The sequence below is a fragment of the Carassius carassius genome, chromosome 31 (genome assembly GCF_963082965.1).
Source record: "Carassius carassius chromosome 31, fCarCar2.1, whole genome shotgun sequence".
In the NCBI taxonomy this organism is placed as follows: Eukaryota; Metazoa; Chordata; class Actinopteri; order Cypriniformes; family Cyprinidae; genus Carassius; species Carassius carassius.
Genome location: NC_081785.1, coordinates 29022852 through 29094940, shown reverse-complemented (window position 1 = coordinate 29094940; position 72089 = coordinate 29022852). Strand labels below are relative to the sequence as shown.

Genomic DNA, 72089 nt, shown 5'->3' with positions numbered 1-72089 from the left:
GCAGGGCAGACAGGGCAATAACCTGAGCCCGAAACGGCGTGTTGAGGGATTTCGGCACACAACCGTGCATAGGTTTGAGTATGACCTTTGAGTCATTAGGCCCAAACTCCAAGCACGACTGGCTCACCGAGAGCGCGTGCAGGTCACCCACACGCTTCACTGAAGCGAGAGCCAACAAGAATACTGTCTTGAACGACAGATGCCGAAGGCTAATTGATTGGATAGGCTCAAAAGGGGGACCCTTCATGGCCTCCAAAACCGCCGCAAGGTCCCACATAGGGACTGAAGGAGGTCTGGGAGGATTCAGCCTCCTAGCTCCTCTAAGGAAGCGGATGACCAAATCATTCCTTTCTATTGACTGACCGAGCGCTGTTTCAGAAAACGCTGCGATGGCCGCCACATAAACTTTGAGCATGGATGGGGCTCTGCCCTTATCCAACAGCTCCTGTAGGAAGGAGAGAACCTCCGTCACCTCACAAGTAAGGGGTGAACATCCTCAAGCTGTGCACCAGCTGGAGAACACCGACCACTTCGAGGCATACAGACGTTGTGTCGACGGAGCTCTAGCCTGAGTGATGGTATTTAGCACTCCCACTGCGAGATCAGCGGGCAACCGTTGAGTGCCCACACATGGAGGGACCACAACTCCGGTTGAGGGTGCCAAATCGAACCCCTGGCCTGCGAGAGGAGGTCCCTCCTCAACGGTACTGGCCACGGGGCGACATCTGCCAACTGCATCAAATCTGGGAACCATGGCTGGTTCTTCCAAAAAGGTGCTACAAGCAGTATTGAACTTCTCGTTTCTCTCACCCGTTCTATCACCTGTGGAAGGAGGGAGACGGGAGGGAAAGCATAAAGCGGGCAGCACGGCCATTTCTGTGACAGCGCGCTTTCGTTCTTGGAAAAGAACGCGGGGCAGTGAGCGTTTTCGTGGGACGCGAAGAGGTCCACCTCCGCCCTGCCAAATCTCTCCCACAACAGCCGAACTGTTTGCTGGTGTAGAGACCATTCGCCCGTAGGAACATTGCCTCTGGACAGCCTGTCTGGACCCAGATTCTGTAGCCCAGGCACATGCACTGCCCTCAGCAAACGCACGTTGCGCTGAGCCCAAACCAGGAGGCGTTCCGCCAGCCTGTACAGGTTTTGGGACCCGAGACTGCCCTGGTGATTTATGTAGGACACCACAGACATGTTGTCCAAATGGACTAAGACGTGGTGGTCCTTGATTTGGGGACAAAAGCGCATCAGCGCGTTCTCCACTGCCAGCATTTCCAGACAGTTGATATGATGGAGCTTTTCCCGTTCTGACGACAGGCCAAAGGACAGTCTGCCCTCGAGCAGCGCTCCCCATCCCGAAGTGGAGGTGTCCGTCGACACCATCTTCACATTCGGGGAAGTCCCCAGGCTTACATCTGATTGGTACCAGCCGTTTGCTGTCCAGGGTTTCAGGGCTGTGACACAGCTCTGATTGACCTTGAGACGCAGTCGGCCAGACACCCACGCTCTGCGCGGCACCCGCGCCTTCAGCCAGAGCTGCAGGGAGCGCATGTGGAGCAGGCCCAGCTGCAGAACCGGAGATGCCGAGGCCATGAGGCCCAGCACCTTCTGACAGTGTTTGAGCGAAACGGTCGCGCCGCAGCGGAAAGAACTCGCTGCGCGCTGAATGCCCAACACGCGCTGTGGTGACAGTCGCGCCGTCGTGGAACACGAGTTCAGAACTATACCCAAAAACAGAATCGTCTGACTGGGGTTCAGCGAACTCTTCGCCCAATTGACACTGAGACCGAGCTTCTCGAGGTGATCGAGTCAGAATCAGCCAGTCGTCCAAATAATTCAGCACTCGCATGCCTCTGAGTCTGAGAGGAGCGAGCGCTGCATCCATGCACCTCGTAAACGTACGAGGAGCCGCGGACAAGCCCAACGGCAGGACTGTAAACTGATATACCTGGCCCTCAAAGGCGAATCTCAAATATCGCCTGTGACTTGACACTATCTGTACTTGACAATACGCGTCCTTCAGATCAATTGACATGAACCAGTCCCCTCTGCGAATCTGCACGAGGAGCTTCCTGGTCGTAAACATTCTGAAACTGCATTTCATCAATGCCTTGTTCAGCTGTCTTAGATCCAGTATGGGCCTGAGACCCCCGTCTCTCTTGGGCACCAGAAAGTATCTGCTGTAAAGCCTCCCCCTCGCTTTGAGCTCGAGACACAGGCTCTACAGCCCCTTTGCTCAACAGTTTTGATATTTCGGCCCGAAGTATGTGTGCTACTTCTGTTTTGACCGTAGTTTCGACGCGCACTAAAAAGCGCGGAGGGCGTCGAAAAAAACTGTAGCGAGTAGCCTCTCTTTATAATGCCTAGCACCCAATCCGAAAACCCCTGGAAGCGCTGACCATGCATCTGCATGAATGGCTAAGGGCTGGATGCGAAGCGCGCTCTGTTGACTGGGCAACGGCGGCGCGTGGGTGCGCTGCACCATGGGCGTTACGCCTGTGGCATTTGAGGCGGGGAGCGCGCTGATTACAGCGGTCCCCGCGGCACAGGGCGACGGCCGGTAGAGCGAGAACGGGGGTCTCGAGCTGCGTTGCTGAAGCTGTTGTGATAACGGCTTTTGTGTGCAGGCAAGCGGGCAACTGTGCAGGCTTGCGCGTTGCAGAAAACACTGAGAAAGTTACAATTTCTGGAACTGAAACAGCGGCGCGCTTGGGTGAGAGCTCGGCCACAGCGGAACTCGTACACCTGCGCTTCGATGAAGCAGCCATCGTGAGTAGTGCAGATGCAGCGTCATGCAGCAGGCTTTAGATGGCAACACCGCTTTCGTCCGCCGTCCAGCAGAGGGCGGACAAAGGTGCGTCGCTATCGCCTGTTCCACCGGCGGAAGTGACTGGTAGTTCCTGTTTTTAGCATCATCCAGTGTGGAGAATGCTAGTGAGACGGTGAAGCAGGGCGAACCGGCGAGCTCGGTTGAGCTGAAGACGGTTCCGGAATCCGCTGGAAGCGGCGCTTTTACGGCGCCTCAGCGCAGCGGAGAATGCAGGCTCAGAGAAAAAGGCCAGGCGAGTCCTCAGAGTCACCATGGCAACAGCTCGCAGTGAGGGCATCCGCCGTCAGCGAGCACGAGGGCTGCATGATCTTCACCCAGGCAGGAGACACAGATGACGTACCGGTCTCCCTCGCTGAGTGGGGCTCTGACGAGCCGCAGGAAGGCATCTTACAAAAGACGCGAGCTCTTTTACGAGTGTGTGTCGCAGGGCACATAAAGAACAGTTGGATATAACAGAATTGAAAGGATATAGGCGCCGGACAGCGCAGCAGGAACGACAGTGGAAGGCGGCGAAGGCCAGCAGCTTCAGAATGGCTCGTCCCACTGATATGCTTCTCAGACGGCGCTTGTTTCCTTCGTGATCCAGCGATGCGTGAGCTTCGCTGAAGAGATGAAAAATCAGGTGAGTCAGCCTTTTCGAGCTCCTTTTATAGGTTGTGCCACACCCGTTTCGGCGGGAAGTGGCAAGAAGGGCGCGAAGCTCGATAAGCTGTGTAGTTGCCGCAGAACAAGCCAATGAGCGAACGAGCCGTCTCCCCTATGGCTGTGTACTGCTGCAAATGCGCTTTACAAAAATACAAAATTAAGGATAATTTTTTGCTTCAGTATTTCGTGAAAAGAGACTTTTCCCGTAGCGTCTTAGCTAAGACGCAGTACGAGAGAGCTCTCGTAAGAGAACCGGTTTTACTGATGAGATGCCCATTAAAGATCGGCCGATCGTGATCGGAGCAGCCCTAGCTCAAACTAATACATTCAATATTTAACTTAACTCTTTTGTAATGAAGCATCTTGAGGCTCATTATTAAAGGCTTACAATCTTTGCACTGATAAAGATTGTTGCTTGCACTATTCCTTTCTGTTAAATATGCTATGTCTAGCACACTGTAAGGTATTTGCTGTCTTAATCATATGCTTTTGTCTTCAGGGGGAGGGACTGAGGGCCAGACTAACAGAGGGGAACAGGGACAGACATTAACACAAAAACAAAAGGAAAAAACAACATGAAGCCCCCCCAGGGCGGAGCAGAAGACCACCACACCCTTGTGGTCAAGGCCAGAGTCCTCCAGGGCGGAGCGGAAGACCACCACAACCGTGTAGTCAGGGCAAGCGCCCCCCAGGGCGGAGCAGAAGACCACCATGTCCGCGTGGTCAGAGCGGAAGCCCCCCAGGGCAGAGCAGAGGACCACCTTGTCCGCGTGGTCAGAGCGGAAGCCCCCCAGGGCGGAGCAGAGGACCACCACGTCCTCGTGGTCGATGCCAGAGTCCCCCAGGGCGGAGCAGATGACCACCACGCCCCTGTGGTCGATGCCGGAGTCCAACAGGGTGGAGCAGAAGGTCATCTGTGACTGGCCCTGACTCTGGAAGGTCAGCGGTGACTGGCCCTGACGCTGGAGGGTCATCGGTGACTGGCCCTGACGCTGGAGGGTCATCAAGGGTCCACAAGCACCTGACTAGCCTCTGGAAGGTCCACTGGGACCTGACTCGACTCTGGAGGGTCCACTGGGACTTGACTCGACACTGGAGGGTCCACTGGGACCTGACTCGACACTGGAGGGTCCACTGGGACCTGACTCGACACTGGAGGGTCCACTGGGACCTTACTCGACTCTGGAGGGTCCACTGGGACCTTACTCGACTCTGGAGGGTCCACTGGGACCTTACTCGACTCTGGAGGGTCCACTGGGACCTTACTCGACTCTGGAGGGTCCACTGGGACCTTACTCTACTCTGGAGGGTCCACTGGGACCTTACTCTACTCTGGAGGGTCCACTGGGACCTTACTCTACTCTGGAGGGTCCACTGGGACCTTACTCGACTCTGGAGGGTCCACTGGGACCTTACTCGACTCTGGAGGGTCTACTGGGACCTTACTCGACTCTGGAGGGTCAACAGGAACCTGACTCGACTCTGGAGGGTCAACTGGAACCTGACTCGACTCTGGAGGGTCAACTGGAACCTGACTCGACTCTGGAGGGTCAACTGGAACCTGACTCAACTCTGGAGGGTCAACTGGAGCCTGACTCGACTCTGGAGGGTCAACTGGAGCCTGACTCGACTCTGGAGGGTCAACTGGAGCCTGACTCGACTCTGGAAGGTCAACAGGAACTAGCCCTGACTTTGGATGGTCGACGGTGACTAACCCTGACTCAGGAGGGTCCATGAACACCTGACTCGAATTAGGACTGCCTGTGGAGATGTGAGACACCTCGGCTTCGGACACCGCCTCTGGAACGGCCTCCGGCACTGCCTCGGTAACGGCCTCGGGAGTGGTCTCGGGCACCGCATCGGGAGCGGCCTCGGTCACCGCATCGGGAGCGGCCTCGGGCACCGCATCGGGAATGGCAACGGACACTGCCTCGGCATGGTCGATGCCAGAGTCCCCCAGGGCGGAGCAGATGACCACCACGCCCCTGTGGTCGATGCCGGAGTCCAACAGGGTGGAGCAGAAGGTCATCTGTGACTGGCCCTGACTCTGGAAGGTCAGCGGTGACTGGCCCTGACGCTGGAGGGTCATCGGTGACTGGCCCTGACGCTGGAGGGTCATCAAGGGTCCACAAGCACCTGACTAGCCTCTGGAAGGTCCACTGGGACCTGACTCGACTCTGGAGGGTCCACTGGGACTTGACTCGACACTGGAGGGTCCACTGGGACCTGACTCGACACTGGAGGGTCCACTGGGACCTGACTCGACACTGGGGGGTCCGCTGGGACCTTACTCGACTCTGGAGGGTCCACTGGGACCTTACTCGACTCTGGAGGGTCCACTGGGACCTTACTCGACTCTGGAGGGTCCACTGGGACCTTACTCTACTCTGGAGGGTCCACTGGGACCTTATTCGACTCTGGAGGGTCCACTGGGACCTTACTCGACTCTGGAGGGTCCACTGGGACCTTACTCGACTCTGGAGGGTCTACTGGGACCTTACTCGACTCTGGAGGGTCAACAGGAACCTGACTCGACTCTGGAGGGTCAACTGGAACCTGACTCGACTCTGGAGGGTCAACTGGAACCTGACTCGACTCTGGAGGGTCAACTGGAACCTGACTCGACTCTGGAGGGTCAACTGGAACCTGACTCGACTCTGGAGGGTCAACTGGAGCCTGACTCGACTCTGGAGGGTCAACTGGAGCCTGACTCGACTCTGGAGGGTCAACTGGAGCCTGACTCAACTCTGGAAGGTCAACAGGAACTAGCCCTGACTTTGGATGGTCGACGGTGACTAACCCTGACTCAGGAGGGTCCATGAACACCTGACTCGAATTAGGACTGCCTGTGGAGATGTGAGACACCTCGGCTTCGGACACCGCCTCTGGAACAGCCTCCGGCACTGCCTCGGTAACGGCCTCGGGAGTGGTCTCGGGCACCGCATCGGGAGCGGCCTCGGTCACCGCATCGGGAGCGGCCTCGGGCACCGCATCGGGAATGGCAACGGACACTGCCTCGGCATCGGGCACCGCCTCGGCCTCCGGAACAGCATCGGGCACCGCCTCGGCCTCCGGAACAGCATCGGGCCCCAGAACAGCATCGGGCACTGCCTCGGCCTCCGGAAGAGCATCGGGCACCGCCTCGGCCTCCGGAACAGCATTGGGCACTTGAACAGCATCGGGCACCGCCTCGGCCTCCGGAACAGCATCTGGCACCACCTCGGCATCGGGTACCGCCTCGGTCTCCGTAACAGCATCGGCCTCCAGAACGGCACGTCCCGCTCGGGAACGTCCTCCTGGAAGGCAGCGGCCCGCTCGTGAACGTCCTCCTGGCTTTGAGGAACGGTAGGCACCTGTTTCCTTCTCCTCCGCCCTTTATGATGGCGAGTCGGTGGCCCCTTGTCTGGAGACTCAGGCGTTGAGTCGGCCATCTTGTGCTGTGGCTCTAAGCTGGCAGCCATCTTGTGCTGTGACTCTGGGCTGGCAGCCATATTGTGCTGTGACTCTGGGCTGGCAGCCATCTTGTGCTGTGACTCTGGGCTGGCAGCCATCTTGTGCTGTGACTCTGGGCTGGCGGCCATTTTGTGCTGTGGCTCTGGGCTGGCAGCCATCTTGTCCTGTGGCTCTGGGCTGGCAGTCATCTTGTGCTGTGGCGCTGGGCTGGTGGCCATTTTGTGCTGTGGCTCTAGCTCAGCAGCCATGACGTGAACCGTCTTGGGAACATCTAGGATCCTTGATAGCATCTCGAAGTAATCGAGAAGGGTGTCAGCGGCCATCCTGGGCGTTGGTGCTGAGCTGGCAGCCATCTTGCACTGTGGGGTGAGGCTGGCTTCCATCTTGCCTCGTGGTGCGGGGTTGGTGGTTCTGCACCGCAGCGACGCTGGGTTGGCGGCCATCTTGTGCTGAATTTCCTCTCGCCCACCTCCCCTGGTCCCGCGAAACACGACCAGGCGGGTTCCCTCAAAGCGATCGCCTCTCTCCCGCTCGGTGGCTGGGGAAGAAGCGTCAACCGACATACCGCTGGATCTCTGGGTGACGGAGTCCTTCTATCACGTACGGTGATACAAGAAACAAGGGAGAGATCCAAATGCAGGTACGAGGTTTATTGAGGGGCAATCCAAAAGAGGTAAACACTCCAGGCAAGGTCAAAACCAGAATATCCAATAACATAACAAGAAGACATACAGAGCAGACTCAGGGAAGTATCACGCAAACGACATACAACAAGGACTCCGTGACAAAGACTCAGACAGACCGGGTATAAATACACAAAAGGATAATGGGGAAACTGGAGACAGGTGGGGAACAATCAATTAACTAAACAAGGAGGAAGCTGACCAAATAAGGAGACAGGAAGTGATAATGTGATACACACCGTGGGAACGGGAGGACACCTAGTGGAAACCCAGGGAACACAACCCAGACACTGTGACATGTTTACTTTTGCATCTATTGGTGGTGGTTCATTCTGTTTCCTCATACCTATTGACTGGTCTTACTTAGCTGTTGTGGCCTTCACATTACACAGGATATTGTGGCACTTTGTCTTAATCCGCCATCATGCTGCTATGTACATGATCATCCTCTGCATCTGAGTTCTGTCAAGTTCAGACTTTTAAACTGTTTCACGTAATACTCAAGGTACATTATGATACTTTTAGAAAACTACCGGTTGTGGTTACTCCTCACATGCTATCTTTCTACTCAATCTATCACAGCTTTTCACATACAATGGCCTACCATGGTTCTCTACACACAAGGCTTTCACATCCCATAGTTTATAGAAACATACACAGGCTATTAATGTAATTTCAGCCTGCAGGCCTACACTTTATGTAAATCTGCCTATTATTGTTCTTCACAAAATTGCAATACAGACGTTCGTTTGTAAATAAGTATACATTTTGTGAATGTAATGTTGTATGTTTAAGGTAAATAAAGTAAATACTGTTGGTAGTGTCACAGCTATTTATTACATCTACTCTTTCAACGCCTCTCACAGCCTTCCGTCACGGCATTTAGTGGCTATACTCTCTACGGCCTTTTGTAGCCTTTCTGTCATGGCCTTTCTCTCTTCGGCTGGTTTACTGTAGCTCTGTTTACTGTAGCTCTGTTTAGTCACCTTTTAGAAGCTGTGGTCTGTCACCGCTTCTATACACCGGCCAATACAGTTGTTGAACGTGTAGTTCAAACATCGGGAAGATGGTCATCCTCCACATTTTAATCATAAATTAGACCTTAACAACAAACCATGTCAAAGGTTAGGCAAATAATATCAAGATGTCCTTATGGTAATCTATATGCAATTACTGGTGGTGGTACAATACCTATACACATTCTCCCAACAACCTGTGGCCTATCATGGAGTCTACCACTATCTGGCCTATCATGGCCTCTATCAATATTTGGCCTATTGTGGCCTCTCTCTCTATAATCTGATACATTCTTAAATGCTGACTATACTACCTTTAATTTAATTCAACCATAATTTAATTTAAATATATTTTCTATTATTTTGTCGATATGTTCTAGGATCTTGCAATAAGTACTTAATCTGGTGGGTATTTAATTTTCTTCTTTCTTTTGGGGTCGGCTCCACCCTGCCTTCGTCTTCCGTAGGAATAGCTGGAATATACAATGTCAGATTTAAGCCTCAGATGGGGCCTACCCCACAATAATTCTGTTCTTTGTTTTGTAAATAAATACTTTTGAGTTTTACCTTCACCTCCAGGCACTGTGAAAAAAAAAGAAAAAAAAAAATTATATATATATATATTTTTTTTTTTTTTTTTTTTTGGTTATTCACTGTTTATAAGGAAATGTCTGTTTTTTTTTTTTTTTTTTTTTTGTGCAATAGCACTTAATATTTGCATGTGTACAGTGTCTAATAATTGGTCTTCATTGTTAGTCTTTAGTGAAATGGATAATATTATGGATAATATATGGGGATGCACATAAATATATTGTATACACATATACACACACAAAGTAATACAAATCATACAGACTTACAAACCCAACCATGCATACACAAACAAACAAAACAAAACAAAACGTCTCGGTTACATATGGCAACCCTCGTTTCCTGAGGGAGGGAAAAGAGATGTCACGTCGGTGACCGACGAATTAGGATATTGCTTTGATAGACCAATCCACTTAGAGTGTAAACTAAACAAGGCAATGCACATTGGCATGCAATTATTGCATCCAGCTGCCGCTGATCACAGCATGAGTATAATAAGGCAGCAGGTGTAATGCATAGCAGGTTTCGCCGAGGAGACGAGCCGGTGGACCAGCGGTGGTACAGCAACTGTGGCGAGGGGATGTGACATCTCCTTTCCATCCTTTAGGGCATGAGGGTTACCATACGTAACAGAGACATTCCATTTCAGTCGGTCACTCTCAGTGTCACATCTGTGACTGACGAATTGGGATCCCTATCAAAGCGCCATGGGTGCTGCCCCTTCCAGTGCCCTGTGCGAGTTGCCTCTGCCCCATTTGGTAGCATCTTAATGCTCGGACGGGACAGAGAAAAGCAAGGGCAGGGTCTGCCTCCTCCAGGGGCAGCGTTTGCAGGTTCACCACTTGGTCTTTGAAGGGTGTAGTGGGAACCTTGGGCACATAGCTGGGCTGGGGCCTTAGGATAACCTGGGAGTCAGGTAATTATGAATCGTTGACCGAAAATGTGTGCAGGTCCCCTACCCTCTTGATGGATGCCAGTGCAAGCAGGAGCAGAGTTTTTAATTAAAGAAACTTTAGCTCAACTGAATGCAAAGGTTCAAATGGGCACCACTGTAGTGATTTTAGCACTAGAGTCAGGTCCCAAGAGAGTATAAAGAGAGGCCGGGAAGGATTTAACCTCCTGGCCCCTCTAAGGAACCTGATGATGAGGTCATGCTTACCTAAAGACTTCCTGTTCACGGGTCATGATATGCAGCAATTGCAGAAACCTGGAATTTGAGGGTAGAGGGTAGGGCTGTAGTACTCGTGTCTTGAACGAGTCTTGCATTTGCACTCGGACCTGTCTCGGACTTGGCCATTGGACTCGCCAAGTGTTCTAGTTGGTCTCGAACTAGTACAGCAAAAAAAAAAAAAAAATCTCCTTCAAAACAAAACCAGATTGCATGATGTCGCGACTGAAAACGTGTGGAAAAACGCTAGACGTGACGCTCTCTTTTTTCCAAAGCACTCTGTAGCTTGCGCTTGCGCTCCAGTGGTGTCTGCTGTTGCTAGGCAACCATGACCCGCTCTCCATGAAGACTCAGAGGTTTCAGCAAAGAATAAATGGACTTCCAGCACTAAAAATACATCGCAGTAGCTCTGCTAATTGATTCATTTTTAAAAATATGGCTATCCTTGTACAGCTATGATCATCTGTTTCTCCATCTTGGCTTAGCTTTCAAGTATTGTTCCGGGAAAGGATGTACATGACCAGCGGTGCACTTGCTGCCTGAAAAGTTTAGATGTTGCAAATTTAATTTTTTTTCTGTTAGATTGTCTCTTATTTACGTCTACACCTAGATAGCCTTAAACGTACCCTTTACAATAATGAAATACTAATTAATGTTGTACAGTATAGACTATGGGTTGCAAGACTACTGATTTCTACTAGTCGATTTTTTTTTTATTAAAAAAATGCTTGAGTTACTTGACTACTCGTTGTTCATGCTATTGTAAATGAAAACACATTAAATAGTTTTTTTATTATCAATACACGCTTATTAATGTATAGCCTTATGCAACAATTACATATGTAAATCTTACATAAACTTAAACTTTATATAATTATTGCATTACATATTTGCATTTTCATGTAACAGCCAGTATTTGTATCTGTAACAATCAAAACATTTTTTCGTATCTGCATTCGGATACAACGTCGTACATACTTGATAAGACCGTTTTTATCTTTTTTTTCGTAGTTATTACTGAACAAGTATGTCGTGTTAAACTAAAATAATTATTAATTTCTAAAATAATATTTTTCATGCAAGCAGAGAGATGTCATGACAAACGTTTAGTGATCATTTGAACATGACTGAATCAATTCAATGCGCACATTTTCATTACATTAACTCTTTAAGCGAGTCTTAATGTTTAGTAAACTTCACTAAACAGATGTTTGTGTGCCACGCAAACCAGCAACAGGTAAAGATGCAAACATGTAGGCCAAGTAGACAATGTATCCGTATCTAAGCTGATTATTAGCCTACTCTTGAGAGAGAACTGGTTTTTGAGAGACTGAGACACGCAACACGGATGTTTGATTGGTGAGCGCGCTGTGCTTATTCATTCACTCGTATCATATCGTAGCCTAAGCTTTAAATCATTGCCTTTTAAATATATACAAATACTATAATGTTTATGATGTATTATTATAGGTAAAATTACTCTTGCAACGCTCTTTCTGAGAGATGAGAGATGCACAAAGAAGCGACAACAATGCGGTGTTTGATTTGCACTCTTTTTGCTTATAAAGTTTACATTTATTCACCTCACACTCGTGACTTTAGAGCTCTCCATATAATATTGCGCTGATCCCCTGGCTCACCTGTTATCTAGCAAACTCCGGACTGTGTCAGCTTCAGCCGAGTATTCAGGCAGATTTATTTCCTTGTCTGTTATTTGTTTTTTAAGCCATTATCCGAGCCATTCCGAATAAGGTATTCGGCTTCAGGCACAACACTAATTATTACATTACATATTTTATTTTTACAAGCATCATAGAAAGTAACCGTTCCACGCAATATTGTATTTCTAAAATTCATGTCGTACTTGCAAACACTTTGTATGCATTATGGTTAATGCATGCTGGAGTAGTTGATTGTTTCCGACAGCGTTCGACTAGTCTATGCAAGCACTAGTACAGTATGACAAAAATTTCGCTGTATTTATGTCCGCATGCCCAGTAAAGCCAAACGCATCCCGTTAGCCATGACCGCGCCCATGCGTCATATCCCGAGCTTTGCATGTGTGTGTGCACTGTGCCAAGACATCAGTCATTTTAATTTTTGACCACAGACATAATGTCAGCAAAAGCAGCATTATTAAAGGGATAGCTCACTCTCAAATTACCTCAAGAACATCCAAGATGTAGGTTTCTCTGTTTCCTCAGTATTTCCCATTTTGATATTTTTAGGTCCAACCGTTCTTGTCTGTGACTCACATAATGGATGTCTATGGTCACCACCTCAAAGAGCATGCACAGAGGAGTCAAAATTAAACAATTCCCCATCGTAAGTACACATTGATGACCTAAGACACGAAATGAGCGGATTGTGTAAGAAAACAAACAGTATTTATATCGTTTTTACCTCTTGTACACAACCACGTCCAACTGATCTGAGTGCGCGATTGCTCCCCGATGTGACGTGCGCGCGCGCTCTGGCTTAGCGTGTGGTAAACAATGAGTGATGTGCATGCGCGAGAGATTGCTTCCGGCGCTTTCCGCGCTTGCGCAGACTAAGCCAGAGCGCACGCGCACGTCACATCGGGAAGCACTCGCGAACTCAGATCAGTTGGACGTGGTTGTGTACAAGAGGTAAAAACGATTTAAATACTGTTTGTTTTCTTACACAAACCGCTCGTTTCGTGTATTAGGTCATCAATGTGTACTTATGATGGGGAATTGTTTAATTTTGACTCCTCTGTGCATGCTCTTTGAGGTGGTGACCATAGACATCCATTATGTGAGTCACAGACAAGAACGGTTGGACCTAAAAATATCAAAATGGGAAATACTGAGGAAACAAAGAAACCTACATCTTGGATGTCCTTGAGGTAAGCTAAAACATATCAAAATTTAATTTGAGAGTGAACTATCCCTTTAAGTAAATAAAATGAAAATAAACTACATAAAAATAATTTGACCTTACAGCTCCAAACTCTGTTCGAGAGGGCCAGTGTCCTTTAGAGTTTAGCTCCCAGGGTCGGACTGGGGGTAAAACCAGTACTGATTACCAGGGCCCCAAAGGAAGAGAGGGCCCTTGAAAAGTAGGAATCTGAAATATATTTTATTTTACCTGGATATTTTCATATTTTCATGGGGGCCCTTCAGGACTGCCTATGCATAGGGATCTTGTGTAGCGCCCCTGTTAGCCTCAACCCTAATTATACACTCTTGAACCAGCTAATCAAGCTATTACTAGACACACTAGAATCTTTCAGGTGTGTTCAGGCCAGTTGGAGCTAAACTTTTCAGGACATTGGCCATCCAGGATTTAGTTTGGAGAACCCCTGTCCTACAGAGTTGTTATTTTGCACATGCTTTTTGATCATTACAAATAATAATGTAAAATTGTTTTCTTAGAATAGGAGATATGCTGTCTCTCGCATCACATACATTATCAGTAGTTAAGTATGTGGTCTTGAAGAGGACCCTTTTTTCTCTCATTTGGACTCGGTCTTGACTTGGACTCGAAACTTTTGGACTTAGACTTGACTTGGACTCGAACCTCTTTGGACTCGGTCTTGACTCGGTCTCGACTAGTCTTGGACTTGGACTTGACAAAGCTGGACTTGACTACAGCTCTAGTAGAGGAAGACAGCCTGCACTCCAGCTCTTGCTGCAGAAAGGAAAGCACAACCGGAATCGGGCATTTCCAGGGGTCTTCTTGGCGAGAAGAACAACACTTGACAAACAGGTTTCACTTCAAGGCTCAAGCGTGTCTAGTAGACGTTGCTCTCACTGAAGTGATGGCGCAAAGGCAGGTCACCTAGAAACTCTGTGTCCCATCCAGGGACCAAACATGGAGTTTCCAAAGGTCTGGATATGGGTGGCAAATTGTCGATTGCTTCAAACCAATCTTGGGGATGGACACACCCAAAGATGCATTCCTGCTTCAACATCTTAAACAGTAACCGATGAAGGGCCCGGTTAAAAACTTGCAGATCCAAGACTGGCCGTAACCTACTGCCTTTCTTGAGTACAATGAATAACTAACTGTAGCATTGTTTTTCAGATGAACAAGTATGTTAACTTAGTGTGTTTCTTAAATATCTGCAAACATATTATTGTATTTTTATGCTTTAGTAGAGTCAAAATCTTACATACAACACCTTTAAAATCCATCTAAAGGCAATTCAGAAAATTGTTTCTTAACATATTATAAATGTTAAAAATGTAATGCTGAAAACATGTTACTGTGAACTATGCAGCACTGATTCGTGGAGTTAAATAGACGGTTAAATAGTTCCCCCCATTTTTCTGTTTAAGATTTTTTGGGCGGGCATGAAATCATGTCTCATAAGAGGTGTGTTCGACTTGATCGCAAACTGATCGGTGTTTGACAATGATGTGACATCAGTGTCCTTATTACCTCTCTGGGCCTTGAACGTGTCAGTTCTGTTGCTGTCTATGCAGGGTCAGAAAGCTCTCGGATTTCATCAAAAATAAATATTTGTGTTCTGAAGATGAATGAAGGTCTTACGGGTTTGGAATGAAATGAGAGTGAGTAATGAATGACAAAATTTAAATTTTTGGGTGAACTAAACCCTTAATAACAATTTTTTCTGTGCTGTGACAAACTCAGATCACATATTTTAATATTGCCTTTACACAGACTTTAAAAAACTGCACTTCTGCTCCTGTTAGGATTACTTCAAATAGGACTAAGCAGTGACCTTGAAATTTAGGAAATTGTAGGTTGTTCTCTAATTTTGATCCCCACTGTATATTCACTGTACAGTATATAAAGAGCTGAATTATTATGTAGTTACATTTTGTGACAAAATAAAAATTCAGGCACCAGTAGTCCTAGCAAAACTCTTCAAGACCATATTCATGGCGTGTTAAGGATAATTCTAGGATCATTACAGGATCATTGTTTCTTGTCAATTAGCATAATGAAATTTGCATAATTTGCATTTTATTAATACAATTTGATTTAAACTCTAAAACAACTTTTACATTGTTGCGTTTACTACACTTTATTCTCATTTAGATTAAAAAAGTATATATTGCGATAATATGTTTAATGTGATGCAGTAAGAATTACTTTATTAAGAATCTAAAGAATGCATTACAGTAAAGTGAATGAAAAAAAATAATAATTTGTTGACTGCATTTATTTGTATCAATGTACAGTATCTGTTTGGTACATACAAATGCCATTCACAAGAACATGCTGAACATATACGTTAATACATGAAAATCAAGAGAGCAATGTAAAGACTTCCTGCTCCCATGTAACTCATTAATATGCAAGTCATCTTCATAACTGTTCATTAGAAAATAAAAGCATATATCCACAAAGCCTCCAAATCCATCAAAAGATCCTCTTTAAAGCAGAAAAAACAGATGTTGATAACATGGTCAATTGTCATTCAGCAGCCGACCCCCTTCAGTGCAGATATATCAATTAAAAAAAATAAATCAAAAAGGCGTGTGCACATTCAGATCCCCATCTATTTTCATTAGTCTGCAGGTGCAGAAGGCGCGAGAACATCTGAAGATTAATGGATGTATTCAAATGCATCAAAACGGATTAGGCTCCCCTGAGACCTCAATCAATGGACACAAATCAATAATCAATAGGCCACTCACACCAATATACTAACTGCTGACATCAAGATCTTACTATTAAAATAAAAAGCAGGAGGTGGCGGGCTTCAGGACTGGCATATTTCTCCAACTGACCGCTTAGTAATAAGAAGTCAATTAGGAAAACTTGAGCACAGAGGCCTTAAGTGGTGCTCACTTCTGCATTTTAATATGGGAGATGATGATAAAGTGTCAGCTGTTGAGCTCCTGAAGTCAAATAACATCATGTTAGAAAGGAGAAGACTGACAACTGTATCACTTCAAAAGAATTGAGAGTCAAGCAGGACTTCATCAGTACACTTCATTATGTTAGCTTGCCTTAAAATAATTCAAATAAATATATTAAAATCAAAAATGTTCTTCCGAAATACTGTAACGTGAAAAAACACAGACGTAGAGTGATACAGTGTATTTGTATGTGACATGAGTCTGTGAATATAATATGAAGCAGCATGTATGGGTTCATATGTCTGTGTTCATTAACACATAACATTACATAAAAATAAGTTTCTACAATATTTAGTAGTAGCTTATAAGTTATATCAGTTTATGTGCAAATGACAGGAATTTTCAGAAAAATTTATACAAGACATAGTCAACCAGACGATGAACACTATTAACAGATATTATAATGTGATTTCAGTGGCGATATTTGTTAGTTCTGTAAGTTGTTTCATGGTTAGCATCATCTGAGGTCCTCTGAGGGGTTGGCATCATCTCTTCTCAGGTGTTCTGGATCCAGACTGGAGCTTGTGTAAATCCTAGTTACAACGGGATGTAAATCCTGTGACAAAACAGAGAAACAAATAGAGACATCATTAGCGTAGCTGCTGTTCCAACAAAGTAAAATTAATTAGTTTAACCCAAGCTAAAGAATAAGGATGTGCATTTGATCAGATACAACTGCAGTCACAAATTATGAGTTGCATTATTCGAATGCTTGGCGAAAAAGATGTGTCTTTTAATCTAGATTTAAACAGAGAGAGTGTGTCTGAACCCCGAACATTTTCAGGAAGGCTATTCCAGAGTTTGGGAGACAAAGCTCTACCTCCTTTAGTGGACTTTGCTATCCTAGGAACTACCAAAAGTCCAGCGTTTTGTGACCTTAGGGAGCGTGATGGGTTGTAGCATGGTATAAGTCTAGTTAGGTTTAGGGCCTTATAGGTAAGTAATAATAATTTGTAACTGATATGGAACTTAATAGGTAGCCAGTGCAAAATTGACTGTAAAATTGGGATAATATGATCATTTTTTCTTGACCTGGTAAGGACTCTAGCCACTGTGTTTTGGACTACCTGTAGCTTGTTTATTGAAGATGCTGGACAACCACCAAAAAGTGATGTAACATGTTTTTGTAACATGGGAAATATGGTTTTCAAAAGACAAGTTTTTTTTGTTTGTTTTGCACCCAGTAACAATAACAATAACACCCAGATTTTTGACTGTAGAGGAAGTAACAGTACATCCGTCTAGTTTGCAAACTGTAGTCTACTAGATTCTGTGTACTGTTTTTTGGTCTAATAAGTAAAATCTCTGTCTTATCCGAATTTAATAGGAGAAAATTATTGGTCATCCAATCGTTTACATTTTCAACACACTCTGTTCGCTTAGATAATTTAGAAGTTTCATCTGGTCTTGTTGAGATATATAGCTGAGTATCATCAGCATAACAGTGGAAACTAATCCCATATTTTCTAATAATATTACTAAGGGGCAACATGTATATTGTAAATAGAAGAGGACCTAGGACAGATCCTTGTGGTACTCCATATTTTACTGGTGATAAATGAGATGACTCCCCATTTAAATAAACAAAATGGTAGCGATCAGACAGGTAGGGTCTAAACCACCTATTATTAACCATAGGGCCGTGGCCCACGCTTGGGCCGTGAGCACCACCTGGAGGGCCGCAAAAAACTTTAAGTTTTTCACCTGTGGGCCGCGAGGGCCGCGGGACCAAACAAGTTATCAATTGAAGACACCGGAATGACCACTGTTTATTGATGAGACAGTTACAATACACCATCCCACCACTAGTGGCAGTAATGCCTCAGTTGTTTAACAAACGCTAATAAGCAGAAGAAGACACTCAGTCAACCGTAGCCTGAAGCAAAAGTTACGCCTGTTTCACCCCTGATTTCCAATGCACACGTCTGCGGCACGTTACGGCTCCGGCGCGGTCACTCTAGTCTATGCTTGTGTTTACACCAGACGTTCTGCGGCACTTTTCAAAAGCGTCCCAGAAGTAGTTCTCCACGCCGCTTCGCTAAAGATAGATGCCTAGTCTATTTCTGGCCAGAAATAGATGACAAAAGGTTCATCCTTAAATTTGAAAAACCTCACATTATTATATGACTCCACAGATCCCTTTTACAAGGACAATTAAAAAAAAAGGAAGTGGTGTGGAGTTTAACTGCAGGAGTTGCGTGACTGGAACAAACATAATTAAACCGGACAAAACATTAACATTTAGCCAACCATGTTAGATCACACAGAAATCAAGAAAAACAATGTTGGACCATAGGCTGTAGTGTTGGACAGGCAAATCACGTGGTCTCGCGAATCCTACCGCTGTGCTTCTGATCTGCCTGTACCGAGTCTATTTTTGCTGTGCTGCACGCGCTTAATTACTGCTGTTTCACACATACTCAGTCTGAAGTGCGAACGCGTTGCATGTTTTGTTTTATGCACCCATGTTAAAGGATTCCAGCATTCACACTGCATGCGGCTGAGGTCTGTCAGTGCGTTCCAGGAGCGGTCCGTCAGTACGCCTATATTTTTCATTTGCACTTTTTCAATTTTCATTTACAACTTATTTAATTTGAAAAATATTATTTTGAATTTATTTTAGCAAAACATTTTATTGTTTTTATTTTATATAAATGTTATTTTTTTGTAAGTAAAATCTGTCAAATCTTACAGATTTTTTGTTAATATGCCTGACTTGAGCCTTTTAATTTTGTTCTTGATGCAGATTGATTTGTTCCTTGAATTGTTGTGTGTTTGACATCTTGTTTTATGTGCAGGTTTATATACACATGAATAATAAACTGTTAAACTGCAAATGGATTTCATTTAGTTATTGAATACAAATCAAACCAAGGCTGAGATCAATAAACCAATACAGTGCTAATATTTGATTGGGCCCTGGTCCACTTTGTACTGTAAAATTTGGGCCCCGACATCAAAAAGGTTAAGAACCCCTGGTCTAAACCATCTTAGAGCCTGCCCTTGAATACCTGTATAGGTTTGTAATAGATCTATGAGTATTTCATAATTATTACCGCTGGCGCCGATACAGGATGGCTGCCTCCGTGACGTGCTCTGCAGTTGTCTTTGTGTTTTTGTTAGTTTGTCCTGTCTTTAGTTATATTCCTGCAATCAGTCTCACCAGGGACGAATTGATGGACATTCGGCAACACACATCTCCCGATATATCACCGGTTTTCGACTATTCTGATGTTTTGCTGGACATTCTTGTCGGCGGAGCTGCTGAGCTGATCACATGTTTCAAAAGGACGCGCAGACGGGGAAAAAGAGCTGGCGCGCTCGTGAGACTCAGAAAACGCGGATTTCGAATGCCGTTGCCTAGCATCCATCTGGCAAATCTCCACTCTCTACCAAACTAAAGGGACGAACTGCTTCTGCTCTCTAGGACAAATAAGGATTTCTCACACTCTGCTGATTTGTGTTTCACGGAAACTTGGCTGAATGACACCATACCGGACAGCGCGCTCCATCTGCCAGACTTTCAGCTGTTTAGAGCGGATCGCGAAGCAGAATCAACGGGGAAATTGCGCGGCGGCGGGACATGCTTTTACATCAATGAATGGTGGTGTACAGATGTAACTGTGTTAAAGATGATGTGCTGCTAAAATCTCGAAACACTCTTCATTAATTGCAAGCCGTTCTATTCGCCGAGGGAGTTTCATTCGTTCATTCTGGTGAGTGTTTACATTCCTCCTCAAGCGCACGTGAGCTCAGCTTTACAGAAACTCGCTGAGCAGATCACAGAGACAGAACAACAACACCCGGACTCCATTTTAATCATTCTTGGGGACTTTAATAAAGCCAATCTCTCCCGTGAACTGCCAAAATACAGACAGCACATCACATGTCCCACAAGAGACAGTAATATATTGGATCACTGTTACACAACAATAAAACAATAATGCATTTCACTCTGTTCCATGAGCAGCTTTGGAACGTTCTGATCACCTTCTGGTTCATCTTATACCAACCTACAGGAAGAAACTAAAATCTGCTAAACCTGTAGTAAAGACTGTGAAGAGATGGACCAGCGAAACAGAGCAGGATTTACAATCTTGTTTTGACCTCACTGATAAGAGTGTTTTTGAAGCTGCTACCACCGATCTGGACGAACTCACAGAGACTGTAACATCATATATCAGTTTCTGTGAGGATATATGCATTCCTACTAGGCCTCAACTAAATTACAACAATGACAAACCGTGGTTCACTGCAAAACTCAGACAGCTCCGTCAGGCCAAAGAAGATTCTTACGTGAAGGGGGACAATGTCCTGTATTAACAGGCTAAATACACACTGGAAAAGGAGATCAAAGTGGCAAAGAGTAATTATTCTGAAAAAATAAGGACTCAGTTCACTTCGAACAACTCCGCATCAGTGTGGAAAAGTCTAAAGGAGATCCCCAATTAAAAGACACCACCCCCCAGCACTGTGGAGAATCAACGACTGGCAGCCGATCTGAACGAGTTTTACTGCAGGTTTGAAAGAACACCCATCACCTGCCCTGAACGCCTCCCCTCACAACTGTTCACACCATTCACAACTCCTGCAACCCATCCTGAACACCTCTCCAATCAACCACTCTCACCATTCACAACTCCTGCAACCAACCCTGAATGCCTCTCCAAACAACTGTTCACTCCATTCACAACTCCTGCAACCCATCCTGAACACCTCTCCAATCAAGCACTCTCACCATTCACACCTCCTGCATCCACCCTCTCCCCAACACCTGCAATTCAGATAAGCAAGGATGCGGTGCGCCAGGTCTTCTGGAAGCAGAAAAGGAAAAAAGCACCAGGCCCAGATTGTGTTACACCAGCCTGTCTGAAATCCTGTGCTGACCAGCTGGCCCCCATCTTCACACAGATCTTCAACAGATCGCTAGAACTGTGCGAAGTCCCTTCATGCTTCAAACGCTCCACCATCATTCCCATCCCAAAGAAATAGAAAATTACAGGACTAAATGACTACAGGCCTGTGGCTCTAACGTCTGTAGTCATGAAGTCATTTGAAAAACTGGTGCTGGCCCACCTGAAAGACATCACTGGACCCTTGCTAGATCCTCTTCAGTTTGCCTACAGAGCAAACAGGTCTGTGGACGATGCAGTAAACATTGGACTGCATTATGTTCTGCAACACCTAGACAGACCGGGGACTTATGTGAGGATCCTGTTTGTGGACTTCAGCTCGGCCTTTAACAGGATCATCCCAAACCTCCTGCCCAAACTAACTCAGCTCTCCGTGCCCACCTCCATCTGTCAGTGGATCAACAGCTTCCTGACAGACAGGCAGCAGCTAGTGAGGCTGGGAAAATACACATCCAGCACCCATACAATCAGCGCCGGAGCTCCTCAGGGCTGTGTTCCCTCCCCACTGCTCTTCTCCCTGTACACTAACGATTGCACATCTAAGGACCCTTCTGTCAAGCTCCTGAAGTTTGCAGATGACACCACACTCATCGGCCTCATTCAGGACAGTGACGAGTCTGCTTACAGACAGGAGGTTAAAGAGCTGGCTGTCTGGTGCACTCTCAACAACCTGGAGCTTAACACGCTCAAAACAGTGGAGATGATCGTGGACTTCAGGAGAAACCCCCCTGCACTTCCCCCACTCACCATCATGAACAGCACAGTGACTGCAATGGAGTCATTCAGGTTCCTGGGCACCACTATCTCTCAGGACCTGAAGTGGGACATTCACATTGACTCCATTGTGAAAAAGGCCCAGCAGAGGTTGTACTTCCTTCGCCAGCTGAGGAAGTTTAACCTGCCACAGGAGCTGCTGAAACAGTTCTACTCCACCATCATCGAATCCATCCTCAGCACTCCAATAACTGTCTGGTTCTGATTCTGATTCTGATTCTGATTCTGATCTATTTTGTCGAACGAACGCAGCACTAAGATCAAGTAAAACACGCAATGAGATGCAGCCTTGATTTGACATAAGAAGTAAGTCATTTGTAATTTTAAGAAGTGCAGTTTCTGACGAGTTAATAATGTTGAAAAGCGGTTCTTCGGCTACAGGTAACAACTCTTTCAGCAATTTAGTGGGTACAGGATCTAATAAACATGTTGTTGGTTTAGATAAAGTGATAAGTTTATTTAGCTCTTCCTTTCCTATAGTTGTAAAGTGCTGCAGTTTATCTTTGGGTGTGATGGATGAAACTGAAGTATTAGACGCTGTAGAATTTAAATTTTTTATTGTATTTCTGATGTTATCTTTTTTATCAGTGAATAAATTCATAAAGTCATTACTATTAAACTGTGAGGAAATATTTAGATTAGGTGGCATCTGGTTATTCGTTAATCTAGCCACTGTGCTAAATAAAAAACTTGAATTGTTTTGATTATTTTCAATGAGTTTGTGGATATGCTCGGCCCTGGTTGTTTTTAGGTCCTGTCTATAGCTGGACATACTGTTTTTCCATGCAATTCTAAAAACTTCCAAGATAGTTTTTTTTTTCCATTTGCACTCAATACTACAAGTTTCTTTCTTGAGAGAGTGTTACTGTCATACCATGGAACAGTACGTTTTTATCTAACCTTTTTAAATTTTGTGGGGGCAACAGCTTCTAATGTATTAGAGAAAATGGTTGACAACTTCATCACTTTGAGATATATATATATATTTATATATATATATATATATATATATATATATATATATATATATATATACATATATATATATATATATATATATATCAGTAAGATCGATTCCATGCGATATAATTAAATCTAGTGTATGATTTAAATGATGAGAGGGCCCAGTAGTAATGAGTAGACTCATTTAGACCAATATAATCATTTGGTTTTAGCCAGGTTTCAGTCAAGCAGAGTACATCAAAACTATTATCTGTGATCATTTCATTTACAATAACTGCCTTGGGTGTGAGTGATCTAATATTTATGAGCCCAAACTTTAAAAAAAAATTTTGTTCATTTATTTAAAATTTTTCTGGTTTAATCATGATAAGATTTTTTCTACATTCCACATTAAATTTATATTTTGACCTCACTATTCGGGGAACAGACACAGTCTTAATAGATTGTACAGCGCAAGTACTTTTATAATTTAAGAGGGTAGAACAAAAGTCATCATAATAGTTATTTGAGAATAGGCTTACTAGTCATATGGAGGGAAGTGTCCTGGAGATGTTGTCTGAGAGGAGTTCTACTCCGACTCTGCTGGGGTGCAGGCCATCAGTGCAAAAAAGCCTAGGACACTCCCAGAAAAGATTTTAATTATTAACAAATAGCAGTTTCTGTTATTAACACCATGACAATAACCATTAATTTAAAGCAACAAGTCTACTGAAACTTTGGTGTCCTCAACGATATGTAGACAGTGGTCCTGACACGATGATCGTCACCTCTTCAGCCCTCTGCAGTGTCTCCGTCTGCCGCAGCATGGTGTCGTTAACTCCGGCGTGATGCACGACCACTCTGGGGCTCTCATCGGACTTCCTGACTGCGGGTATCTGCGCAGAAACATCGAGAACACAAGTGCCAGGGAAAGTGAGTGTGCACTTTATCTTCGGCTAACGTAGCACGGACGTGTCGGACGATGGAGCCTCCGATGATCACAGCGTTGTGTCCTGTCTCACGGAGGGGAGTGAAGCGCTTCCGGGTGGAGATCTCGAAGACCGGAGGGGGAGAAGTCGTTGACCAGGGCCTGGCTCGCGTCCTCCACTGTGGATGCACCCAGGGTCTGTGGTGTCCCGGCGCCGGAGCGAAGGACATCTGGGAAGATCGCGTCCTGGGTGCACCGGGCCTGTGCAGAGAAACACATGGAGTAGAAGTGGTGGTACTGTCAGCAGTGCGCAGTATACTCACCCCGGACTTGTGGGCATCAGCTTTGGAGATTTTCAGCACAGCTCTCCGCTCTCTCAGCTGGGCCTGCCTCACCTCCAGGTCGCGAATCTGCTTCTCCACGGCCTCCAGCTCGAGCGAACGTGTCCTCACCTGCACTCAAAGGTAGATATACATCCGCCATTAAAGCAAGTAATAGTGATTAAAGCAGTGGTAATGTGTGTGAATAGAGTGTTAGCAATGCAAGCGGGTTTAGCAGCAACCACGCTGCTGATGCTAATGGGCTATAAGCTAAATAGCGGACCTGGGAAATCAAAATAAAACTAGTGATAACAAGGCACTCTGATTATTTTTGTTGTAGAATATGATAGATGATTTTCAAAAGATAGCTTAATGTCTAATATTACACCCAAATGTTTGTATGTAGAGGACAAAGTAACCGTTCACCCATCTAGATGCAAATTGTAATCTACAGAAACCTCCCATTTCTGTCCAAGATACTAGAAAAGGTAGTATCCTCACAATAATAATCCATCTTAGAGAATAATGGTATCTGTGAGGATTTCCAGTCAGGATTTAGACCGTATCATAGTCCTCAGACTGCTCTCCTTAGAGTTACAAATGATCTGCTCTTATCATCTGATCGTGGTTGTATCTCTATTAGTGCTACTGGATCTTAGTGCTGCGTTCAACACTATTGACCACAACATTCTTTTGAATAGACTAGAAAACTATTAAATTAAACTACCGTATTTACTGGACTATAAGTTGCACCTGAGTATAAGTCGCATCAGTCCAAAAATACGTCATGATGAGGAAAAAAAACATATATAAGTCGCACTGGACTATAAGTCGCATTTACAGGCACGAGAGGGCGCTATATGCTGCTTAGTGTAGGCTACAGGAGCACTGAGCAGAACAGAGCGCCCTCTCGCGGCTGTAGACAGTAATGTTTTCTCTTGGTTCATTGCTATCGGTTCATGTCAAATTAATTTTGATAAATAAGTCGCACCTGACTATAAGTCGCAGGACCAGCCAAACTATGAAAAAAAGTGTGACTTATAGTCCAGAAAATACGGTATTCAAAACTGTCAATTCTTCGTCATCTGTTGCTATCTGATAGCACTCTTTCCAATATTTCTAGCATTTGTAAAACTGCATTTTTCCCATCTCAAAAATATATCTAAATTACGACCTATGCTCTCAATGTCAAATGCAGAAATGTTCATCCATGTGTTTATGACCTCAAGGTTAGATTATTATATTGCTTCATTTAGTGGTTGTTCTGCACACTTAATAAACAAATTCCAGCTAGTCCAAAATGCAGCAGCAAGAGTTCTAACTAGAAATAGGAAGTATGACCATATTAGCCCGGTTTTGTCAACACTGCACTGGCTCCCTATCAAACATCGTATAGAATTTAAAATCTTGCTTATTACTTATAAAGCCCTGAATGGTTTAGCACCTCAGTATTTGAACGAGCTCCTGTTACATTATAATCCTCCACGTCCGCTGCGTTCTCAAAACTCTGGCAATTTGATAATACCTAGAATATCAAAATCAACTGCGGGCGGCTGACCCTTTTGCCATTTAGGGCCTAAACTCTGGAATAACCTACGTAACATTGTTCGGGAGGCAGACACACTCTGTCATTTTAAATCTAGATTAAAGACCAATCTCTTTTACCTCTCTTAGCTTCCAGACTGCGCCTGGTTTCTCCCAAAGTTTTTTCTCCATTCTGGAGAAAGTGTCAGAATCGCATCAGAATCAAGTGATGGAAATGCTGAAATTCAAATAAAAATTGCATAAATTTGCAAAAAAGTTTTTACGCTCACTTGAGGTGGTTTTTGACCAGTGCAAAAAAGGGTTAATGCAAATAATGGGAGATGGAAATGAATTTGTGAATAAATTCCTCCAAGTGCCCCAAAAAAGTAATGTGACTTTGCACTATGAGACGGTAAATCCTGACTAACCAACACACCGATCTTGTTCCACAGCATCTGAAATGTTGTTATATGGTCATTCGGAAATGCCAGAGCAAAGTCTGCATCAAAGTATTTCAGTATAATTGCCTCCCAGAACTGTTAAACGACTGTGTTTCTAAACAGCAGCATTTACCTCTGAAACCAATAACTGCATTCATTGTGTTTTGTCCGCTTGTTCTGAGGTGCCATTAATTTATTATATAGGAAACTTATTATATTCAGTAGCTTCTCCTACTTTTCTTAGTGTTGTATAGTGCCAGTTTATCTGGAAGTGACGATTTTGTTCTTTTTGACTCGTTGGATGGAAACGGTGCTTGTTTGCAAATGTTTTGTGTGATATTCCAATTTTGCACACAAGTTAAATTTGCAACTTTGGATGGAAACCTGGCTACTATTACATCTGGCTTGCTTGGTTGGGGACACTTCATTTCCAATCATATCATTGACTTGATTGCACAGATAGTATTTAAACTGAACTGAGCTGAGCTGGATGATGACATCACTGAATTCAATGATGAACTGCCTGAAACTAAATAATATTGTTGTTTACTATTATCATTTTGCATTATTGGCACACTATTTTCCTATTTAATATTGTACAGTTGCTTCTACACAATCTTTATTGGTAAAAGCATTATATAAATAAAGGTGACTTGACTTGACTTCGAAAATCACCCTGTCAAAATGGGAAAGTCACTCATTGCATATAGTAACATAAGGTAGCACACAGGCGTATTTCCACATACAGTACAGCAATGTTATACTGTCAAGATTACGGGTTACTTGAACAGACTCCATTCTCTCCAGAGGCTGGATTTCAGCAGCTTTGGGAACTCAACTCGCCTGCCATGAACCGATGGGACACATCAGAGACTCCTGGTATGAATCCCCTCTCTTACACGATCATTTGGGAGTATGATTTATACTTTTTGAAGTGAAAGGGTCTTGAATTCCTCTATATAGGAATTAAGAGGCGTCCCATGAGCCCGGCATTCTAATGAGAGCACGCCGTTGATACTGGCCACTTTTAATAGACAGAAATTAGTATTCAGCATGCTTCAAACTCCAATGTGAAGAAAGCTTTCAGGTGCAGAAAAAAAGAGGATGGGATGAAAGCCAGACTTAAAAAGTGCAGCCTACTTCACTCATGTTGAGTTTTTACCCACTTATCAAGGAAAGGGAGTGCTTTCTAGAGCGGCCCGAGAGACACAGGAGAGAATTAACAATGCACGGTAAATACTCACCAAAGGCAAAGCACAGTGAAGGTTTATAGTCTTGAGGCAATTAGACTTTCTGTAACAATAGAGATCCCAGAGACATGCAATGAGAAAACAGGCCAGACTGGCTATTTGTTTTATAAAGCAAAATAGATACACCACAAATACTGAGACATCTTCGCATTTAAGACAGTTTTTAAGATGTTGTGCTTTCTGTAAAGCTGCTTTGTAACAATATGCATTGTGAAAAATGCAATTTAAATGAACCTGACACCGTTTGTCTTATGTCAATCATTGTAAAATGTTGTTAACTTCAATAAAATAAATTAATTTAATGTTTTTCAGTGTATAGGCACCATTTGCACCCTTGACAGATAGGGCCTTTCGCGATGCTTTAGTTCCAGAACTAAATGTAAAGTACTAAAGTACTAGGACGATTTTGCGCGAACTATTTAACAGTACCAAAGGGTTCATTCGCACCGACAGTGTGTACTAGGGAGTAAGCCGGTCGATAGTGTGTCATTTGTGTGCAGCATTCAACAACTTTAACAAAGAACAACGTTAACAACAGGAGGATGGAGGACGCTATGATCGGAGCTGTTTATGTTGTGTCTCGCAAGTTTCAAATGGACATTTATGTGCCGCAGCATAAATAGCTGCCCACTGCTCCGGGTGTGTGTTCACGGTTTGTGTGTGTTCACTGCTGTGTGTGTGCACTTTGGATGGGTTAAATGCAAAGCACGAATTCTGAGTATGGGTCACCATACTTGGCTGAATGTCACGTCACTTTCTTTGAATGTCGACACATACGTAAAGTGATTGAAAGAACAGAAATGAGGATTAAGAATCTCCAATGACAACTGGAAGTGCTACATTTACTACAAGTGCCTGCACTTCAATGTCCACCCATTTATCTATATTCATCAAACTTGCGAAATACGTTTTTACAACACAGTTTACAGTATGTTTACACAGCGTTTTAAATCATGGCGGGTGAGGGCGTTTTCAAATGCGTCTGGCCAATCAATGTATACTTACGTCACGGATAGTACCTATTGTGCTGGTTAGACTCTGCTCTGGAGTGGGAGCTAATTTGGTTCTTGAAAAAGGCAGTCCAGTACTAAAATCGCACCCATTTCCGGTGGTGCGAAAACGCCCAAAAGTAAGTAGTTCCACAATTAGTTCTGATACTATGAAAAGGTTCTCACCGTGTGAAAGGCCCTATTAAGCATGGTAAATGTTACATGGCAGATTAAACCCTGTTGTCCAAGAGGTCACAGTTTGAGTCAATTCCCTGCGGATCTATTCCCTTCAGATCTGATCGCTGTCCTACACATATCAGAAAAACATGCCACATCGTTAAAAACTTTCAATCAGGTCAAAGCAGTTAACCTTTCACACCCAACCGTTCAGAGCACACTTCATCTGAAGAGTTAACTAAAGGCTACTCTGTCCATATATTGATCTTTGACAGCAAATCTGTTCGATGGACGTTTCCACGCACCAAGAGGACATGAAAACCTTCAATAAGCATCTCGATGGAGTCTGAGACGATAGGTTTTTGTGATATGAGACGCATAAATACGATAGGCTTTCACCTTGCCACTTACCTCAATGATAATTTACAAGAGCCGACCATCTGAATACATAAAACACTGCAACTCTTTAGTGTGATGGACTCGCATCAATATAAAACAAACCTCATAGTAACTGACACTTTATGTTTCAATATTTCCACAAAGTCCTTGAAATAACAGAGTGGACATGAAGTTTGGCACTGAAGGGCAAATCTCAGGATGTGTTACTATATCGTATTTTATTACCCAGTTGAGTGAAACTGAAAAAAATAATGTGGAGCCATTTGTTAATAAGGTATTTACTATTTCAGATAAATGAAAGCTAAAAACAGAACGAACTGTGGTTGGTCCATTTTAAATCAGCCAGGTGCTTTGTTCCTGTCTATATGTGTGTTTCCTGAACACACTAAGCAACAATGTGGACCAGGCCTTAGTCATAAGCTTGGCTTCACCAGCATTAATCTTATAAAAGCCTATTGATATATATTTGATATGCAAAGGCCTCTAAATTTTAAACCTGTTTCACGTTCAATCAGCTCCATGTCTTCTGTTTCTTCATTGATAGTTTAGAGTTTTTTTATTCAGTCAAATCTCTTTTAGTGTAATTGTACAAGCGTCCAGCTTCAGCTGGAGTTTCTTGTGTTAAATCTTGAGTGGTTTGATCAAGTAAATGTCAGAATAAGGTCAGTAATATCTCCAGATGAACTCTTACTGGACTGAAGCAGCTCAGCTTTACTTGATTCTCCATCAATCATGTTTTAGAGTCTCAAATCTGATCCTCAGGATCTTTCGAAGAGCGTTTGTTTCCAGAAGCTTTACTTTCACTGTTCCTCAGCGGAGGAATGATCTTCACAAGCTTCCAGAACATCTCACATCTTCTGAGGAGCCTTTATTTATTCAGCTCTCAATCACTGCGTTACTAAGACACATTATTGGAGATATAGAGCACAGACTGATATTTAGATCATTTTATGTCAGTATCTACTGTAATAAAGATCTCATTGATTTACATCACAAGCATCAGAATGTCATCATATAAATATAAGAATCTGCAGCAAATTCATATTTTTGCTCAGTTTGTGTCGCTGAATAAAATTGAGTTTTTTTTTTTTTAAATATATTCTCATTATATCAGACTATATGATCCGTAAAAGCCTGATGGGTCATGCCTGATGTATGATGTGTAAACATCTGTGTGTATCACATGTTGATTTAATGACAAGCACAGTATCAGCCAGAAAGACTTTAGATTGACACACAGATTAACAAATTAACTCTAAATTAACAACGAGCTGCAGAGTTTAAACATTTCAGACTTGTATAGCAAAGGTCTGCAATTTCTGGAATAATCCATTCCTGCAACTAGCGTGACATCAGTATTGATATCAAGAAATATTTCAATTAGCTCTTGATGTGGGCTGTGTGTCAAATGGTGTTAAGTGACAGCATGTTCTCCGCGGAGCTGTCAGTCTCCCACCCAGAAGGCCATGCATCTCACAGTCAAGGTATAGTGACAACTGTTAAATCAGACGTGGACTAGCACTTCTGCGTTTAATGAGATTAGCAAAGCCTTCAGAGCTAATTAGCGCTTCGTAACAACCTCTCATTATTGCCGTGTGGGACCACAGCACTATGACATCATCAACAGGATAAAAACACGTCATCTGAATTACAAGACATTTTCATGTTTCAACAATACCCTTAAACTGCATTAGTATTGTTAAAGTGCCATGTAGTGAACGTGGGATATTTGCATTGTTTTAAGGCTGAACAGGACGAAAAAAGAATAATGTTCTATGAATAATATTTGAAATATACTAAGTATTTTCCCATTTATTTTAGACCTTGTGTTTCTTCAAGCTTTAAGTAGATGTATTTGTGGTGTTTGTTTGTGTCCTTTTTTTGATAATCTATCTATCTACTCTATCTATCCAGGATTTTAATTGTACTGAATTTATGGGCATGACATGTTAAGCATAATGTTGAATGTTCACAAAAATACTGCAGCTGCTATAAATATCACACATTATGAATATCACTTATACAAAACGTGCCAAGATACAGACAAATGGAATGAAAGGCAAAAAACACAACATCCTTTTCTGCTGATGATGATTTATGAGATTACGAACACAGAGACGGCAGGAGGGCAGGTGTGCCTCCATCAGCTGGATGGAGAATGTCCAGTGAGGAGCCCTCTGTCCTCTGGCTCGGTCCATCAGCGCTGTTTATCTGGAGGGCCTCGAGATGTTGTTGATGGGAACATCTCTCCAGTATCTGCTCTGAAGGCTGTCCCTGCTGTCCCTACAGCACCAGCGGACACCGTCCCAGACACACACCTACCTCAGGTACCACACACTTCACACATCTGCAGCATTTATGGAGTTATGATCAGAATACAACTGTCTGTTTTTCATATTCGAGACTAAAGAAACTACTATAACTCCACCACTGAGCAACAGGGCTAGCGAATATGGCCAAAACCTCAGCTGTGTTGTTAGTGTTAACTAAAACTATTTCATTGATTAAAATGAAGCTGAACTTAAACAAATATTAGAAATGTTGCCTTGTCAAACACCTGAAGTTTAAGTACTAAAATGTAAAACTGAAAAAAAAAATGTTTTTATAATAATGATAATAATAATAAAGCCATGTAGAAATGCTTAAATTAAAAATTAAATTACAAAAGCACATAATAAAATGACTAAAACTTAAACTAGAATTAAAATAAATACAGAAAAAAAGTAAATTCAAAATATTAATTAGTACTATAATACTGAACACTAAAATAACACTAAATAGTTTTATATCATTATAACTGTGTATAGATCCTTTTGACACAAAATAAGTAGAAGAAGAAGAAGAATAAGAAAAAGAAGAAAAGGTTTATATATTATACAACAATACTTGGTATATTTTAAGAAATAATATGTGGCCTATTTTTAGACCTTCAAGAGTCAATGATTATGTATAGTATTTGTACGTATGGACACATGAATACTTACAACTTATTAAAACAAACACACAAACACTATTGGCCAAAGATTTTGATTCTACACTGTAATAAATAAATTAATAATAATAATAATAATAATAATAATAATAATAATAAATAAATAACTTCATAAAAACTAAAATAATTTAGTGTAAAAAAAAAAAATATATATATATATATATATATATATATATATATATAATTAATAGTACAACTGTAAAATTACAATATTAATATTTAGAGCTGACCTAAATGCTTCATAAAATTTAGTTTGAGATTTGATCTTAGTGAATAGCTGCAAAAATAATCTCTTTTGTTGCCAACAGGAGGTTAATAAGCACTTGAGAACATTTTAGCAACATTTAAGCTGCTCTGAGACACTGGAACACCGGCAGATCATGGGCTGCTTGTGTGTGAATGAACACAGTGCTGCGCTTCACTCTCAAACACAGTGCATTTATTTTTGTTATTAAAATGCAGCTTTTGCAATTCAGTAACCGCACTACACAATATTGTGATTTCGGTTTGATCTTAATTAATCGTGCAGCACTACGTTATAACATATTCTCTAAGGTATGACAGATTACATACACTGACTTTTATCAGGGTCTCTAAAAGCCCCTTCAGAGAAATATTATGGGCAAACGGGCTGGATTCAGCAATCTCTTGGTCAGTAAAAGAGTGATTGACAGGTCTGGTTTGCACTGCAGTTTACTCTGATCACAGATGACCTTGAGCATGAGGATGTGTGAGGTCAGACATTGGCTGGCTCACAATGCAGCGCTGCAGCAGATGGGCCACACACACCCTCGGACAGATGTGGGCGACGCCTGAGGGTATACAGCAGCTCAAGACAGCACTTCTGCACAAACCCACACACACTGCAGCACATCTGCAATTCAGCAGGCCCTTCAGAGCATTAGCAAATGCTGAGTGCTTATGAATCTTCATGGCAGTGACTTCTTCACAGTCATAACTTCACATTCAAGATTTTGGATAAGACTGAACAACAATAGATTCAGGCTTCTCTCAGCTTGTAGAAAAAATTAAAAATCAAAAATCTAATAAAAATCAAAAAATCATCACAATTAAAAGAACCAAAGATTCAAACTACTTCAGTCCATGTGCACTGAATTTATTTAATACACAAGTTTTACAATTTGAGTTGAATTACTGAAATAATTGAACATTTCCACAAGATTGTAATTCATTGAGATATGTATACTGTGTTTAATCAACAATACAGTAAAAACAGTTATATTGTGAAAAATGATTACAGCTGTTTTCTATGTAAATATCTGTTAAACTGTTATTTATTTATTCAAAAATAATTCTAATATGATGATTTAATGCTCAAGAAACATTTCAGATTTTTATCAATGTCGAAAACAGTTGTGCTGCACATTATTTTTGTGGAAACTGTGATGCATTTCATTTTTCAGGATTCACAGGTGAATAGAAAGTTAGAAAGAACAGCATTTATTTGTATTATAAGTCTTTTGCAGCTTTATAAATGTATTTACTGTCAGTTTTGATCAATTTAATGTATCCTTGCTAAAAAAAAAAAAAAAAAAACTTATTAAATATCACTTAAAGGGGTCATATGATGCGATTTAAATTTTCTCTTTGGAGTGTTGCAAGCTCTTGGTGCATGAAGAAGATCTGAAGTCTCAAATCCAAAGAGATATTTTTTTTTATAAAAGTTAAGAGTCAACCATGACCCCCTAAAACGGCTCGTTCTAACAGGCTCCCACATGTCTATGTCACTGTCTGGGAAGATTTGCATAACGCAGTCCAAATGTTCATGCAAAGAAAGAAGGTGTCACTTTTATTCTCGCTGTTGCAGCCGGAGTCATGTTGTGGAGATGCTATGTGTTTCATTGTGAAAGCAAACCTACTTAGTTTGGCCTTCCCAAAGAGGACACAACTAGAAATCAGTGGTTAAGTTGTATTTACAACAGTGTTCCAGAACAGTCCAACCCAAATATTCAGATGTATGCTGCACATTTTGCAGAGGACAAGGACTGTTTCCGATGAGAGTAGCCTACAATGCCGGTGTCTGTTTCAATAAAATGAGGCAGTCTGGCGCTTCTGACTCACAGTCTTTAAGTATGTTTTCATATGTAAATAATTTGTCACTGATGAATCAAACAGAAGTTTTGAACGGTTTTATGTTTACATGGCACGATACACAATGTGTAAAAAGACAGTATAAGTCATTTTAATCAGTAATTATGTCTACACTAAATGCAACAGATGCCTTGTTTATAATGGGTTGAAACGAAAATGCTTAATAGTCTTAGTCACAATTTAGTCATTTGAGTATTTCAGAGTTTTAATCGACGAAAAAGTCATTGCATTTTTGTCAACTTTTAGTCAAACTTCAGTTACCAACATTTATTTTGGTAGATATTTTATCTGTATGTGGCAAGAAGTGGTCAGGTAGGGGAGGGGACCCACCAAAAGTGGATATACATCGACTATGCTGGCCGGAATATACAGGGACATAACAGCCCTACGAAAGGGCACACAGGTTCGTGGCCAACAGCCAGGGTGAGCATGGAGACAGATAGTATAAAACATTTGCAATTTATTTATATACAACTGTAATGGTTCAAACATTGGGTTTTTTTGGATACAATATAAAACACCCCAAGTGGACACTAAAAGTATAAAACCCCCGCTTTAAAAGTTCCTACTCATAAAATCACATAATTAACTGCTATAAACTAAGACATTCATATCACAACAGTTAAACGGTTACACAACAAACACTAAAAACAAAGCAGCAGTGCAGTCATGCTGATGTACATTCGTCTTCAACCAAGGTACTGGAAACCCCTGGAGGTGTAGTTACACCTGCTGAACATAACGCAAAGATGACCTACATTACACTCATAAAACACATGACAACCTTCCATCATACATAACGAGAGAGTATTCCAATGTAGCAAAACGCATGGTTGCTTAGCACATGATACCATGGCTGCTAGCATGCTGATGAACAAAAGACAACAATAAAACCCCTTTATAAAAAGCAAATCCTTTTCTCAGAATTGGGAAACTAACATGAAAAACGCCTACTTGCGACACCAACAGAGAGATGCAACAAACCCTATCGTTTGTCCATGACTTTCCACAATGATCTAGTACCCAGGATGATGCATCTTGAGTGATCAAACCATTCCCTTTTTAATAGGATCAATCCCAACACTGATAGGTTCATTGGATTTAAACCATTTTAACCAATGACGAAGGAGTAGTAGCACTGATAGGTTCCCAGGCTGGCATGACGTCAACCAATCATATCTGGGCTAATACCTTACCCTGCTACATGTATTTCTCAAATTAAAATAATCATTAATTCTTCTCTCTTTAGACCAAATCAGTCAAGCTAATGAGAAATTTGAATCAAGGACTGAATTTGGAGAATCTTGAATAAATTATGACCATTTTCATTTTTCAGGTGAACTATCCCTTTAACAGAAGTGAAAAAGTAGCAACTTTATTTATTTATTTATTCATTCATTCTTTCATTCATTCATTTATTTAAAGAAGCACAATTAGACAAATACAATAGAGATACAAATGAAACTCATTTTAAGTAGGTTTTACTTAACATGTATACATTTATTTATTAACATCTTTTGTAGTTTAACATTAATGACAGATAGGTATTTAATTTGGAATGCTGTCCCTTTAAAACAGTAGGCATGCATGAAATACTGACACACATTCAGTTTTCACACACCTGTTCACGTTCACTTAATCCATAGCCTACTGTATTTACGCGAGATACTCTACAGTGTGTATTTGAGCACTGAGAACAAAGAACTGATGTAGCGCGCGCGCGAGCGAGAGCACTTCTATTAACACTAACTTTAAGTTAACTGACAACGAATTGTGACTCCCGGGAAAAACGGGATATTTGGTCACCTTATCCCTACCCCTTCGGGTGCTGAGGCCATTGTTTCAGATCGCTAGTTCGCGTTTTATTAGTCTATCCATCCACTGTGGCTGCTATACTGATTAGATATACAAATGGCCCTTATCCAATCGCAATCCAATGACACTGACACACATTTGAAGGACAATAGCCTATAGGATGCATTTTGAATGCCCAATAGTCCTCAAATAACATTACGAAACATTACGAAAACGCGTCATCAGATATTATTTTTTAGCTCGTCAACGTCTCGTCTTGGTCACAGAAAAAATCGTTCGTTAACGAATATTTTTCCAATCCAATCCAATCCAATTTTATTTATATAGCACAATTTAAATAAACACATGGTTTCCAAAGTGCTGCACACAAAGATACAAATACAATAATAATAAATAACAACCAGAAGCATAATAATACAATGGACTCAATAGATAAAGTAACAAAATTTAAAATTTAAACAACAAATAAATATGAAATCCTTAAGGTAAAATAAATGAATGAAGTCAACTTCCTACTAGGTGTTAAAAGCCAAGGAAAAGAGGTGGGTCTTTAGGTGGGATTTAAAGACAGACAGAGAGGAGGCCTGTCTGATGTGCTGAGGCAGACTGTTCCAAAGTTTTAGAGCTGCAACTGCGAAGGCACGATCCCCTCTGAGCTTCCGCTTTGTTTTAGGCTCTCTCAGGAGCAGCTGATCTGCTGACCTGAGAGACCGGGAAGGAGTATAGAAATGTACAAGCTCAGAGAGGTATAGCGGGGCAAGACCATTGCAGGATTTAAAAACAAAAAGAAGAATTTTGAAGTTAATTCTAAAATGAATGGGCAACCAGTGGAGTGAGGCTAAAATGGGGGTCATGTGCTCATGTTTTCTTATGCCAGTTAAAAGTCGAGCTGCAGCGTTCTGTACCATCTGTAGCCGAGCGATGGTCGACGCACTGACCCCCACATACAGTGCAGTTACAGTAATCCAGCCGAGTGGTTATGAAAGTGTGGACTACTGTTTCAAAATGCTGTCTGGAAAGAATTGGTCTTATTTTGGCCAGCTGCCTCAGGTGAAAGAAACTTGATTTCACGACAGACCTGATCTGGCTCTCAAGTTTAAAATCGGGGTCCATCTTCACCCCCAGGTTTGTGATTGTGGGTTTCATGTACTGTGTTAGGGGACCAAGATCTGGCAGGGGGGTTCCAGTGGATCCATTAAAAACCATCACCTCTGTTTTATCATGATTAAAATTTAAAAAGTTAAAAGACATCCAGGCCTTGATGTCATCCAGACATTTCAGTAATGCAGTAACAGAGCTGGTGTCATTTTTCTTAAGAGGTACATAAATTTGGCTGTCGTCCGCATAGCAGTGGAATAGAATCCCATGCTTCCTAATTATGGAGCCAAGCGGGAGTAGGTAAAGAGAGAAGAGGAGAGGGCCAAGCACTGAGCCCTGTGGGACCCCGCATGAGAGGGGAGCAGAGGATGACACAGAGTCGCCGAGGCTAACACAAAACGTTCTATCAGCCAGGTACGACCTGAACCAATCCAATGCCACACCTCTAATACCCACCCACTGGTCCAGGCGAGAAATTAGGATCTCATGGTCAACTGTGTCGAAGGCAGCAGTTAAATCTAAAACCACGAGAATCACAGAATCACCAGAGTCTGTAGCTAACAAGATATCATTAAAAACTCCTAAAAGTGCTGTTTCAGTGCTATGCAGGGATTTAAAACCAGATTGGAAAATCTCGAGAATATTTTGGTGTTCCAAAAAGACCATTAATTGACCGTAAACTACTTTCTCAATGATTTTTGAAAAAAAAGGGAGTTTAGAGATAGGCCTGTAATTGGAAAAAATAGCAGGATCTAGCCCTGGCTGCACCACTGCATGTTTAAAATTCAAAGGGACCACACCTGAGAACAGACTACTGTTAATGACTGAGGTAACATATGGACCTACAGTAGGGAAGATCTCCTTAAAAAATTGCGCAGGGACAGCATCATTTGGGGAACCTGAGGGCTTCATATGACCAACAATCTCCTGTACGAACGACAGCGTCACAGGCTCAAACTGGTTAAAAATAGCAGAGCAGGTGACAGAGTTTGAAGGGTCATACGCAGAAGGGGAAATTAAAGCCCTAGTAGAACAAACCTTGTTGATTAAAAAAAAAAACGTTGTCGTTTGCGTTAACAAAATTAACACTACACCAAATACACAACATAAAGTTCTTTTTAGCAATATCATATGACCCCTTTAACACAAACATTTGAATTGAAATTAAAAAAAAGAATAATAAAGGAAGAAAGAAATTAATAATTTTATTCAACAAGGATACATTCTATTGATCAATAGTGACAGTACAGATATTTATATATTATGTGATTTTTTTTTTACATTTTTTATTAGACTTTAAAATTAGATGAGTATTGATGCTGAATATTTAACTTTAATCACAGGAATAAATGACAGCTTACAATGTTTTCATATAGCAAACGGCTATTTTAAGTTGTAATAATAGTTCACGCTTTTTACTCTATTGCTGATCAAATAAATGCAGCCAACATCAAAAAAAATATATATATATATTCCAAACTCCTGACCGCCAGTGTATTACTGTCCTATAACAGTTTTTATAGTACTGCTGGCATCCCATCTAAAGGTAAAACAGCATTCAATCTCACAGAATAGTGAGATTTGTTATCACCAAAGTGAAACCTGATCACACATCAAGAGTGCAAAAGAACTGCATTGCTGTTTGCTTGTTTCGGATGCCAGAACATTTAACCTACTGCTAGTCTTCTGTAAACACCCTGGAACAGAGCAATAGTCAACACGAGTCCAATTGTATCAAACTACATTAGTGAGACATCTGTATCTAGAGAAATCAACTGAAATTGAATCTTTATTGTGTTTGAGTGTCTCGGGACTGGAGCAGCCGTGTTAAGTTTTATAAGGGATGATGGTATTGTATAAACAATTCATTGGAAGCACACATTAAGTATTCATTTGGTTTAAAGGTGCAGTGTGCCTAGAGAGACGCGGAGCCAATATGAAACCGTTTCCATTAAGTAGCATCTAATTAATGCCATACATTATTAACTGAAAGATTTTTCATTCAACTTGCAGGAGTCACTATTGTGATTTTTGCCCAGACCTTCAAGAAACCTTCAATCTATATATATTTGACCCTATACACACACACACACACACAGCTTTAATGCATTTATCAAAATAACAAAAGTACATCTAAAAATGCTTGGTTGTTTCAACCCAATTTTGGGTCAAATATGGACTCAATGAACTGTTGGGGTAAAAAGTTTTAACCCAAAATTTAACCCAACAGTTGGGTTAGTCCATATTTGACCCAAAATTGGATTGAAACAACCCAGCATTTTTAGAGTATAGTCAAATTTTCAGATGTAATCACAGATATCATATAACTTACAATCTGTAAAGCAATGGAAAAAATGTCACAAAAAAAAAAACTTTAAATAAACTTTTTTTTTTCTTTTTCATCAAATCTGTGGCTGCTTGGAGGCAGTAAAAGTTTAGCATTTTATTCTGTCAACGACCATAATTATAACCTTAAAATCAGGATTAGGCATCACATAATGTCACATAATGGGCTGATAATTAAAAAAAAAATGCTCTAATCTTATACAGGTATCATGTTTATGGCAGTTTTTCTGCTGATTAATAGAAAATATGAGACTTCACCACAAAAATGAATATAAAAGCAAAACTGATATACAAATTGATCATATTTAGTGTGAAAGTGTGACAAGCTCATGCAAAATACGCAATTTTTGGACACCACAAAATTAATAAGAAATGACTATTGGGTTTCATTCAGCAAATATGATGGGAGGGTGAAATTTTATGGGAGAGTTATATTATATTAGGATTCAGAACACATCCCACATGTCATGCACATTTGTGGTGGCAACTTATTTTAGAGATGACAAACATTATAATTAGGTTTCACAGAGTTATGCTTTAATTAAGCATTTAATTAAGTCTGTATTAACAATGGAAATCTGAAGAGCTCTGTGTAGATGACTGTCCTCCAGCGTGCATGTGTGAGCTAATCTCTCTCGCTCACTCTATTGTTTACACGCGTTTTGAGAAGTAAACCCCCCTTCTTAAACAGGATCTAACCATTAGGATATAATCCTGCGGTTTTGAGACTAGTAGCAAGTGTGTGGCTACATTACTGGCCAGCAGAGAGCTAGCGAGCGCTGGATTATTCTCGATTCTAGAACAAAGGCAGCGGCTGAGGACAGAGAAATGAAGGAGGGGATTGAGGCTGATAACAGCCAAAGGCCTGCCCTCTTCAATAGCTCTGATTAAAAGGTTATTCCAGCCTCCCTCATCTCAGCTAATTGGATTATTTGTAAGGATTCAGGGAAACGAATTTAGGCGAGCGGCTTCCCAAACTCTTTGCCTACTTCTTCAAATGAAGATTACTAAATTGAGAGTCTGGAGTTCAACACACAGCAGTGGTTACTTACAGTACATTCTTATGAGTGTGTTTACACTTAGGACATTAATGCTTGAAGTTATCAGTCCAGTCAAAGGTTTACTCATTACCCTGATTTCACTTTGTATGTAAATGCCTTTTCAGCATTTCATCTGTTGTTGGTTGGCTGTTTAATCAAAGCGAATGTGTGTCTGCTTTTGATATCATGATGTCCAGACAGTTCAACTGTGTTCTTAGATTATTGATTGCAATATTAAAATCCTAAAAACTAAATGAAATGACACTTTTGGTTTATTTATTAATTTGGTTATGCATTACTGAAAAAAAGCAACATTTCATTTAGTTTAACTTGATGTACTGAAAAATCTTAAACAGAAAATAAGACAAATAATAATAAAAAAAGAATAAAAAAAACAAGTAGAAACAACAAATTTACTATATATATATACTATATACTATACACTGTAACTTTCACATTATTCCCTAAATGTATAACGTAAACAAAAATATAACACTTATATTGCTAATACCTGTCACACTCATTGGCGGGAGATCAAGAACACAACGCAGGAGATGAATAACATACAGTCTTTAATATAATAGTAACCCACAGGAACACAGACAGGGAACCTAGGAGGAAGGCAAACCTTGGGCAGGAGAATCTTTTCTACACAGGCATCTCACTAGATTTTGGAACAGGCCGACTGACTTTATAAAGCTAAAAGGTTTTTTTTGTTTTTTTCACTGAACTTATATGCATGAACTGTCCCAAAGACAATCCACAGTCAGTTTTCTGAGGGTGAAGATGTCCAGATACTGCAGGTAAGGGGCAAGGTTGTTCCCGGTGCAGGACAGCGCATGTACCCACAGGTGAGGACTCTCAGCGAAAGCAGACTGAGAGCCAGGTGGTGCGGCCGCCATCAGGCCAAGAGCAGGTCTAATCAAGGATGTGCGGCCCAGCTGGAGCTGCCAACAGCTGCTTCACACACACGCCGGTTGACTAAAGAAGGTCTGATGGGTGTGCCGTACAGCCGCCGGTCCATTCAAAATAACATCTGGACTCATGGTGCATGTGTGTGTGTGTGTGTGTGTGTGTGTGTGTGTGTGTGTGTGTGTGTGTGAGTGTGTGTTTGTTACATCCCGAGGTTGAAGCCGGTCCCCATATTTTTAAAACTCACTGACTATCCCGCCATATGACACACATCTTTGCAGTGAAGATTTATTTCCTCAGCAGTGCATTTAAACCAGTCTAAATCTTAAATAATAAAGTCAGCAATTGATTGAGTCACCCAATCCCAGCATGCAACAATCAGGCATATGGACCGCGAGTGAGAAATGATTGACAGAGCGCGACAGTGTTCACATTTATTTCTTCTCTGGAGCTGTTTTCTGTCAGAGAGCATATTGATTTACCATAAAGTAAGAAAACAAGCACGGTTGAGGGGCCGTGCCAGGTCAGTACAAATTAAAGCTGAAGATGTAAAGCCCCCTGTCGGCCAATCATTGGCTAGAGCTGAAGAGGCCTCGCTCACTTTAAAACAACACATCATTTGAAACTGACAGGGTGGCATTTCCAAAAAAAAACACATTAATATTTACATTTATCCATGTGGCAGACACTTTTATTTAAAACAGGTATTGCATGTATGCATTTTATCAAATTGATTTATTATTAATATTATTATTATTATTATTATTATTATTATTATTATTATTATTATGCTTTTCATGGGATTGAACCTCAAAAAAAAAAATTTACATTTATTTTTCTTGCAAAATTAAGAGTTAGTTGAGTTTTTTTTTTTCATAAAATTATAATTTTATAATAATTTTAGAAATTTTTGTAACAGGTAAATATACTGTATGTCACACTGATTTATTTTATAAAAACTAATGTTTATTAAATTGCATATAGTTAACAAAACATAATCCTGTATAATGTTGCATGAGTAAACCAACATAACCATCAGTATACAGTTATGAACATAATGCAGCTGACAATATTTATTTATTTAGGCATGTACTGTACACATGTATGAATGTATGTACATATTTAAGTATGTATAAATTAATTTATTTTGTTTCTTAAATAATCATAGGTAGACTGAAGTATTGTTTGCATTTATTATTGAAATTAATGAATGGTTCAAAAATAAGAGGGATTGGTGATGTCAGCTGAAAAGTAAAGTTGTTTGACAACAGATTATGATTAAAGATTTTTTATAAGATTATTTTTTTCTTTGGAATAACATGCACTAACTAATAATTCACAACAAGTTGAGGAACATTTTAATATAGAGTAAGTTTGATTTAATGTTTCTACATGTTAACTAAATGCTTCAATTGATGATGTGGACATAATGCCGTGCAAGGATGCAAATACTACGGTATAACTGAGAAATGCTAAATTCTGTAAAAATCTTTTTAATTTGATTTTTGCCAACTTTTATTGATAGTTGTATCACACAGAGAGAGAAAGATACGAGCCCTTAGGCACAGATCAACATGCAATACTAAAGCATTTCTTATTAATTATTTTAATTGAACTGAACTTCATTTCCTCATAAATGATGTGGAATCATATGTCTTTTTTTATGCGAGTTGATTGTTGCCTAAAGGCAACAAGTAACAATGAATATCTCCTGCTGCATAATCATTCATGTTTAATACCAAGTTAATAAGTGAATTATGGCCTATGTGAATCACTTTATGATAAGGACATGCTGAATACTTACGACAAGATTAAGGCTAGCCACTAGATCATTTTAAATGTCACCCTATTTAACAGCAGCTGCCAAACTTATATTGCAGGACTGGTTACTTAAGGTGACAAGTCAAGAGAATATTACAGAATTAAATTATTTTCTTCCTACTGCATAACCAAAAAAGATTTCAGCTTTTTGTGTCTCCAAAGCATAAGAAGCAGAGCTTATTTTCAGAGCATCAGCTCATTTTTTTACCTTTCTGCTGTCAATAGGTTAACGTTAAGGTTGTAGCTTGGTGTTTATTTTGGTGGGGACATTTTTAAATTAATATAACTGCACAGATACAATGTGAAATGATAGGATGGTTCTTATTTAGATTATTTGTACTGCATACATAGTACTTAGCATTCAAGCACAGTGCGTCATCTGAGGACACAGGTTTAAGCCTGTTCTGAATCATTTCCCATTTCCAAAAATATATGTAATATTTAAGCTCCAAAACTTCAAAGCTGCATCAAACATCAAAACAACTGCATTTATGCATGTGGCAGATACTTTTCCTTTAAAGTGACTTGTGGTGTTCTGCAAGGTTCGGTTGTAGGTCCTTTCCATATTACATTAAGTATAGATAATGGTTAATATATCAGATTAGGAAACACATTAACTGAGTTTTTCCTCAATAAACTCCTAATTTGCCGTAAGGTACATGTTGTAGTAGTTATGTTTAGGTACTGGGTAGGGTTAAGGGATCAACAATATAGTCATGCATTAATATGTGCTTTATATGTATTAATAAACAGCCAGTTTGCTAGTTTTACATATGCTTATAAGCAACTTGATAGTAGTGAATAGTGTTTTCTAATCTAAATATAATTTATAATTTTTTTACAGTGATGCCAATCATTTTAGGCTTTTTATTAAGAAAAATGTTTTACAGTTTATTTAAAAAAATAAAATAAACAAAACGCATGCACATTCTTGTAAGAGACATTGTGAAACTTACGCCTTTTTCATCTCAAGGTGAAACCAAAGCACTTGTACATGCATTTGTTACAAGAATTGATTATTGTAATGCACAACTCAGATTAAATCCCCGTTAGCTTGTTGTAAATGCAGCAGCAATGATCTTAACAAAAACACAGAAGCAAGAACATCACCACTTATTCAAAAGAACTTTACTGATTATATGCGTTTGCTTATTCATATCATGGAACAGACTGAAAAGCCTTTGATGTTCTATCAAAACATGCTCGATTTTCTACTGCAACCCTGTTCAGAGTCAGACCACTATTGTCACTAACCTGAAAAATCAGCTCATTCAGAAATCCTAATGATGTCATAAACAAATTTAAATATGATTAACAACATTTATTTATTAGTGATGAATAGTAAAATGTGTGAAACTTGTACTGTTGCTCTCTGTTTAGCAACTGCAGTCTGCAGATCCTTCTGAAGAATCTCAGTATTAGAAATCAGTGACTGATCAGTGATTATTTTAAATATCTGATAAGTCAACTTCTGACTCAAGCAATGACGTAACTTTCTGTTTGACTGAACAATGGCTAAACCTCAAATAAAAAAGAAAAAAAAAAGCTATACTGGGATAAACTATCATTTTTAAATAAAATTATAAAACTCTACAGATGAACTGAAAGTCAGTATATATTACAAAAGCGTCAAACTTTCATGTTTTTGTTTTATTTTTATGTTAACCTTATATATCTTAAGTATTGCCACTTTTAATATATAGTGAAAGCAGAAGCCTCCACTGTGTTATTATCGTTAAATAAAACTGAAACCATATATATATATATATATATATATATATATATATATATATATATATATATATATATATATATATATATATATATATGTATATATTAGGGGTGTAACGGTACGTGTATTCGTACCGGACCGTTTCGGTGCAGGACTTTCGGTACGGTGCACGTGTGTACCGAATGACGGAATGCAATATTTTGTGCGCAGAACATAAGTACATTTTCGTTTTTCCAAACGAACGTATTAAGTGGCGGAAGTCTCCCCGTTCAGCGCAAATCCCGCCCTGCAGCTGATTCTAAGGCCGGTGACACATTGGATGCGTTGCGTGTCCGTTTTTAATTCGGCTCCCATGTTAACAGGTTAGAGCTTGCAGACTGCCTGCGTGAGACGCGCATCTCGCGGAAAACGCGTGCATGCTAGAAATAGAACCGACGCCTATTTTTCACGCGACAGGCAAGCGTGTTGGAAGCGTTTCCAGGCAAAATAGAATAGGCAAATATGTTTATATGTCATTTTGTACACAAATACATATTAATTCATGACACTTTGATGTTTGAAAGTCTATAGGTTGACATAAATTCAGATATAAATGTAATTTAAAAAATAAATTAATAATTATCAATTTTCAAATATTGCACCTGTCAAACATAGTCTATTTTGTCGTCAATACTGTTGACGGTGTCCTTTATCAGTAGGCTTTATATTTATGCTCAACATGAAGTATAGATATTGTTGTCATGAAGACAAGAGCCTGGTCTGTCGGCGGTCTCCCTCTATGTCACCTACAGCAGCAGCAGCGCGCCAGCGCCGCGTCTGGCACGGTTCTGGTGAAGCAGGCCTACAAGCTGGGATTGGTAATGCTGCACTGTAATCATAGTTATTTATTTATATTTTTCATTATATTTTATTATATGATATTGTTTTGAGACTGAGAGTATTTTATTTAGTGGAGAACTTTGCAGCAGTATTTTATTTCTTATTCTTTTTTTTTATTTGATATATATTTTATTAAAAAGTATTAAAAAAAAAAAGTGTATAGTAATAAACAACCTGCAGTTTAATGTTTGCGTTTCTTTCCCTTACTGTACCGAAAATGAACCGAACCGTGACTTTAAAACCGAGGTACGTACCGATCCGTGATTTTTGTGTACCGTTACACCCCTAATATATATATATATATATATATATATATATATATATATATATATATATATATATTATTTAATCTAATTGACAAGGCAACATTTTTGTTTGTTACATTACTAAGATAACTGAAACATAATAAAAAACAATGTAGACATACTTAAAAATCTGGAAAAACATACAATAATTTTTTGTTTGTTTTTATTAAAACGGAATATAAAAATAAAATCTAATCCAAAATATTAAATATTTAATAATAATATTTAATAATAAAATTTCCACCCCCAGAAAGGAAAAACATTTTTAAAGACAAAAAATAGCGCAACTGAAACCAGAGAAAAAAAAAAAAAAAAAGAAAAACAGCATGGTTAACAAGAACAAGAGCACAAAGCACATTTAATCGGTCTCATCTTCTTAATATTTGCCAATTTTTCCTTTCGGGCTCCTGGGAAAAGGCCTCACAGCGCAGCTGAGCCCTTATCTGTCCCCTCCACATTTAGCAGCGCACCGCAGTTCCCCCAGTACCCGACCCTCAAGCCTGCGCTCACCAAAGCCTGCGGGACACACGGGGTCCGGGGCCCTCATTGTTCAGGAGATCTGGAACATCAAGGGACATGCCTGACTTAAAATACTGAGGGACGAGCACTCGGAACAAGTGATTCATAACCAAATGTATCTGAAAACGGTCTCTTTCAGCGCTAACAATTAACAGTTTAAAAACGGCCCCCCTCAAGACATAAAGTTTCAGCAAATGTGTCTCAAGACACTTAAAATTCACTCTTTGTTCTATCCTGCCGATTTCTCTGCATCATATTGTCTGGATTCTGATTCATTTTCATTTATTTTGCTATTCATGACACCTCTCATGGGAACACTTGTTTCAAAGCGTTCATTTCTGGAGTTATCAGCATTCGTCTGTGGTTCTAGCAGACGGAAATGAGATGATACTCTTAGTAATATGTACAACCATTAATATTTCATATTTTCATGTCATGTTTAAATTGTCCTACAGCCGGGCACACACTGTATGTTTTTTTTGGAAACGATTTGGCTGTCTGAAACAAATTTCACAAATCCTAAAAGATTTCTCCGATACTATACTAAAATCTGTAACTCTGATATCTAGACTCTGGCACTCCTGTTCTCTGCTCATGGAATTCTGGCAAGCAACAATTGTAATGATCTTAGGAATAATATTTTAAAATGATCCAAACATATATGCAACATTTATGTCTCGTATTGTTGGCTTGACCTGTTCCCCTTCAAGGGAAATCCACACTGCGTCCTCTAGTGAACACTATGAGGAGTGCCATTAGTGTGACCAGTGTCTGAAGCAGGTGTGAAAACACTGCAAATCATTGGCATAATGTCATTAGTGGAGCGCCCGGAAGTGTAAGAGGGCACCTGTAATGCATGTCATTAGCTTCTTTTGTCTTCAGGAGCAGTTTTTTGTGTACGTGTAGGAAACAATCTGCAAAACATTTCAGTTTCCATTTGAGGACCTTATGACATGCATGATTGATGCATTTTGTGCATGAGCGAGGAGTGTACGCATTCGGTTATTGGGGGAATTGTCTTGTTCCCTCTCGGGGAACCATGGTTACATGCATGACCCCAGATGTTTCCCTGTGTTCTAATTAGTTCATTCTGTCCACCTGTTGTCTTGTTTGTTACCTCATTAGTTCCTTTGTTTGGTTCACACTTATAAGGCCTAGTCTGCACATACACAGTTTGCTCCTTCATTTAAAAACCAAATCTTGTCTGGTCGGTTCTCATTTATGTTGGCATGTGTTTCATTCCTGTCCCCAGTATTTTTGTTATTAATGTCAATTTCCTACAGTTAATCTTCGTCTTCATGAGCTCATAACAATATAGTGCAATGCAATCCAATGATAATTGGGACAAAAAGATGTGAGATGTTCTGGAGGCTTGTGAAGATCATTCCTCAGCTGAGGAACAGTGAAAGTAAAGCTTCTGGAAACAAACGCTCCTCAAAAGATCCTGAGGATCAGATTTGAGACTCTAAAACATGATTGATGGAGAATCAAGTAAAGCTGAGGTGCTTCAGTCCAGTAAGAGTTCATCTGGAGATATTACTGACCTTATTCTGACCTTTACTTGATCACAATCAGACAAGATTTGACACCAGGAGCTCCAACTGAAGCAGGAAGTTTGTACAATTACACTAAAAGAGCTTTGACTGGATAAAATAACTCTAAAATATTAATCAGAGACAGAAGACATGAGGTGATTGAGTGTGAAACAGGTTTGATAATTAAAAGTTTTGCATAAAAAATTTGATACAGTGAGAGACTTTTTGCAGTTTTTGTCAAAGTTTGCACATAGGAAAGAGTTTAAAACACGAATTGCACAGGGTTAGAAACATTTAGCTGGAACCAAAGATCCATTGTTTTGAAATCCACGACTCCGCTCATTAATTCACAATTAATTGTGTTTAAAAACATAATTGACTTCCACACACACATGCAGGGAAAAAGGCTATCGATAATGAAAGCTGGAGCAAATTCCAAGATTGACATCAAAGCAGGGGAAATACTACTCGCGCCAGAACAAAAACAGGAGCGCTGTGCAGCACTAGAGAGCGTAACGGCTGGAATAATGGATGAAGTCCAAGGGAGCTATCTTCCACGGGCAGGAAGTCACTGGGGATGCCAGCACAGCCCGGCAGAAATGAAACGCCTATCTGCTGTGAGAGTGACTGCTCATTCCTGTTTGATTTGGCTCTCCTATCATCTCTTAAGAAGATGTCAGCCATGCTCCATCTATTGCTCCCGGCCTTTATCAAGCGCAAGACGCTCGGCGGCTGCATTTCAATGCCTTTCAGAGAGCAACACTAAAGAATAAGTGCTCTGTGATAAAAAGGTAGTTGTTAAATAGATCTGTCTATTTGTATGGTAATAATGATCGCTTTAAGAGCCGCCGTGCTGCAACTCGTAGAACAAGGAAGCGGATTTGTATGCAGGTATTGTGTGGCCACCTGACTTTTACAATGACCTTGTAAAACTTTCATATGTAAAGAATGAAGCTGCTATTTTCTTCTTCTTTGTGTAAATCGCAGCCAGACAAACACTAGCAATAAGTTTCATCACCCTTGACTGAATTTGTTTCTTGTGATCCCAATGAAAGCCGTTTTTTTTTTTTTTTTACTTTTCAACTAATGTTTTAGTTAATAAAGTGAAAAGGGGGAAAACTTTTTGGCGGAATTGATCTACTACGCTGCTGCTGCTCAATTGCTGCTGATGATGGTTATTGTCGTATTTGTAGATTATTGCTGCTGCTGCTACAAGCAAGAACAGAAACTTGCTTTTGCCAATACTTAAGCCGATATGGTGCTGTAAGTATTTAAGACATACTTCTGCTGCACAAATGGCAAGTAAAATAACCCATAGCATGTCTGTACGGGTGGAGCTGGGGAAGGTGAAGGTGGAGAGCACACTTGATTGGCTCTAGAAGGAACTAAGGGAATTTAAACACTGGGACTAACAATATAATTAATTAAAACAGGTGAACAGAATGACATAATTAAGACAACTGTGGAAAACTGGATGAAGATGAAATCCATCCTCCACTCCCTTACTGTATCAGATTTACATACATGTCATTCAGTCCTGAGATGCTTTATTGATTTTCATCCATATTTTGGCCAAATTTTAAAGCTTCTCTTCACCTGTTGACTCAAATACAGACAGGCTTTATGACACTCATGTGATTCTGAAAGTTGATTGGCTTCAATGACTACATCAGAAAATTATTGGTTAAATTTGGAAGAAGATGAATATAATTTTAGTTGCATGTAGGCCACATTTTGGACAGAAGTAATCAACATTCCTTCATTTTAATATTCATTCTGATTAGTAATTAAGTTTAGTAATGTATATAACGCAGAAAGCCCATTTGACTGCTCCAGACACGTCAACAAATCCACCATCTTGAAAAGGAGGCATTCAGACGCTGCTCATCAGTCGCATTCGTGTTTGAAAATCTCTCTCAACTCTGTGCAGAATCGCTTTAAATTCCAGATCAAATAAGATAACATTTCACAGATGAGAATGTGTTGTTTGTGAAACATAGAGTAAATATTATACTAAATTATGTGTAAATTTAAATTACACAAGTCATTTGTTTATTGACAACATTCAAATAATTCTTTATCTTTATTGAAAACACATGCTTTGAATATATTGCTGTTTGTTTAAAAAAAACTATACATATATAAATATTTATCCACCTTTTTCTTCAACATGGAAGTAATGCTATGGGTGGGACTTCTGGTTCATTAGGTAATATAAGGCTATAGGTAAATAACGAGGAGAATAACAACGTGCAGTAAAGGGTAAAACGGTTTGCACTACAAACCAGTGTGCCCTTAATTATGATAAAACATTCAAATAATATGATATACACACCAACATTCAATGTCAAGCAGCAAAGCAAAGTTTTGTTCAGCTAAAAATAGCTGGGCGGAGTGAACGCAGACAAGACCGGAAGCCAGACCCATAGAATTTACAAATGCCCGCCGATTTTTACAACAAAAAAAGGTGGATAGATTTCTGCAAAAATTTAAACATGCAAAAATAACCCTATACTACAGGTTCAGATTGTGTGTGAGCCTGAGAATAATGGTGTGAATCTGGATTCATTAATTTAGCATTACACATGTGCCATACGGTCTCATTTAAACACTGAAACTACCAACACAGGCTCAGTGGAAAAACATACCTCTACCTACATCTGACAACAAACAAAGATTACTGTCACTGCAGTTTACAGGTGAAATAAACACTAGAAGCAGTTAAACGCCAACAAGCTTTAATCCTTTTCACACAAATCAAGATTATGGGGAAGAATATTAATTAATAAAGGCTACTTTTTGCATGCACCCTTGCACACGACTATGTTATGATCTCAACCCACGTTTATCATAGTGCATGATCTGTAAACTCATACATTTTGACATTTTCAGTGTATCACATAACCAGCTCCATATGTGTGGATTTTCCGGCATTGTAAACTTGCTCAGTAGTGCACCCGGTACAGCAGTGCACTTGTGATGTGAAGTTCTGTCAAACAAAAGTCACAATAAAAGAGCTCCAAAACTTGTAGAAGCAAGATAAAATGAAATAATTGCTTAAGCATAAGAGTTTTATCTCATGTTTGCCTATGTTGCCACTATTGATTTAAGGTCGAGTTTAGTGTAAGTGCTACGTTATTTTCAAACGCAATGCAGCATCTACTTTTTCTCATTAAATGTGTCATTTCTGATCTGCCAGGATCTTCACCATAACCACCATAATAAAAACATTGCCAGATCCATGTTTATCAGTTTAAGATAAAACTCAACACGCTTTTAGCACCACTCACTGGACATTTTACTTTGAAAATGCAAGATTTGATGTAATATCATTTTGCATAAAAGTTGCCACAGACATGTTTTTCCAGTGAGTTGTAAAACACTGCTTTCTCCACCCACTGTAACTGATGCTCTCATATTATTTAAAAGCACAGATGAACAGCGTGGAATCCCAACCATCTGCACCAGCACAACTGCATCGCATCTCCTCCACTCTCACCGCCTACGTGGCTCGCCGCTTTCCATTTATCTGCCCGTATGACTATAAAAATCCGTCAGGGCCGAGCGGAGATTGAGGCTTTCTCGCTCCTGTGGGCTCTGGGCCTGTAATGCAGAAGTCTGTTTTTATTATTCTTGCTAAAGGAACACTATTTCATCAAGCGTCCGATTCCAGCAGCAGAGCGGAGAGGAGATAGAGTCGGCTCTCAAGCTATATTTCTTCCAATCAAACATCCCGTGGCGGGGGAAAAAATGAGTGGGCGACATCAAAGCCCAGAATAATGCTGCCACCTTTTATGTTAAAGGAAAGGACTGATGGACAAATACAGGAAGGTACGACAAGTTTAATGACGTGTGTTGAGGGGGCCCGAGATTGGAAAAGTGACAGAGAGAAGCGGCCTCCTTGGCGGAATATAAATTGTGGGGGGCCCGCTGTAAAAAGGCTTTTATCTGGAGTGAATATGGTACGTAATGCTCAGGTCAGGGTTAAGTCATTTTCTCCGGCGAGTTAAGCGAATAATGAAAGCGAGTCAGCGAGGAGAAGGAGCAGTGCCTACAATAGTTTGTCTTCATTTATTATGCCAAATCTCATGATTTTGGCGTGGCGGCACAAGGTGCTGCGACTCGCGCCGGTGGACGACGTATCGCTTAATTTACACAGGGTAATGAAAGCGGGGAACGGGAGGACAAAACAATTTACCTGCTGACATGCGAAGCAGTGATTTGCGAACATGGGGGTTAGCGGCGGAGCGGGCAGAGGGCCAGGAGGAGGAAGAGGAAGACGGGCCGAGGCGATAAAGATAGGGAGTAAAGAGATGAGGGGGGAGCGTCCTGTGTGTGTGATCACAGCTCTGATGAGGTCCCCCGCTCACACACGCTAAGCGAGCTCTACACAAACAGACTGGTAGGAATAGCGAATTTGGAGGCTTTTAAGCATCCTGACAGTCGATGCAGTGGTGCAGGAATTTTAATGTTCATTTGTTTTTTTTAATACATGTAATTTAGTATTAATGTTAAAAACACTTTGTCAAGATTTTAGCCCTTGTGTTGTGCTGAAAACTTTTTTTCCTAATTTGGTGGTGTTGGCAAATTTTTTGTCTAGCCTACAAAAAAAAAAAAAAAAAAAAAAAAAACTAATGTAAATCTCTCATTATGTTAATTTATCACCAAATCTTTGATTCAATCTTTTTATTTACTTGTTTTCTTTGTTAGCATAGGTTTTGTATTTCTTTTTGGAAGCGACTGATCATTTGCCTCATTGATCTGAGCTCATGCACCTCAGTTTTTGTGTGAAAAAAAAGCATTAGCTCTGAGTAATTTTGGAATTATTTACTCAAAATCTAAGCATCATAATCTCTGATCAATGAGGCCTATGATCAATTGAATAATAATAATAATAATAATAATAATAATAATAATAATAATAATAATAAAGTTAATAAAAATAGGCCCATGAATCCACTATTTGGCAATAACAAGACATTTAGAACCAATTTTTTGTAGGCTGGTTATTTTTGACAAGGAACTCCACAATTGTAACATGTCAGTAAGTTTGAGTCCAATCCAATAACATAAACTAGCATTTTTAGGAAAATGAAAATCGACTCAACATATGGGTAAAATGAATAATTAAATATTATTAATTTATTCATTGTAAATATTTCAAAATGCTAAAATCTTAACTGCAGCTTTTTTAGCACACGTCATCAGATGTTGTAGACACAAATGATGCTGAGAATATTAGGAAATATGAGGTAAAATATTTTATTTATTTATGTTTTAATACTAATCTTTATAAAGTAACACAAGACAGCATCTCTTCAGGCCTACTTGAGCTGCATCATGTGAATGTAAGGGAGGAAGGAAGGGCGAAGTAAAAAATCACATGACAGAAAGCAGTGCCTCCATACTACTGTGACTGGCCGATTACCCAGTCAGTGTGATAGAGCCCATCTGTTAGGTTTGAACCTGATTCGCACATCATATGTATATATATATGGTCATATAATTAGAATATCATCAAAAAGTTGGTTTATTTCACTAATTCCATTCAAAAAGTTAAACTTGTACACACAGAAAAATGATGGGTTAAAAATAACCCAACTTGGGTTGTTTTATACCCAACCGCTGGATCAATATTGCCCCAGACCAACAGTAGTTAATTTGACCCAGCAAGATGGGTTGATCATTTTTAACCCAACGGATGAGTTAAATATTCTACCCAAACGCTGGGTAAAATTAAATACAATTGTAGGCTGATTTAACTACATTTTTTGTTAAATAGTGTACCCAAATGCTTGGTCAAATTAATTACAATTCTGGGTTGATTCAACTACATAATAAACTAGATATAATTAACCCATAAGCCAGATTAAGTCTAACACATTACAGTACAATAAGAAAATAAACTGCAATAGACTACCTGTCATGGAACGGTCTGCTACGCCCTCCTCTGGCGGCATCAGACCCCTCTCTCCTGAATATTAGGACTGCATTTCCCAGTGTCCCTCTCCGCAATCATCCCCATCTAACCCTGCTTAGTTATCTTGATTACCTTTAGTATTATCACCTGCACCTTGTCTTCTCCCCTTTATATGGACTGCTCTCCCCTTTGTTATTTTGTGAAGTTTTGATTTACCCCTGGTCTGTACTGCTATTCTCCGTATTATCTCTGGACTCTGAAACCTGATTGATTATACTATCGGAGTTCTCTACGAACGTCTGCTTGAGTTCCCTTTTTTAATGCCAGCCTGAGTTTATGTCTGCTGTTCTCTGTTTAATTACCTGTATTAATAAACTGCTGCAGATGGATCTAACTGACTCCGCCGTTTCATCACAGAAAACTTCACCAACTCAAGATCCAGCAGAGTTTCATCACCTCGCCAATGAGGTTTCATCCCAGGCTGCGGTGCTCGCTTCACATCAGCGGCAGCTGGTTAAACTAACTTTGCTCAAGGAGGAACTTGTCAGGCCTGTTCAGGCACTAACCCCGCAGATTGCAGCTGCTAGTCAGGCCCCAGCCCCCACTGTACCTGTTCCTCCGCTGCCAGTCGTGAGTACGATCTCAAATAATCCAAGATTATCCCTACCCAAAAAATATGACGGTTCACCCTCCACTTGCAAGGGATTTTTGTTGCTGTGCGAGCTCTAAGCCAGGCGGCTCCAGAACATCGCACCGATGAGGGTCGCATCTTTCTCATTTGCACCCTGCTTACGGGAAAAGCGCTGGAGTGGGCAACGGCACTGTGGTCAGGAGGTCAGCTCACGTCTATTACTTACAGTATGATGCTTTTGTCACCCTATTCAGGGAAGTGTTTGAGCACCCAGCTGGAGGAAAGGATCCAGGGGAACTGTTGCTCGCCCTGCGTCAAGGGAATTCCACTGCAGCGGATTACACTCTCTCCTTCCGTACGCTCGCCGCTCAGACCGGCTGGGTGGAAGATTCTCTCAAACTATTGTATTGGAAGGGTTTGAATGCGGAGCTGCAGGGAGAACTTGCTTGTCATGATGACAGAAAGACCCTCAGTCAGATCATGGAACTTACCATCCGGCTCGATCATCTCATCCGGGCTCGCCGCACTCCAGTCAGGACCAGAGATTCAACCCGGTATGCACCTCAGAGCCCGAGCCCATGCAGATCGGATACACCCATCTCTCCATGGCGGAACATGAGAGGAGAAGGCGCAATCATTTATGCATATACCGTGGTCAGGCTGGTCATTTCAGGGCTTCCTGCCTGGTGAAATCCACTTCTCGTAACCCCGTTGCGGTGAGTTCACGTTCACTCTCTTCTAAATCTCTCACTGTGTGTATTTCGTTAATTATTAATGGGCAGGTGGTAAAATCGAGGGCTTTTATAGACTCGGGAGCTGCTGGAAATTTTATTGACTCAACCTTTGAAAAAACTCATCAAATTTCTCTCCGTTCCTGTGAACCCTCTGTGACAGTGACAGCATTGGAAGGTCGCCCCCTGGGGACAGGGGAGCGTCAGTACATCACACCACCTCTCACCCTCAGCATCGGCTCACAACATAGGGAGACCATCCAGTTTTACACTATTCATTCATCACTTCATCCTATGATTCTGGGGTTTCCTTGGCTGGAGAGACACAACCCGCAAATTTCCTGGTTGGAGAGGAAGATTATCCAGTGGTCTTCGTCTTGTCTGAATAAATGCATACCCGCTGTCCAGGGTCCTGAATTGAGTGCCAGCCCCTCCGTGGACGTTTATCTACAGGAAATCCCCGCTGTTTACCATGACCTTGCCCAAGCATTCAGTGAGCATGAAGCTTCACATTTACCTCCACATCGTGCTGTCGACTGTGCTATTGAGCTCCTGGCAGGAACCATGCCACCACGCGGTCATTTATACCCCCTATCTCAGCCAGAGACCGAGGCCATGAATTCGTATATAGAAGAACAGCTTGCTAAAGGCTTCATTACCCCTTCAACATCTCCTGCTTCTGCCAGTTTTTTTTTTGTCAAAAAGAAGGATGGGGGTCTCCGACCGTGCATAGACTATCGGGATCTCAATGAGATAACCGTCAAATAACGCTATCCGCTGCCTCTGGTCCCAGCTGCCCTTGAAATGCTCTGCACGGCCCGATATTTCACCAAGCTTGACCTACGAAATACTTTCAACCTTATTCGTATTCGGGAGGGTGATGAGTGGAAGACGGCGTTTTCTACAACCTCCGGCCATTATCAATATCGAGTCATGCTGTTCGGCCTTTCCAACAGTCCTTCAGTTTTTCAAGCGTTTGTCAACGAGATCTTCAGAGACCTGCTCAATCGGAGTGTAAAAGGAGGAGGAAGACGTTTCTGCTGGTCTTTGGAATGCACTAAGGCGTTTGAAAGTTTAAAGAAGAGATTCACCACATCACCCATTCTCCATCACCCAGATCCCGAGAGAGAGTTTATTGTGGAAGTGGATGCTTCTAACACAGCGTGGGTGCCATCCTGTCACAACGTCATGGTAATCCAGCTAAAATGTATCCCTGCGCCTTTAATTCTCATAAACTCAATGCAGCAGAGCGCAACTAAGATGTGGGCGATCGAGAGCTTCTGGCGATGAAGGCCGCCTTTGAAGAGTGGAGGCATTGGCTGGAGGGGGCATGTCATCCTTTCACTGTGCTTACGGACCACAGAAATCTGGAGTATCTCAAATCTCTTTGTTCCTCCCGAGCTCCGCGACCGTGTCCTCCAATGGGTTCATTGCACTCCCAGCGCGGGGCATCCAGGTATCACGGCCACCACTCAGCTAGTCTCCAATCGCTTCTGGTGGACTTCCCTTCGAGCTCAATAAATGCATACCCGCTGTCCAGGGTCCTGGATTGAATGCCAGCCCCTCCATGGACGTTAATCTACAGGAAATCCCCGCTGTTTACCATGACCTTGCCCAAGCATTCAGCGAGCGTGAAGCTTCACATTTACCTCCACATCGTGCTGTCGATGTGCTATTGAGCTCCTGCCAGGAACCATGCCGCCACGCGGTCGTGTATACCCCTATCTCAGCCAGAGAGCGAGGCCATGAATTCGTATATAGAAGAACAGCTTGCTAAAGGCTTCATAACCCCTTCAACATCTCCTGCTTCTGCCAGTTTTTTTTTTTTGTCAAAAAGTAGAATGGGGGTCTCCGACCGTGCATAGATTATCAGGGTCTCAATGAGATAACCGTCAAATGCTGCTATCCACTGCCTCTGGTCCTAGCTGCCCTTGAAATGATCCGCACGGCCCGATATTTCACCAAGCTTGAACTATGAAATGCTTACAACCTTATTCGTATTCGGGAGGGTGATGAGTGGAAGACACCGTTTTCTACAACCTCCGGTCATTATCAATATCGGGTCATGCCGTTCGGCCTTTCAAACAGTCCTTCAGTTTTTCAAGCGTTTGTCAACAAGATCTTCAGGTACCTGCTCAATCGGAGTGTAATTGTATACATTGACGACATCCTGATTTATTCAGACAACCTTGAAACGCACGTTCAGGATGTGCGAGCTGTTCTCAAGCGCTTTATCGAGCACCAGTTGTATGCGAAGATACAGAAATGCGAGTTTCATCAGACTCGGATCTCGTTCTTGGGTTACATCATCAGCGCAGACGGAGTGGTGATGGATGACAACAACGTACAAGCGGTGTTCAACTGGCCTCAACCCACGTCAGTGAAAGAGCTACAGTGCTTCTTGGGCTTCGCCAATTTTTACCGCTGATTTATTCGAAATTTCAGCATGATTGTGGCTCCTCTCACTTCTTTACTCCAAGGAGGAGGAAGACGTTTTCACTGGTCTTCGGAATGCACTACGGCGTTTGAAAGTTTAAAGAAGAGATTCACCACATCACCCATTCTCCATCACCCAGATCCCGAGAGAGAGTTTATTGTGGAAGTGGATGCTTCTAACACAGACGTGGGTGCCATCCTGTCACAACGTCATGGTAATCCAGCTAAAATGTATCCCTGCTCCTTTATTTCTCGTAAACTCAATGCAGCAGAGCGCAACTACGATCTGGGCGATCGAGAGCTTCTGGTCCTAATCAGCCTGTGGCACTGCTGAGGTGTTCTAGGATGCTTTGATAGTGACCAACGAGTTGTAAGCTTGTAGAACAGCTAATACTGTCAGGCTATATTTGATGCCTGTCCCCAAAAGTATAGTAGAACAAACCTGGATATGCATGTGTGCGTGCAGTCTTGAGCTCAGATATGTTGATAAAATGAATAAAGTTTCCCCTTTAGATGTGCTTGAGGACTTACAGGCTTATGGTTGATGAAGGCCAAGCTGCATTCCTGTATGGTGAGGCGAACTACTTTCACACTTTGGCCACAGCCAACTTTGTAAATTGTAGGTAGAAGCAAGGCTGGCAACTGCCTCAGGGCGAGTTCCCCAACACCATCTGTAGGAAGACATAGGTGTCAATACGATGTGAAATAGCATACCTGTGATTTCACAATACCTGCAATTTCATTGCATATAATTGCATAAAAAGCCTGCATAATCCATTGCATTCCCTGCATTTACAAGATCTGATGACAAGAATATATTACCTGGTGTTAATCCATCCAGGGGCAATGTCAGCTTCCCCTCCTGTCTTGCCAGGTACAGGATCTTGTCAGCATAAATGGGTAGCCAAGTTTCAAACAACTTTGATGCAGCATCCCCATGTAGGACAAGAAAGTCCCGTGCAATCTATAAAACGTTTTTAAAAACAATTTAATGTGGCACACTAATAAAACATTATAAACAATGTTTCCTCATATGTAAGATCATATTTCCCTATACCTACCATGCCTTTGGTCATTAAGTGATGGAACTCTTCGAGTATCTGATCGATGGTCCAATTGTTGTCCCTAATCCACTTGGCCCTTTGTAGGTCTCTATCTGGCTGATAATTGTTTTTAAACCATTCATTAAACTCTGACGCATGTTCATCTGATATGCATGTTCATTCTGTAAAAAAAAAAAAAGAAAAAAAGTTGTCAGAAACTGAAATATGGATGTTTTGCTTCAAATAATTTTTCAAATTTAAGGCCTCAAATTCCCAATTATTTATTTAAAACTTTTTAAAGGACCTGCGGGAAAATAATTTTCACATGTACTAACCCTAGTGTGTATTCTTTGGTGAGGATTCACCAGAAACAGGAGATCTACACTGGAAATCAAGCAAAAACAGAAGGGGGCCTGGTAGAGCCCTCGGCTGACTCCAGTAAACCAAGTAAAGTTTAAATTAAAAAATCGAAGTGGATTGCAACCTTAAAAATCAAACTGAATCAGTTTGAGGATCATGAAAACCCAAATAAATCTCAATGACATAAAAAAACCCACTCACATTGCCACTGCTTGAGGAGTCTTTCAAACAGGTTAATGACTGAACCAAAACCGATGCCAGTGCCTTTTTTATATCTGATGTAGGACTGTAAATCAGAAAAACATGCACAGGTAAAAATCTATATTAGAAAACTAGATTTAAATGGGTTGTTTGGATTGTAGGACATAAAGATGTATGAAATAGTTAATATAGGCAATGTGAAGGGATACATTTATAACCAGAGTCTCATTTTAATTTCAAGTTTTAATTTGGTTATTATCCATAACAAGTACTTCCAGTGAGTTGGCTAGAACAAATAAATGTAAAAAACCTTATTCCACAAACTCATTGCAGTTGTATTGTTTTTTTTTCTTCTATAAAAGCGCTGTGTCCGTTCAACAATTTTCTGTATTTGCTGTGCAACTTTTTATCAATGTGCATGTTCATGCAAAAGCTTGCATAAGGACATGTTGTGCTGCGGTCACTTGCAGGCTGTGAACAACAGAGGTGCATTGATAAGTTGCATAGCAAATACAGAAAAATGTACCCAGTGGTAGCATTTTTAAAAAGAACAAGTCAACAATATAAATGCAATGAATTTTTTTTCTTAATCAATTCAAGACACAGGACTTGGGTTATTAATTAACACCTTTGCATTGGCCAAGCATTTCATACATCTTTCTTTATGTCCTATAATTCAATACCACTTTAAAGTACTGCTGAAAAATTATATTTCATAAGAATATGTCTGAAAAGGGCTTGAGTAGCATACAGACTTGATATGCGGTGGATGGGAAAACAACATCTAACATTCTTACATCTAAATCTTTCGACAAGGTCTGTAAGCTGCCAGTCTGTCAAAGTGATAATGACAAAGTTGTCCATTGATCTGAAACAAACACAAAAAGAGCTTAAGCAAAAATACAATTGCTATGTATTAACTATTTGTCACCATGCAAAAGCAATGCAGACTACAGCAGCAGAAATGTAAAACAATGTGAAAATACCAGCCATTTTATTTAGCATCACAAAATATAGAGAAAACAATCCTCCCTCTCTCTATACAATTCATGACAAATTGCATACATGTAACTTGTCTATATTTTTACTGCACAAAAATATTTGTGGCTACTCACAGCATAGCCTTCAGTGCACATAAATATTATATATTTCTTGATGTTACAGACCCCAAGTAGTAACCCCAGAAGGCCAAGTAACGTTAAACAGATAAGACAGTTCTGCAAAATAAGTGCATCCGATCTTTATACGCATATATAACTTAATAAACCAAACACAAATTTGAAGTAAACTCATAATGACCGCTATAACTTTGAACTATCAATTTAAATTGAATTATTGTTTCACAATCACCTTGTGTTACAGCATTCAAAAAATGGCGGGCAGTCTGCATATCAACCATATACTGTATAAGTCCTCAACATATTAACAACCCGAACGTCAATACCCGAAATATCAGCGGTATGAATATAAACATTTGCATTACAGATCTCATGTGCATATTATCAAGTTGTTGTAACAATAATACCTGCAAAATAACAGGAACATTTGATGAGGAAAAATCTGTGTAGCGTCGCATCAAATGCTCAGCAGATGTAAGGGTGCAGGCGCGCACACAGCTCCTATATCAGAGTCCTCCTTTCAGTTTTGAGTTTCCAAAGACTCCTGGTTTCTCACCACTGCAGACTATTCTTAGACTAACCCTGAACTGAAGTCCAGCATCTCTACAATTCACATGAATAAAAATAAACTTAACTCATTCACAAAATCAGATTATCTCCCTGTTTTTACATATTTTAATCAGTCAAACACTGTGTCATGCCTTCAAGTCACATTAAAAGCTTAAGGAAAAACAGGCACACTCGTTTATAGCCAGTTAAAATAATATAACCTTAGCTAGCAAAGCAACTAACTGACAGCCTGCTAGCTAGTAAACTAGTTAACTGGCGAATCACCTGGCTAGGTTGAAACTAGCTGGCAAAATAGCCTGGCGAATTCAATGAACATGACTATATGCTCATGGGCATTATGAACTTGTTTGAATGTGTCATGGACCTACCCATTGTCGGAATCATACTTTAAATTTAATACTGTCACATGCAATTGATGTTAATGGTGTTGAAATTCTGCAGCAGAGTGATGATATTTTAGATCATTATCTAGTCTTGTGTATACTCCATATAGCTAAAACTGTAAATTAAACTCTTTGTTACAAATTTGGTAGAACCATCACAATCACTTCTACCACAAAAGACTGCTTTGTAAATAACCTTCCTGACTTGTCTCAATTCCTCAGCTTAACCAATAGCTCAGAAAAACTTGCTGGTGTAACAGAAACTATTAAATCTCTCTTTCCAAGTACTTTAAATATGGTAGATACAAAACTAGAGGTATTTCGTATTGCATGGTGGGAAAGAACTTCTACTTATATAAAAGCTCAAAAAATTGCTAGATCTATTTACTCTTCACCTCTTTTAGAAGAAAACAAACACAATCCCAGGTATTTGTTCAATACGATGGCTAAATCAACTAAAATAAAGCATCAGCAGATATGGAGATACTGTCATGAAAAAATGACTCTTTGTTATTGTACTCTTGCATCATTTTTTCAAACTATTTTCCTATTTGACACTGTTAAGCTGCTTTGACACAATCAATATTGTATAAACTGCTATACAAATAAAGGTAATTTGACTTCACATGCACTTGAACAGACTTTGATGTGATTTTGTTTCAATGAAAAGTATTTACAGTATCAGTGTACAAATAAAAAAAAAAATCAATAGTTGAATGGAATGTTACTTTAATTGCCTTTAACCTAGTATACAATGTAAACATCAAATGGACTCTTAATTTACATTGGACTAAAAACCTCAAACCATGAGATGGCACTTCACCCAAACCAGGTTCGATTTGTTTGTTTTTGTCAAGTCTAAACCTACTCTAAAAATCAGAGTTTGTTGAATTAGCTTTGTCAGGCCACTGGTTCCCCACCACACACACACACACACATACTTTAAATAGACATAACAATATTGTCTATCCCTAACCTAACCGACCCTACTTCTCATGTTTTGTCAAAAATTTGGTATGTAAGATAAACTGCAGTCTTAACAACCTGGAGCTGAACACGCTCAAAACAGTGGAGATGATCGTGGACTTTAGGAGAACCCCCCTGCACTCCCCCCACTCACCATCATGAACAGCACTGTGACTGCAGTGGAGTCATTCAGATTCCTGTGAATCACCATCTCTCAGGACCTGAAATGGGACAATCACATTGACTCCATTGATAAAAGGCCCAACAAAGGTTGTACTTCCTTCTCCACCCGAGGAAGTTTAACCTGCCACAGGAGCTGCTGAAACAGTTCTACTCAGCCATCATTAAGTCTGTCCTGTGTACTTCAATAACTGTCTGGTTTGGTTCAGCTACAAAATCAGACATCAGAAGACTACAGAGAACTGTTCGGACTGCCGAACACTGCTCCCCTGCCCACCCTTCAAGAACTGTATACATCCAGAGTGAGGAAAAGGGCTCAGAAAATCACTCTGGATCCCTCACATCCAAGTTACCCCATCTTTGAACTTTTGCCATCTGGCCGGTGCTACAGAGCCGCAAATACCAGAACAGTCAGGCACAAGAACAGTTTCTTCCCCCAGGCAATCTACCTCATGAACAGTTAAATGTTCCCCACTTATGCTTATGCAATAAAAATGTGCAATATCCTTATATTTATTTGTTACCCCTCCATCCTAGTACATCCCTGCATCTTACTCAATCCTATACCATTATCATTTATAGCACAATTGTTTATACACTTATTTATTTGCCTAATTTTTTTATTTGTTTTTTGTCTGTGTGTACTGGAAGCCTATGTCACTAAAACAAATTCCTTGTATGTGCGAGCATACTTGGCAATAAAGCTCTTTCTTTTCTTTCTTTCTGGTACAGAGAGAGAGAGAGAGAGAAAGAGAGAGAAAGAGAGAGAGAAAGAGAGAGAAAGAGAGAGAGACCAATCAAGATTTAATGGACATCAGAGCTGAAGGATCCAGATCAGCAATCAAAGAAAGAAGCCGAGGCTCTGAGGCTCTCTAAGAGTCATCTATGAGAGACATCCATAATTACCATCAACAGCACACAACAGGTATTTTTATCCCGGAGCAGCTCTAGTTCCTCACAGTTCTATTCCTGATCAAGACCAGAGTACAAATCTGAAATTACTGTGTTGATGTTTAAAAGGACAACCGACAATTACTGAAGCCAGCCCACATGAACTCCAGCAATTACACGTGTGTTTACAAACTAATGGATTAACTGACCGTTACCAGTGTTCACTCCTACCAACTATCAGTATCAGCTATAACAAAAACATCACTCTCGTCACTCTATTGACTATTCTTCTGTGGATGTTAGACGTTAGTCTGAATGCTCTGTTTATCACATATGAAGACTTCAGGTCAGATTTACTAAATCTTTACTAAATTATACCAGCACAAACCCTCTTTTTTATATTAAAAAGTAAAAGTGAAAGTATAAACTCCATTCATTTTCTCCCTAGGGAAACTGATTTTCAGTGATAATTTACATAACTTAAAAAAAATTACTCATGATGCAGTACAGAAGATTTCACCAATCAGAGAGTCAAATCTTGACAAAAGAGTTCAGCTCCACCCACTCACATGAAGCAACGAATAAGTCAAAAATGCTGTCAAAATGCTTTGATGTTTGTGTAACACTTTAGATTAGGGAACACATATTCACTATTAACTTTCTCTCAGTAAACTCCTCCTTTGCTTCCCACTGATAGTGAGCAAGGTAGTTGTTGTAGTAGTTATGTTTCTGTATGAGGTATAGTTAATGGATCTAAAATATGGTCATGCAGAATAATGCATTAATATGTGCTTTATAAATACTGATAAACAGCCAATATGCTAGCAATATTCATGCTAATATGCAACTAGCTAGTGTTAGTGAATTGATATAATCAGCAAGTCTAAACACAACTCAAATTTTATAGTTCTCTATTGTTTTTTGTTTTTGTTTTTTTCAGTTGATTAATATTGTAGCTCTTTCCCTCACTAAAGCCGTTCTCTTCACAGACTTGCATTTTCAAATACATTTTTGCTTCAAATTAAAGTTTGTAATGTTGTGATTTTCCTCATTGCTGGTTTATTCGATTTATGGCTAATAACACTTTAATTAAGAATTTTTTTAAAATCCCAAATGGGAAAAATACTTCAAGATTAAATGTCACTGAAATAGTGGGCGCACTAATGCATTCTGTATAACAATGAATGCCTTTCGGAGCCTGGCTGTGTTCATCCACATTCAGTTTGATTATATGAAAAAAAGCCAGTAAGAGTCATTTTCATTTTGGGGTGAACTATTCTTTCTGCTGCATCGCTCGGTCTGGAAGTTTTGCTCATGTGATGACCACAGTTCTCTTGAAGTGATTGGAAGACAATCAAAGTGCTTTCACACATCTGCCAGATTACCCAGAAGCCTCAGCGAGAGCTCCTCTGCCTCCACGGACACTGGGGAGAGACTTCAAAAAGTCCTTGTAATTTTCCAATCACTTGTATTTAGGGCACATCTCAGTGTCTCTGTGGCCGTTAGATCAGATGCGTTCACTCTTTACAGAGCTGGAGGGTCTGCTTGTTTGTAGACATCAATACAATCAGAAGCAAACAAGGTCTTTTTTTTTCTGTTATACTCATAGCCAGTGCCACACAAAATCAGTTTGCAGTTTGAGCTCTGAAACAATTCTGCAGATTTCCAAAAATTTTAAACAACCGTCACTTACAATCTCTATGCATGTCTGTACCCTTGTGGTTTAGATTATTAAATAGATTCCCCAATATTATTATGCTGTCAGGGTATAGAATGGATCCAGTATGGATCCAGTATATTCACTGCCTAAAATGGCAAAGAAAAGGCAAATCTAGGCCTGTTTAACAGACCACTGTTGTTTAGACCATGTGGTCTTAGATTAGTTCATGTGGATTTAGATTAAAGGGTTAGTTCACCAAAAAGTAAAATTATGTTATTAATAACTCACCCTCATGTCATTTACTCAAACAGTACACTGACTGAACTGCTGTGAAGAGAGAACTGAAGATGAACACAGAGCCGAGCCAGATAATGAACAAAAGATTGACTAGTTCTCGCGTCAAGATCAGGTTGCATCGGTTGTCGGATCACCAGTAGTGATGGGAAGTTCAGTTCTTTTCCGCGAACCGGTTCTTTCGTACAGTTTGTTTCAATAAACCGGTTGAAGAAAACGGTTCACCGCTTCTTTTGCGCTCGACGTAATGGCGTCATTTGCGATGACTGCCCTTGATTCAAGCCTTTGGTTTACCCGCGCTCATAACATTAGCACAGAATCAGTTCAGAATCAATCACCAAAAGAATCAGTTCGGTTCAGGCGCTCTGTGTTCATCTTCAGTTCTCTCTTCACAGCAGTTCAGTCAGTGTACTGTTTGAGTAAATGAATTACTCCGGGATATTGGTTTGTTTTAACTCAGAGGGAGTGTCAGCCACTTTAAAAAAGCTTAAGTCATGTGTGGATTAATGCGTATTGGAGACGCGAACCGTTTAAAACTATTCAGTTCGATTTGGTGAACTGGTTCAAAAAGATCCGGTTACATCGAGTGATTCGTTCGCGAACCGGATATGACAAACTGCTTTGTTTTGAACTCTCTCACAACAGACACGGAAGAGAAGACAATGCTGAATAAAGTCGTAGTTTTTGCTATTTTAGGACCAAAATGTATTTTTGATGCTTCAAAAAATTCTAACTGACCCTCTGATGTCACATGGACTACTTTGATGATGTTTTTCTTACCTTTCTGGACATGGACAGTAGACTGTACACACAGTTTCAATGGAGGGACTGAGAGCTCTCGGACTAAATTTTAAATATCTTAAACTGTGTCCCGAAGATGAACGGAGGTCATTAATGACCTAATTTTAATATATCAGATGAATTATGACAAACAACCTCACTACACATATAAAATAAATACATAATGTACAGTGGGTATCGTAAAAGAATCACCTCCTTTAAAACTTTAAAATAATCACATTTTGTTGCTTTGTAAAGATGGAAACAGTTTTTGTTTTATCCAGCGGTATTTATTCAGTGCAACGTATAACATCCAAGTTAAAGATATAACTAACAAGTCAGAAAATAAATAAACAGAATCACTGAGTTTGAAAAAAGATCAGCCCCTCCTAAAACCGACTTGTAAACTCAATCAGGAGCAGCTCATCACCTTCTCAATGGCACACAAAGCCACTGACTGGAGCAACTACAGTCAACTATGGGTGGCAAGACACTGTCAAAAGATCTCCGAGATAAAGTTGTCTAGACTATTGTAAAAACTAAAATGTAATTATTTGGCCTTCAAAAACAAATGATACATCTGGTAGAAATTCAATCCAGTTCAGCATCCAAATAACAGCGTTCCTCCAGTAAAGCATGGAGGTGGTGATGTCCTTTTCTGGGGGTTTCTCTGCAGCAGGGACTGGAGCACTTGTCAGGATAGAAGGAGAAATGAATGGGCAAAATACTGTCAAATTCATGAGGAAAATCTGCTGCCCTCTGCCAGAAAGCTGGCAATGGAAAGAAGATTTACCTTCCAGCATGACAATGACCCAAAGCACACAGTGGCTAAAGGAGAAAAGGGTGAATGTCCTTGCATGGCCTAGTCAGAGTCCAGACTTAAACCCCACTGAATATCTGTGGAATGACTTGAAGACTGTAGTCCACAAACACCATCAGATTGAACTGAACTTGAGCAGTTCTGCAAAGTCTAGATGTGCAAAGTTAGCAGAGACAAAACCTGAACAGACTAAAGGCTGTCATTAAAGCAAAAGGTGCTTCAAGAAAATACTGACACAAGAGGCTTATGCTTTTTCCAACTCGGTGATTCTGTTTTTGGTTTTCTGACATGTTGGTGTTACGTCTTTCACTTGGAGAAAATACAGCTGGAAAACACAACAACCGTGTCCATCTTCATTTTAGGCTGTGATTATTTTAATGGGGGGTGATGGGGGGTGTCATAAACATATTTTGCAAATAGATAATTATGTTACAAAAATGTTGTGTTGGCTGGTACCATTTTATGTGACTTTAGTGAGTTGTGGCAGTTAATATGCTATTTGTTAAGTGTTAACAGTTGTGATCATTTTAGTTTTTACTTATATTTAGTGAAAATTATATAATATTTAATTGCTTGGTACAAACATTACATTTTAATGATATGCTGTATAAAAAAAGCTGCTTGAAAAACAGTCATTACTGGTGCACTTTGTTTTTGTGCTGGTAATGGTAAGAAATGACACAGTCCAAGCACCATGCCATTGACACTATATTATAATCAGATATTTTAAAGAAAGAAAGAAATCATATTTAAAGCAGTGCTTCTCAAGCAAGGCGGCCCTAGGGACATCAGCAAACTTTAAGATGACTTAAATGATTAAAAACAAGACAAAACAAGCATTAAAATATATAACAACTAAGGATGAATATATTCAACAGGTATATTTGTTTTATCTCTTTGGAGAACCAGGGTTCTTACCAGAAAACCTGGAAAAATGAGGAAGTATAATTGAATTAAAATAGTGATTTCTTGACCTGGAAAAGTACATTTATAAAATCTTAAAACTCTTGGACATTTTTATATCGAATATACACAGAGAAAAAAAAAAAAATAATAATAATAATGAAAAAATAAAATATAAAAATGGTGTATTTGGTGTAGAACTGTGTAACAGTTTTCACTTAGAATTTGCTAGGAAATTTCACAAATAGTTACAAAGCATTAGCATGTAACATTGAATTAAACATTAAATTCTTAAAGTAGAAAAACTGAAATAGTCAAGTCAAGTCACCTTTATTTGTATAGCGCTTTATACAATATGGTGGTGTCAAAGCAGCTTTACAGTGTTAAACAAGAATACGGTTTGTCAATGATGCAAGAGGACAATAACAAAGAGTCATTCTTCCAGCTTAAGTCTGTTCATTGATGATTCAGTGATGTCATCATTCAGTTCAACTCTCTTCTAATAGTGCTATCAGTCAACAAATAGTATTTTTTCTTGTAAAACATACTTCATTATTATTATTATTATTATTATTAATATTATTATTCACAACTTCGAAAAAATATTGTATTGTTGTTGTTATTATTATTATTATTATTGCTAATTTTATTAGTTACTAATAATTTTACTAGTTATCCAAGCTCAAAAAAAAAAAAAGAAATTGAGTAATAAATTAATTCATTAATTATATTAATAAAAATAAAATAAACATCCTTATGCAATAAAAGCCATGGGGTCTTTGATTGTTGTTGTGGACAGTGGGAGGCCATTGGAGTCATCCGCTGATGTATGGGCCATATTGTGAGCACGGGTGTATATGAGCGCTCAATTACATCATTACCTCCGGAGCGTGGCAGCGCGTGACTCAAACGGGCCGAGCGTGGGCGCAGGTGGAGTGTGTTCCCGCTGGGCGCCGCAGTGGAGCTGCTCGCTGCTCGGTGCTCGCTGCTGATGGATGTCAGGCCGGTGCTGAGATCTGCTGGCAGCGCTTCAGCGCACGTCTTCTGACTGCAGAGGAAGTGTCACTCTCCGCGGGCATGCTGGGAAAAGCCTGGAGTCGGGCGCGTCTCGCTGCTGCTGTCTTCACAACAATCAAAGCCAAGCGGCAGTACAGCCGCGCGCTCCGTTCAGTCCCATATTCGCCCACCGGGGGCTCGCGCTCTCCGCCGCGCGCGTTTAGATTCACTGTCTACCGCACAGCTGATCGTCCCCGTGTGCGGAGAGCTCTGGATGCGAAAGATTCAACTCCACTCAGATCATGAGCTAAACCCGTTTTTGGTTATAGCGTGCCTTTTTGGAAGTGCTAGAGTATATTTGGCAATATTGTATTTTTTACAGTCTTGCCAATAAAGCTGTTTTGAATTTAATTCAGTTGTATTTATGGCAAACCAACGACTTGAGCTGAAGTAGGCTACTACTGCTCTGGTTGCCTTCTGTTCCCTACATAGACAGCTGTCTACAAAGACAGGAAGCTCTACACTTATACATATAGTGCTCCTGAATTACACATATTTGATTCATTATTTATTTTATTTACTGTTGGCATGCTGATAAACTATATGACAAAAAAAACACTGTTTCCACTCACTGAAAATATATTGTGTCGTAGCAGATATCTTTGTTTTATGGACATTATGCACTTAAAATGTTTAGTAAGTTTTTTTTAATTCTTACTTTAATTCATCTAGGATGCATTAAACTGATCAAACGTGACAGTAAAGACATTTTTAATGTTATGTTTGGGCAGTAAATCATATTATTCAGATTTCTAAAGATAATGTGACTGATGACTGGAGGAATGATGCTGGAAATACAGCTGCACATCACAGAAATAAATTACAGTTTAATATATATTCACATAGAGAACAGCTGTTTGAAACTGTAATAATATTTCACAATTTTACAGTTTTTACTGTATTTTTTATCAAATAAATACAGCATTGGAGAACAAGAGACTTCTTTCATTATGAATGAGTGTGTTAGCAGCATCATACGGTCATGTTACAAAATCTGTCACAAAATGAAATGCAGCTAAATGTGTTTCATGAAGCTTTATTGGTAACAAATAGCAACGCATTTTTAATCTGTTATCTTTTTCATGTCTGTTGGCACAGATATCTGCTTTCACGTGAATCTTTAAAATAAAGTATATATATTATAATTGATTTTCTATTTATGCATGTTTTTATTTACAGCTCCTGTTTATGATCTGATTCCCTTTGCCTCAGCAGAGTTTAATGTATCTGTCTGTTAATATCGATGTCTGTTTGCTCAGATATCTCATTTCACGTGAGTCTCAGCTTCACAGCAGCGGTTCTGAGTTTCACCTGCGTCACCTCAAGAAAACACCCACAAACCCAGTGTGTGTTTCAGTGACACCCGATGAGCATAAACACCGTCTGATCCTCTTTATTTCCTCCTTTATTCACACACACTTAGTTTTAAACTAGTTATTATGCCACAGTACTCAAATAAAGCTGTCACAGTTAATCAGAGAAAGCTTGTGACTTTGTTTGGAAGAAGTAAAAAGCGTGTTTCTGTCACTTTGGTAATAGAAATGTCATTAATTTTGGAAATTGGCAGGTTTATGAGGAGACTTTTAGGAAATAGTATGCTTCAGACAGATTCAGACTGCTGCGGAGACACTTCAATGACGTTTTATAAGATTCAGTAGTAAATTCAAAGGAAGAACAGATCTAATACATCCTCACTTCTCTAAATGTTCTGATGTTCCCCAAACTTAAATGATATTCCTCAAAGTCAGTCAGACATCTTCATCTTCATCTAAAGCAGCATCACACTCAAACTGACTGATGTTTGTCACACAGATACCATGAAGAAGCAGAGAGCATGTTGCTCTATTAACAGCATGCCACTGTCATTTTAGTAACACTGAGACACTATTATAGTTTTCATTGATATTTTCATTCTTTTTTTGTAATTTTATATGTTTTGGTTTCACTTTAATTTTAGTTTTAGGAATTGTGTCATTGTAGTAGTTCTTATGTAAAGTAGTTCTTCTTAATATCAAGCAACAAAAATGTATTTATTTATATTATTGTTCAGGTTTAGTTTCTGTTAACTATAATAACCCTACAGCATACATATTTTTTTTCTTTCTTTCTCTTCTTCTTCTAGATGAAATAGTCACTTTGAACAATATTTGAACTTATTTGACTCTTTAGATTCAACTATTTTAAAACTGCAGGTAATTTGTCCAGTCCTATAAGCAGCGAGTCTGAGCTCATGACTGACTTCTGTAATTAAACTGAATTTCTATTAGTGTTCAAAAATCACAGATGTCAGGTGCATGAAGCCTGGTGGTGCTTGTTTTTGCGGTCACAATTATTTATGAGATCATAAAGATATTTAAAATGATGTTTGTAGGTGTTCATATACTTTTTGAAACCTCAGTATGTATGTGATGTTTTTATGTGACAGAATCACCAGGAGAACAATGAAGCAGACGCTGACTTTACATTCAGACGTGTCTGTCGCTCTGTGTATGGGAGAATGATAATAATGTTTCGTTACATGGGACACAGGATTGTGTTCAGTGTTAATGATAAGCGCTGGCCTCCTCCACTTCCTCCGCTGGCTGAGCTGCTTTCTTTCAATTTGTGTGCTGTCATCTCTCTGCACTGCCAATGAAATTGATGCGCCCTCTTCCCTTTAATTAAATCAAAAAGCAGGCAGGGGGCTGTGCTCCGATGGGAGGGAAGGGGCCCGGGGCCCGTCAGGTGCCCAACAGAACCCGTCCCATCTGTGACACCTTCAGGACGAGCTTCACATTTTCTCAGTTTTCTTTTTTATTGATAAGAATGAGTAAATAATGTTTTAGAGAAAAAAAGACCCCTTGGATTTGAATAGGACTGTATAGTTGTGATGAAATGAGGGCTGGTGTGTTTGTAATGTGAAGGCCGCAGCGTTTGCGAGCCCCTGTTTTGTTATTCACCGCGTGGAGCCGCAAATGAAATTACACGAGGAAGACTAAAGGACGTTCTCTGAGAATTAATCCCATTTAGAGGCCGAGCCACTTCAGACTCTTACCCCGAAGACTCACGCTTTACAGATGAAACATTTACAATTAAAACAATCAGAGAGAGGCGCCTGCTGAGATCAGGAGAAACACACACATTTAGATTTGCACTTACAGTGA

The 72089-nt window shown here is 40.5% G+C and overlaps 1 long non-coding RNA gene across 1 annotated transcript; it reads right to left on the bottom strand.

Moving 5' to 3' along the window:
* Positions 1–23939: 23939 nt before the first annotated feature.
* On the bottom strand, positions 23940–58680 carry LOC132112147 (uncharacterized). The gene is made up of 3 exons (XR_009424903.1): positions 58544–58680; positions 58253–58392; positions 23940–24059 (listed from the first exon to the last, which is right to left on the bottom strand). It is a non-coding gene; the product is annotated as an uncharacterized LOC132112147 (long non-coding RNA).
* Between the last annotated feature and the right edge of the window lie 13409 nt (positions 58681–72089).